Below are 72,089 nucleotides of genomic sequence, written 5' to 3'. Positions count from 1 at the left end.
CTCCCCTTCTGGAAGGGTTGTTCTTCTCAGATTACATGAAATGAAAAGAAGAGAAAAGAACGAACTGAAGAGAATTGTATATATAAAAAAATATATATACTGCCACAAAATATCTGGCTTGGAACCTACCTCTGAATTATAGAGGTTTGTCATAGAAGAACAAAACATAAACGTATTTATATCAGCATCAAGTATTATAGCATCGTATTTCTCATGCCTAAATATTTCTATTCCGTCCATCATTCTATGGACCCATGCTCTTCCTCGAGCTTATACACAATCACCTTTGAAACTCCCTCGATATCGAAAATCGAATATGGGATCTCATTCTAGACCTCATCGTTACTAGAATCCATTTCTATACCGCAACCTTCTTCGTATGGGTAATACTACTCTTTATCGATAAGAAGGAATAAATATATCATAGGTAGATAATTGACTTAATTAGTCTATCAATGATAACTTATACACCACCACGACCCGATTAGTGGTACTTACTCTCAACATCCATTCCAATACAACTCTCACGGTTGTAAGTAATCAGCTCATTACTCTCAGAATCATTCCTACATTACTATGGCCCACCGTTGACCTACTGTAGTCATTCGTTTTCCATGAAGTTTTAATAGCTAACCATACGGAGTCCATTCATATCATATCGAATTCTTCTAAGGAGGTAACATGATCACCGTTCTTGATTCATGAAGAACACTCCTGATCCTGACGTACATTCATGACGTGAAGCAGATAAAAATTGCAGAAGAGTTTCAATCAAAGCAACGATAGCAGGTTAATACCATTCTTAATCATATGCCTTAAATAGAAGACTTAACTCAAAGGTTCGTCTAGTCCTTTTGGAAACATGGTCCTGGCTTATCCCAAGATAGGACCTCCTAAGATAGATAGCCCGTTCATGGCGATTACACGAATTAAACTTTTACCAACTACTATTACAGTTGGGTATTGCACAGTCATCAGAAGGAATGTCAATCTTCCAAACCATAATACAACCTTCACAGTTTTAACCATCATCACTGTATTCCTCTGGCACAAGCGCCTATAATTATCCTCTTACCTTTAAAGTGTCGGCCACCTCTTTGGCCTTTCCTGATATTAAAATTTCCTTATAGTCAATGTCATTTTAACCACCTCCAAATAAATTTTCTACCTTATTTCAATCACTGCTTTTGTGAAGATGTATTCCTTAAAATATGATGAGTAAAAAAAAAAAAATATCACCATTTTTCCATAAGTTATTGCCTCAGTCTTTAGAGGTTAATCACTATCACGACCGACTCTCAATCATACTTAGAACATCTTTTATCTTAAGTCCTAATTGCCCTGAATAATTTCGACCTTTACTGGTTCGATCCATACTTTCTCGTGGTTTAACACGTGCCCCACTTGGCATCATTATAATTATGTCATATTTCCTTTATCAACATTTTTATTCTTGAGAATTTCGAATATTTCCTTTCTCCTTGTAAAACCTCTAAGGTTATCCTTCAATCCTTCCTCCTGTATTCCCTATATACAGGGCATATCAAAATACCATTTACTGATACTAGAACCATTGTCTATATACTTCTGAAAAATTTCTCCACTGATCCTTAAAGGTTATTATTACCTCAATCCTTTCCAATTCATACTGTCAAAATTCATACTATCCCTATTAAGGGTGAAATACCAACCTTTATGCATTCCCCTAGGATTCGTTTTAAGTTACCGATGTTCTATCCTTAATTCCACCTTTAAAAAGGTACAAGCATCCTTTCATGGATAAATAAAGTCATATATCCCTGATAAGGGTATCTTATTCAATCATTTCCACCTCGATAGTCTATACCGAATTTCACAATAGCATCCTTATTCAAGTTAAGGTCAATCCACATGGCCTCCAAAAGATAAAAATGGTTATCCGCTTTTCTTTCCTGATTTGGTAATGATCACATGGATGATCTGGAAGATATTGGTCGTGTTCAACGTGAACTTCTTCTTAATAAATCCTTATTTACTTTTGTTGTTTATCTCAACAGTCATCTCAATGTTGGGATATCTTTCATACCTGGCGTCTCCCTTCCTGGGTATCAAGCCACCGGTCTTACACTTCACATTCTTGAAGGTCACTTCCTTCATCCAATTTTCTTAATTTCTTACTTTCTTGTCTCCTCAGTCTATCCGCGTCTCATTATTTATCCTTCGAACTATCTCAAAGTTTCTTCGAATCCTCCCAACTTACAGGGGATAATATATATGTATCTCTTATGCCCTCAACCATCAATTTTAACTCATGGTGAATCACCCTCATCCTGACGATTACTTACTTTTCTATTTCTATTACTACGAGTCTTTAGGGTTTCCTCATACCCAACTTCCTTATCATTATTTCATGAACTAACACAACATAAGCATTGATTTCAAACATCCCGTCATTCTGGATTCGTGTCCTCAGAACGAATCTTGATAACTTTTACAACTTAGATTCATAATTTATCATACTCGTATGCCTTTGTTCTGGCTCTAAAGCTTTTACACTATCTCCTTATCTTTGGGAATTACTTTCCCGAAAACAATTGACTGAACTTAAATCAGTTTATTATAATCTCTTGCTCCGTGCCTTCCTTGGCCTTTTACCGGCGGGTGGTCTCTCTCTTAGGAGGGTAAGTGATAAAAACAGTCTTTTGTGATTCGTCAATCATTTAGAATCTCAAATGATTCCTATATTTCCTTTAGCCAGGCTCTTGCCTCGACTGGGTCAGCTTGTTCCTTGGAACTCTGAGAGCTTAGCGATTTAAAGGTCCTGAAAGAATTTCTCACCGCAGTGTCTCCTCAGGGTGGTGGTTGGGGATAATAGTCTAAGTTCTTTTTAGACAGGTCCATGAATTGCCGTATAGGAGTACCGTCTCGGGTCTCCTTTCCTTACTCGACTTTCTGTTTCCTTAGTATGAAATGTTTCATCCTACTCCCCATAATTGGGGTCATCTTTTAATTTAAAATCCTCATTTTCCACTCCATTATGTCATGGGTTCCTTCTATCTTGATGGCGACCTCCCTGACTATCACGTTCAGGGTTTGCTCTAAATCTTATTCCTCAAACTATGGCTCTCATCTAAGTTCTCATCCTTACGCTCTTGAACTTTCGGAACCCAAATTCTATAGGAATACCTCATTATTCCCTTATCATCTTTCTCGATATTAATCTTTTATCTAATTGTTGGCTCCCTGCCTTCATTCATAACTTTTTCTGGCACAATATGATCTTTTCCAATAATTCGGGCTGTATTGCAATCTCAAACAGCTTTTCGGTACCGGCTCCAGTTACCTTCACTTCTATTTCCATTTTCTCAAAATCTCTTATAAACTCTCCAAAAGACATTATCATCTTGAGTCTCTCCTTTTTACTAAGGGCATCAGCATCCATATTGGCTTTCCCCGAATGATAAAGAATCTCCCAATCATTATTCTTGATTAGCTCTAACTGCCTCCTCTGGCATATGTTGAGCTCTTTCTACGTGAAAATGTACTAGAGCACTTATGGCTTAGGTAATTCTTGCACTTCTCTCCATACAAGTAGTGCCTCCAATCCTTAGGGTAAAACTATTGCCACGAGCCTAAGCTCATGAGCGGGGATATCGAATTTCATATTACCTTAATTGTCTTGACATGTACGCGATTACCTTACCGTGCTGCATAAGCACGCACCCTAAGCCCTTGTGCGAAGCGTCACTATACTTCACAAAATCTCTTTTTCCATCCGGCAACGCCAGCATAAGGGCCATCACCAACCTCTGCTTCAGTTCTTGAAAGCTGTTCTCGCATTTCTCTGTCCATTCGAACTTCTCAGTCTTACGAGTAAGCCGCGTTAAAGGGGCTACTATCTTTACAACTTGAACGAACCTCCGGTAGTGACCGGCCAATCCTACCTCTGGTAGTCGACCAAACCATGGTCATCAATTCATCAGTGGTCCTTTATCCAATCCTGTCAGGATCCTCCATGGGATCCTCCTCAACAACTATCCCTTCTAGGACAACATCCTCAACCGCTAAATCCTCAATATCAACATCATCCGGTCCTGCATTAGGACACTCTATCGGATCCACAATCCGATCTCCAATTAGTAATAAAATATCATCGCGATGTTGCTCCTCAACCTCAGGGTTCGGAGTCCCGCTACCATATACGATAACGAACTACGCTCCTATCACGATATTTATAAGGGTTCCCATAAGGGTTTTAACTGTCAGTACTACGTTAGGTAGTCCGACTATGAACTTGGCAAGAGTTCTTATTATCTTAGTGAACTTATTATCTTAACGTCCCATCATCTCTGAGGTTTATAACGCTTAGCTCTGATACCATTTCTGTAACACCCCCAGATCCGGGGTCGGGGATCCGGGTAGTCACGAGTTCCATTTCCCTTAATAACACCCAATCTTAATAATTACTCAACTACTCTGTATTGTGACCCCACAATAAACGCACACACCACACGTTATAGTCTCAGAGATGAACATCCAAAAATAACCACAAGTCTTTGAATCCACAATTTAAAAGTTATTACAACCCAAAATGATTACTTGATAAATTTACAGTTAATTGCCATTATCTGCCATAAGTTATAATTATACATAATTGATTCTCAAAAGTAGATGGTCTGATCTACAATAGATCTACCTCTGCAGCTATAGCAGCTACAACATCAACGGGAAGACGCGGGACGCTTCCCACGCGCTTGCGCTGGGTCTGCTGGAGTCTGGCCATCTTTCCTAACTGTTGTTGTGTGATGAAGAAATAAAGCAAGGGTGAGCAGCAAGCCCACCAAAATAATATGTATAATGATTAATAGTATATGAGCCTACTCATAATACTCATGAAAGTCTTGGTCAAAAGAAATGAACCAAGTTTGATATCTTAATGCGATGAAGTCGCAAAATATTCAGTATATATACATATATACTTTTCAAAATATTGGAAGTCCTCTTCCATGCATAATATACACAAAGTCCCAGTGTATAACTCTATAAAAAAATATCGTTGCAAGGTGATCTCATATATCTAACCTTGTCTCAACGTTTTTCTGAAAATCTTTGTCATTCATAAGACAATTATTAATTAGATATAAGTTTAAAAGATGAGGTTACCAAATACCCCAATATACTTATATCTTTCCCAATACCACTTGAACTACCACCGTTCAAGTTACAATCAGTTTCAAAAGTTCATCACATAGATGAGACTACAAGACAAGATTTGAATAGATTCAATCTTTGAAATATTATTGAATGAAATAAAGTTACGAGATACTTTATTTAGTCCCGATATATATATATCCACATATATATATCTCTTAAACATTTCATGGAACCTCTGTTATGTAAAGTATGAACAGAGTTTGAAACATCCAATGAATTTTGGAAAGGAAAAGAATTTTGGCATAAACCAGATATCTTGCTGATCAGGCAAAGATACCAATAAGTAACCTTTTCTACTGTAGATGGATGAATTCCTCACCGGTCATCACCCTGGCCGCATTAGGACCTCGCGCTAGACCGTTACCCGACCCCTCACGCGTTGATGGACTGCCACCCAGCCACTTACACTTTCATAGACCGTACCCCGGCCTGTCGCTTATGCCGACTCAATTAGATGGGCTTACTTCCCGAACATTGGGCAAGTAATCAATTCATTTACCAAAACTGCAACCTCGTTGCGAATATAAAACACATCACAGAGCCGGATTCCCCGGGTTTTGAGCGAGTATTTAAATCCCCTTAAAAAGGAAGATCTTAAATATAAAAATGAGTTTTGGGATCCGCTCTAACTTTTAAAAATCATTTTGAAGACTCGAAAACACTTTAAAGAGTGTTTGGAGTAAAGCTGATTTAATGAAGTAAATCAGTCCCCATATATTAGAAAATATCTGAATATTATTATTTAAATAATATTCCCATAAAGAATAATCTTTATAAAAATAATTGAAGTAGAAGTATTAAAACTTATACTTGAAACGAGTATTAAATAACCAAAGATATACTTATATGAAAGTACTATCTTTATTTGAATAATCGAAAATAAGTTTGATTATTTACACCTTATTCTTTAATAAAATAAAGAACAAATCTCAGCAAATAATCGGAGTCATAGATCCTCAAATGAATATTCAAAAATATTCATTAAATAATATAAACCGAGTCATAAGCCCTCGAATGAATATTCAAATATTATTCAAATAATAAAATAAAAGGAGTCATAAGTCCTCGAATGAATATTTGAAATAATATTCAATAATAAAATAAAGGAGTCATAAGTCCTCAGATGAATATTCAAAATAATATTCAATTATAAAATAAAGTTAAAGTTATCGAATAAATCTTATTCGATTAATAGTTTTGAAAACTATAACCATATATATATAAAAATATATATATTATACTCGGGAACATCGACTCCCGGTTTAGAAATATGTTCACCTTTGGGTCCCCTATACTAAGGGTATACGCAACTACTGCTTATCTCTAGCATAGGTATTATGCAACTATAAGCATCGAAATCAACAGATAGATAACCGGATTACGAAACAGACATGCATATATACCATATCAGCATGCTCCAATATATCGCAAAATTTGCTAATAACAATCATGCACTTATCACAAGATAATGCATATACATATATTTACATCACAACAACAGTTATAACGGGTAGAAAACTTGCCTGAGCGACTAGGGGTTACGAATGGCTCGGGACGAGTCTGGTAACCTATAAGCAACAAGTAAGTTGGAATTAAACCAAAGTCACTTGTAAATCTATACCCTAACCAACTCAGACTCTAACGCTCGTTTTGCGCTCACTGATTCGCTTAAGTCACTCGGGTACCCTCGGCTCCACCATTTTTAATAATTTAACCTTTACGAGTTTTAAAGCGATTCCTTCGCGAGTGTCTTACCAACTGCCTAACACACTTACCATAAATGTTTCATACATTAATTAACCTTTTTGGTCCTTAACCTATGTTTCAAAGTAAGGCAAGGGGAAAAGTTTCGTTCGCAAAACGCCGTTACTTGAACCGGTCGTTTCTCCTAAACCGTGCATCGGAATCGAACGAACTACATATCAAAACGAAGCTCGTAACATGAGCTATCTAAACATGGCAGTGGTCATAATCTAGCAGGGGGTTCTCGGGTCCTAATGTTATGCACAAAAACAGTCCAAAGAAAATCGGACGTTACGACGGCTATGTTTACGCGATTACCAATGTTTAAACTACTCCAATTAACCACCAACCAACTCATAACCATCAATACAACAAAAATTCACCTAAACCATACCACATCAGTCCATAATCTCCAAGGTTTTCAACTCAAACAACCACAATCAAGACCTATGAACTATAATCAAGCTTCAATTACCAAAACACTTCCAAATCAAACCAAACTACTAATAATCACAATCCATGCTTCTCATTTCACAACACCAACCATTAAACTTACTAACAAATAAAGTAAAGGCTAGGGTTTGAAGTTTATACCTTCCTTGGGAGGTGTTAAGTTGCTAGGAAGCCTTAGGGAGCCTCCTATAATCTTGATCTTTCCAAAGAAATCAAGAACACAAAGTTAGGCTTTGAAGTTTCTAAAAGTCCGATTTAAAGAACTGTAAAAATGAGGATCTTACCATGATTATTTGGACGAGACTTGTGAACAAGTGTTGTAGGCCATCTCAATACCTTTCCAATGAGCTATAGAACACAATATTTGAGTGAGAAATGAAGGAGATACAGCAGTTTTAGTGTTCTGGTTCTGTTTTGGCCGAGAGCATGAAGAACAATGCCTTGGTTTCTTTTTGATTTTGATGAAAAATGATTTGCTTGGCTTGGTTGGTTTGATTTTTGTGTTTGTTTTAGTAAATTACCTAGTTGCCCTTAATTTTGTGTGGTTAAAAAGTCACCACATCTCCTTCCTTTTTTGTCATGCTTGTGTCATCCTCATGATGTCATCCTCCCCTCCTTGTCCTCTTTCTATTGGCTGGATGACATCATCCCCACTAATCCCCTTGATTAACTTCCTAATCGTTTGCCTAATGACCGCTGATCTGTTATACGGTTCGCTTAACTTTCGTTTTCGTTTATCGTTTGAGGGATCATACCCGGGATCTTATTACTTAGGTTCCCTTAACCTTTCTCAATATATTATATTCCTTTTATGATCCTCTCCTATAATCCTTTAATTTAAATCCTTTTTATCCTGTTACCTTTTTCTCAAATCTTTCCGTATCTAGTGTATTTCCGGGAAAAATCAAAGTGTTCGGATTTGGATTCTGACGATCTTTACATACACTTATATCCCATATAAAGTACTAATAAAATCTCAGAATATCCATATCAGAACCCCTACATAGTGTGGCATGAAAAGTTTTCTCATTCAGCAAAAACACTATTCATAAGGGTTTCAAAAATTTCCCAAAAATTGGGGTTATTACACTTATTCTTAGCCATTGATTCTCTGAACATTATCCATCGAGTATACTTACAGTTTGTAAGCATAACACGATGGATAATTGAAGGAATTTTTACAGTTTATTTTTAAACGACTATTTTGGGCAATTCTTAGTGGTTACTTTATTTTACTTTATTATTTTTGACAGTTATTTTTGAGATAGTATAAAAGCTTAATTCATTTCCATTACTTTTCTTTTATCATTCTCAAATCATCTGCTCTAAATTCTCTCTTTCTCAAAAGCAATTATCATCTCTATCTCTGCAATTTCCACTCTTTAACAATGGCACCAGTAGTCAAGATTATGTCACAAACTGGATTCATCTATGAGAAGAACAACTTCATGGCTCTAGTAAACAAGGGGATTCAACAGTCTGGTGATAACCACAAAATGATGGATTTTGTGAAGAACTGCAAACTCAACTATGCCATGCTAGAATCACCCACCATCTTCTGTGAGGTTGTTGAGGAAATATGGTCAACTGCTGTGTATAACTCAACTGATAAGACCATCACACTCACTATTAAAGGTAAAGAATTCTGTATTAACAGTGATGTTGTTAAATCATATTTCAAAATTCCTGATAATACTGTAACTTCATCACACACAGACAGTGAAATTATTAATATGCTTAACTCCATGAACTATGCACTCTCTACTTCGAAGTTAAGTGAAATTAGGAGATTGGGTCTTAGAAAGGAATGTAGTTATCTATGTGATGTAGTTACTAAGGTATTCCCTGGTAAAATTAGTAATTTTGATTCTGTCAATATCTCTATGCTTAACATGCTTTACATGCTAGTTACTGATAAGTACTTTAACTTTAGTGATCTTGTTTTGTTCGAGTTGGGCTTTAAGTTAGAAGAGTTAAATAAGAGGCGTAAAAATGTTTACTATGCTAGATTTTTCATGATGTTAGCTAACCACCTGTATGAGGGAATTGTGCTTGAGAACCCAACCAACAAACTAGATTGTTAGGTTCAAGAGAGAAGAATTATTGCAGATTTGAACAGGGCAAACCATCACAAAGAGGTGCCACTCTTCTATTTCCCTATAATGGAAGCACCTCAGGTAAGTGAGGTAAGTTCAGCTGTCCCTGCTCTTCCAACCACTTCAATTTCTTTGCAATCAAGTGTAGCTATGGCAACTGTGTCACTGACCCAACAGTTGCCTACCCAAGCTACCAAATCAACAAAAATTTCTAAATCCAAGTCAAAGAAAGCCCCATCTGGTATCTCTCAAAAGATGCCAGTTTCTAAATCCACCAAACCAAAAGAGGGGAGTGTGAAGGTGGGTAAGGTAGGTGAGGGACATGGTGAACATAAAAGAAACCCTAAGGATAAGGTTGGAGAGGTGAGTGTTTCTCAGCCTAGCCACACTACAGTTTCCAAACAAAATGCAGTGCTTAATAAGGATAAAAGCTCATTTCTAGTTGTATCCTCCCAAAAGGATGTAACTATTGAACAAAGCTCTCAACCAAGAGCACATGCCAAAAGGGTAAGGGACACAGGCTCACCCCTAACCTATGCTAGAAAGAAGAAATCAAAAACCATTGGGGATGCACAGGGTACACACACTGTGCAAACTGGTGCTAAAGACACAGTCACTGCACCTTCATAAAGTCAGTTTGATGTGGCTCCAATAAATGTGGAGTCACAGCCAAAATCTTTAGTAATAGAAGTACCCCAAACACCAAATTCTCCCACAAACTCTCTAGATGTGGATATGATCAACACATCAATTCCTGATTCCCCTTCTTTAACTCTGTTAGGGAATCCAAAATCTAGTGCAAGTGAGCATCATCTTTTGGATGATTTGTTGGCTCACTTTCCAATTCTTTCAGGAACTGTTGAGACATCTGTGCTAAAATACTCATCAATCTGCACATAGTCCACAATATTTTCCACTCCAAACTCATTTATTCCTACTCTCTCGATGGATATTGTTCATCCGTCGAGTAGTGATTGCATCCCGACGGATAAGCTTAACAGCAATTATCCGTCGGCTAGCCAAACTACTCCCCCGACGGATGTCCCCTATCCGTCAAGTGTCTCTGCACAGTTTTAAATTTCCTCAATTATCTCAAGTGCAGAAGACTTAGTGGTAGTACAATCACTTCTAGGACTGAGGGAATGGAGTGAAAATATGAGTGAGAGTCTGGGTTGCTCTCAGGAAAAAGGAGAGGAAAAGAGTGAAAATATGCAATCCATTTCTTCAGGATTGGCAAAAGAGAGTGAGAGGAGTCCCACCTTAGATGGTGAAGGTGAGGGTGTGAGGGTGGGGAGCCAAGGTGAGACCTTGATGCAAGAAAAGAGAGATTATGAGAGAAAAGCAGGTACTGAAGATATAAGGGTGGATGTTATTGTAAGTGAGTTAATGAATGTCCAGGATGCAGACAGGGAGGGACTATCTCAGCAACGTCAAGCTGTTATAGATTCCACCTCCCTTGATGTTGAGACATTTACTCACCCTGTTTCAGCATATCAACTTCTAGCTGAACATGACAATGACAATGCAGAAAAGATGCTTAACTTGGTGCACACCATACAGTCAATGCTAAGAGCTAAGGATGCCATCACAGCTTTGCCCTCTATAGCTGGTGATGTTGATTATGAGACTGGTAGTTCAGAAGAATTCTTTGGAGGTGAAGGTGGAGATAGTGAAGAAGAGCCATTGGACATAGGGGGGAAGTAGGCTCCAGTTCAAGATCAGGCATACCATCATGGGCATTTTCAAAGCACTGCGATGAACACTACTTCAAGACAACCCTGATTCAACTCATAAATTAGACAAATTCTTCTCTTCAAACCACCACAAATGCCAACACCAAAAAGCTCCTTCAAGAACATCTTACCTCTCTGCAACTATAACAAATTCATGGTTTTCAACATGCTCGAGATGTCAACACTATCAAGGGTGATATTGATAAGATGAAAAAGGCCATTTCTGACAAGATTAACTCTAAACTTCTAGAAGCTACAATACTTAACATCAAGAGACAACTCAGGAAAAAATTTGATCTTGCCACAAAGATAGATTCCTTAGATACAAGAATGTCAACAATGAAAGCATCTCTTACAGCAATTCATCTACACCAAGCTCAACAGACAGACTTGCTTTAGAAACTGGTGGCTGCACAGACCTCCTCTACTCAACTTGCTGATAACAAAAAGGGGGAGAAAGAGAACTCTAGGAGTTAGGGGAGCAAAAAGTGCTCAACATTGAAGTTAGCAAAGTAATTGTGCCTTCAATTACTTTCACCAAGCCACCAGCCAAAGACAGCATTGATCTGATAAATGAAGCAGCATCCAATATAAGAGCAGCTGAAAAGGAGCAGTTGATTCCAATCAACTGGGAGAAAATTGACGAGGACATTCAAAAGAAGTTTGGGCTAGCAAAGAAGCCAGAAAAGTCAGCCATTCATCACTCTCAAGTCAGGCAAATCTCTGTGAATTGAAGAACTGAGGAGTATTTGAATTGGAACTTTGTGATTGTGGAATAGATGAAGAGGTTTGTCGTACTATGACTTTTCAGCCAACATTATTGGAAAAGATAAATAAATGTCAGGAAAAAATGCAGTAGGAAAGAAATCAACTAACCGGAGAAGAGATTGAGACTCAGAGAGATGAGCAAGGTATACTAAGGTTTTCCTCAAGAATTTGGATTCCTCATGTGACTGAATTGAAGAATGAGATATTGCAAGAAGCCCACAATTCAATATTTTTAATCCATCCAGGAAGCACCAAAATGTACCAAGACTTAAAGCAGAACTTTTGGTGGCCAAACATGAAGCGAGAAGTGGCAGAATGGGTTGCGAAGTGTTATACTTATCAGAAAGTGAAGGCAGAACATCAAAAACCGAGCGGATTAATTCAGCCCCTAAAGATTCCAGAATGGAAATGGGAAAACATTGAAATGGACTTTATAATGGGATTACCCCGAACGAAATCCGGACATGACGCTATATGGGTTATAGTTGATCGGCTTACGAAGTCGGCGCATTTTCTTCCAATCAATGAGAGGTCTTCTTTGGATAGATTGGTCCATCTGTATGTGCGTAAAGTCGTATTAAGACACGACGTGCCCGTATTGATAGTTTCAAACAGAGATCCCCGATTTAACTCGAGATTTTGGAAGCAATTTCAAGAAAGTCTTGGCACGAAGGTAAACATGAGTACGGCATATAATCCGCAGACTGATGGTCAAAGCGAAAGGACAATTCAAACAATCGAAGACATGTTGCGCAGTTATGCAATTGATTTTGCGGGAAGTTGGGACGACCACCTGCCATTAGTAGAATTCTCCTATAACAACAATTATCACTCCAGTATTGGCATGCCACCATACGAAGCTTTATACGGACGAAAATGCAGATCACCAACTAGTTGGGATGAAGTGGGAGAAGGAAATATTCTAGGCCCAGAATTGGTACAACAATTGTATGAGACAGTCAAATTAATTCAGAAGAGATTACTTGCTGCTCAAGATCGGCAAAGAAAGTATACGGATCTAGTGCGCAAGGATGTCAGATTCCAAGTGGGTGAAGCCGTTTTGCTGAAAGTATCACCGAAGAAGGGATTGTCTAGATTTGGCAAGAAAGGGAAGTTAGCACCTAGATATATTGGTCCTTTTGAAATTTTGAGTCAAGTGGGGAAGGTGGCTTATGAGTTAGCCTTACCGCCTCAGTATCAGCATGTGCATAATGTGTTCCATGTGTCATTGCTTAAGAAGTACAATCCTGATGTCAACCATGTGCTAGAATATGAACCTATAGAAATTCAGGCAGACCTGTCATTTGTGGAGCAACCTATCAAAATACTCGCCTGACAAGCAAAAAGTCTTAGAAATAAGTCGGTGAAGTTAGTAAAAGTATTTTGGAGGAACCACAAGGTCGAAGAGTCAACTTCGGAGTTAGAGTCTGTTATGCGTTCCCGGTATCCTCATCTGTTCTCTTAGATTCTGAGGATAGAATCCTTTAAGGGGAAGAGGATGTTACGACCGGGATTTTGTGTAATATTATTTGTAAACTCTGTATAATAATTGAGTCGATTATAAATATACTTATTGATCATACATATGTGTGAATGGAATTTACTGCGTTATAAATTGCTTTACTCATAATATGAATTTTTCAAAGCGATAGTTTTATTAATTGCTCCTATTTTTGATTTATAAAGAATATTCTTTACCATGGAAAATTGTCTTTTAAAAATTATTTCATTCGCTAATTTCAAAAGTGATATCATAATATTTCTAAAAATCCAAGTTATTTTATGGTATAAATTTTATAATTTTTGAACATTTATTTTATTTTATAAAAATAGATCTTTGAAAATTAGTTGTTAAGTAATTAGCAAATTACATGAATATCCTTGCATGCAAATACCCTCCCATTCAACTAAAGGGCTAAAAAGACAATTCCAACCCCACTCACTCTCATTCTACTAGCCAATTTACCACTTTATCCTTGCATGCAAATTTACATAACTTTAGCTAGAAGGTTACTTTTATCATTTGCTAAATCCACTCACTGATAGTCAAAACAAAGGCATAAAAATAAACACAAGTATCATAGCACTTCATTTTTCACTCCACCATTCCACCCACTCATTCCTCCTCCCCTCCCTCTCGGCTCAACCCTCCCTCTTGGCCATCCCATAGCCGAGGCCCCACATCCCCTTCTTTTCTTCATTCTTTCACTCACACAATCATCTTATATTCAATTAATCTTATTCCCTACATGTTGCTCTTATATATTTCAAAAAGTTTAGAGTGAGAAGTTTATGTTTTGATCTTGCATGTCATAGTTTTAGTTGGAACTCAAAGTATAATCTTGATTCTCATGGATTTAAGGTTGTATTATTGAGGGAACTACAAGGAATGGTGAAATTCCAAGTCAAGAGAGTGAAGCTCTTGTTTTTAATGGCCATTTCCCTTCCATTTCATTCGACCATGACCATAAGGGAGCCAAATGAATGGTTCTTAGTGATGTCTTGTTGCCTTGTTCAATTCTTGTATGTTTTTGTGATAATGGCATGAATTTTGTAGTGAAAACTTGATAAAACCCTTTGCATGCTAAGTGATCATTTAATTATAGCTTATGCTAGGCTTGCATGTTGATTTTATGATAAAATTATTGTGGAAATCATATGATTTTGACTTGTAAGATTCGAAGGACATGTATGCATGTAAACAACTCATGATTTTTGGAAGTTTCGATCATTTGGATTGATAATTGTTAGTAGGCTTTGATTTCAGTAGGGTTAAGATATTAATCTTGATTTGTGCTCCTTGATATGTGATGTTAATTCGTATATATTTATAAAGAATATATAACTTGTTGTTTTCAAAAACTTGATGACTTATAATTAGTGTAGTATATTAACTTTTGTTTTGCTATGTTGCACCTTAGGTAAGGATGATCTCTACTAAGTAAATATTAAGTGTAGGAGACTTAGTTCAGTATATCACCTTAGTTAAGGTTTGGTTTGGTTTTTTGGTTGTTATTGGTTGGGTTTGTCAAGTAAGAATCTTGTTGAAAGGAGAGTATTAGTTTCTGCAGAAAATCAGTTTGGTACCTTGAGGTTTATATTGAGATTTGACCTTGTCATTATTGTGCACTTTGAGGCCCAAGTCACCAGAAACTAGCACTAGGAGTATACAATAGGTTTTAGGTGTTTGTTGGAGGTTTGCAAGACGTTTGGTTAGGTGCACGAGTGGAAACATAAAATCTGTCCAACAGGGGACAGTTTTGTTGCAACTTAGAATTGGGAAGTTTTAACCATGTCATAGGTAGGGCCCTTATTAGGCCCTGTTGGGCCTTAGTTATAGGGAGTGTCAGAGGAGTTTTTCCATCCATATTTTATAGAATTTGAGTTAGAATCATGTATCATAAGTTAGTTCAAATCAGGACCCTTTTCTGCCCAGAAAAATAGGGGAAGCGTAGACTTTAAGCTTAGGCCTAAGGAGGCCCAAGCTAGGCCCTTGAGCCACATCAGGTTTGGGAGTTGGCTTATGATCAGGAGAGTCTAGTGTAAAAGTTTTGGAGGTAAACTTGAAGTGTAAGAGTGTCAAATGCACCCAAGAAACCTTAGATGTCATTCTGAAATTTACCATAATGAGCACATTCACTTACCACATAGTTTTAGAGCACTTTGGAGTGAAGTTTTGGTTGACCACCATAGTTTCAAGATAGCATAAAGTCAGTAGAGGGAAAGGCCTAAGTTAGGGTCAATAGGAATTGGATGGTTTAGTAAAGGCACATCGAGTTAGGAGGCCAAAATTTGGAGATTTTGTCTAGTTTAGCGACCAAGTGACTTAAGTAAGTGGATCGAGATCATTTAAGCCTAGTGTTGCAATATGGTGTGTGTGATATTATTTGGTACTTAAATATGGTATGTGAGCATATGTGGCTATGTGTACTATTATGATTATAAGGTGATTGTAAATTGTGTGTATATAGGTCTAAGTGCCATTGTGTTTAAATTTTGGGTTTACAAATAGGTTGAGTTGGTAAGAATATATTATAATGAGGTTATTATTATTTGTGTAGGATCTCGAGACGAGGGTAAACTTGCCATTAAGGTCGGGTAAAGCTTCCAGTTGCTCCTACCTGCCAGTCAAGTCCAGCCTTTCTCAAGGCAAGTGATTCAACCTGCCTTTTTCAGTTTACACTGCAAATGTGTGATAACTAGTTCATATATATGGTGCGAGTATTTTAATTCACCTTGATATACATGAACCGAGTGGTTTCGAATCTATATCCGTAGTATATGAAAATGACATGAACCCTCAAGTATTTATTTCAAGTACTTTAACTCTACTTGAAGATTTCTATTCAAGTAAATCAAAAGTCCTATCATGCTAGTATACCCAAGTAATTGTGATGTTGAACCATGTGCAAGTTATACTCAGTAACCTTATCTTAATACCTAAAAGTCAGTCATTCCTTAAAGATTATCTATGATTGTTTGATAACCCTATCTTTACCCTAAAGCATGACACTCTGTTATACTTGAGTTAATGCTCACCTTCTCTATATTTTAATACCTATACCTCATTTGGAACCATTAATGCTTACTTTCTCTATATTTTTTAAATACCTATGTCTTACCTGGAAACATTTCCTAGAACCTCATTTGACCTTGTTCCTTCATACTATCCGATAACCTTGCTAAATCTCACTGTCAAAATCCTTGCATATAGAAACCTTGCAATTCCCTTAATGAAGTATAGTCTAGTTGATAATGGCCTCGAAATTTAGTGGACCTTTTCCCTGTGCTTCATATTTGATCTAGAACCCTTGATAAAGATGCTCACTGTTTAAGAAATTAACCGTCACCTGACATCAGTTTTTAATAAAATAAAAAGTTAAAATTTTGATTTCCAGTCCCTAAGGGGGGATAAATATTTTCTTTAAATAGTGGATCTGGACTGAGACGCAAGTCCTTTCTGCTCTTAATTTGTAGGCTTAAAAGTTTCCTAGGGATCCCATTAATGTTCTAGAACCTAGCGAGGTTTGGGATTACTTCGCGGTTGATCACCGGCTGTAATCCGTAGCATCATAAAATGTTTTGATAAAGAAATGGTTTGAATGGTTTTGTTACAAATAAATGATGCCATCACTCAAAAGTTTATGTCTTGCTATTATTAGTTATACTTTCACATTGTTATTCTTATATCTCGATTTATGTTTTGTATTGTATTGTATAGCACTTGTTGAGCATTTGGCTCACTACTTGATTTCACCCTGATATTTCAGCTAGCATATATGGTTAGATTCAAGCAGACAGCGTGTAAGACTTGTGATGCCGATGCATATGTCCGAGCTCAGGTAGATTAGTGATCATTTTGTGTGAGGACTCGATATTAGAAATCAGGTTGAAATAGTTAATAGTTTTGGGCTGTTACAAACCCTAAACTGTAAGATCTTGGATTCAATTGTATTTACTTTCTTTTGTTATCTATTGTAATAATTTGTATAATATATTGTTAAGTTGGGGCATGACAATCTCTGGTGGATACATTCAAATCCACCAGAAAGTTTCTAAAGACTTGTGTTTTTAATTACTTGTGTTTTGATTTATTTCAAGTTATTATTCCGCATTTGCAAATCAATTCACACAGATATATATATTTTAAGTTAGAACACTTTTAAACCAAGAAAAAGTTTCAAGAATTCCATTCAACCCCCCTCCTTTGTAATTCTTGTTGCATTGTTAGGGACTAACATTGTGACTTTAAGTTTAGCTTTAAAGTCAGAGTTTGTCATCAACTCATCAGCTTTAGTAATATGTTCTGATAGAACTTTGGAGCTTGGAACAAAATCAGATTCATTCCACTTCTTGGTCCATTCAACTCCTCTATGAGTTTCTTCTCATGGAACGAGAACATCTTGTTCAACAAACTTTTTAATTAATGCCTCCTTTCCAAGAACTTGAGCTGGTGTGTTAACTGGAGCTGACTCTCCAGAACTTCTAAGAAACTCTTCATCTTCTGACAACACAAGTGTGTGTGTGGCTGTTGGAGATTCTGGTACAACTTCATCTGTTTCCACATCCAGAATGAGAGTATTTTGAACTTCAGCATGTAGTGGAGAAACAGGTGGAGTTGTCACTTGTAATATCCGGGACATAGCGTGTAATTATATTTATCAATAACTGATTTTCGTGTAATTATTATGTGATTTTTTGGTAAATTATCTGATGATCGTTGTAGATATGTGGATGCTTATATGTGGTAAAGTATAAGCATGTTAATTTTATTATGTCCAGAATAAAATATAGATAATTAAGGTATTTTTCTGGTAATTTTTGGAGTATTATATGATTTTATATTAATTTATGAATTTATTAATAATTTTCTGAATAATTACAACCCGGGAATCGTCCGAATTCAACCGTTTTTATGTTTTTACAACCCGAAACTCTTCTGAAAACTCCTTCCTAACCTAATCTGGTAATTCCGGACATTTTCCATGCTTTGACTTTTTCAATCGGGATTACGGTTTGACCCGTGCGCGGCCCGGGGCAAGATTTTTGATACGATAATCATTTCAATGAATCAACAAAACCCGCATTCTCGAAAGACGGGATATTATTAAGTTATTTTCATATAAAGTATTTTATAAGAACCTCGGTTTGGATAATTATCCAATAGGGGTATCAAATCGGATCATTTTTACAGTTACTTTACGGCTAAGTAACTAATATATCGATCCAAAACGATCCAACACGATCCAATATTCCATAAATATATATAGCCCTTTTATTATTTCATTTTTATTCGTAGAATCATAATCAGTCAGTAAAATCCCGTAAAATACAGAGAAAACATAGAATTAAAACTGCGTTCTTGAAAATCAAACGTACGAACGAAGGCGTTATCGAACTCCGATTCAAGCGTGCGATATATCAAAACGAAGCTCTCGAAAATTACTTTCTGAATCAATCAACCATTTTAGTGCAGAAATCAAGGTGATTTTATAATTTAATTATTTTAATTTGAATTATTTGATAACTAAAATAAGAATTTATGTTCTTGATGTTATTTGTGTGATTTGATGCTAGAATCGTGTAGATAATCTTTTCCTGGTCAATTTGATATATTATATGTCAAAAATAGAGTTCAATAACATATAGAAAATTGAGTTTGATTCTCGAAATTAAAAATTAGGGTTTATAGCTTTGAATGTTCTTAATTGAAATTTGGGAATTTCTTTGTTAAGGGTTATTGGTTAAAATTAATGGTACCATATTGTAGATCGTTCAAAAAGCAATCGAATGGTATATACTATGTTAACAGAGGATTCCCGGAAGTGGTTCGCCGGAAAAAGTCGCATGGCAGCGGCGAAAACTTCAGTCAGTTTTTCCGACTATTCTGGTGATTTGTTGATAATATAATTTGTAGAAACGAGTTCCTGAAAGCTCAAGGATCATTTACTGTTATTTTCATGTGGTTCTGGCCAGATTTTCAGGTCACCGGAGAAGCTCCATAGCGGCGGCAGGCATGGAGTCCGACCGACGATGGTGGGGATGAATGGGGGAGACGGAGAAATTACGATTTCACCCCCATTTTTGCACATATTTACACTTTTGTCCCTGAAGTTTTAAAAATTATAAAAAAAAAATTCAGTTTACAAACTTTCAAAAATTGTATTTTGTTTTTAATTTAATTTCAGAAAATCAGTTTTAATTATTTTAAATTCAGAAAATTATTTTTGATTATTTATTTATTCAAAAATAAATCAAAATTATTTTATTAATTAATTTTAATTAGTTTTTAATTATCGTAATTAATTGATTAATTTATAATTAATTGATTAATTAATTTAATTAATTATTATTAAATTTAATTGATTTAATAATTATATTTAATTATTTAAAATTGATTTAAAAATTCTGAAAAATATTTTCGAGCTTTAAAATATTATTTAAAATTATTTTCAAGGCTTGATAATTATTATAAAATTATTTTAAAGTCAGATTTTGGTGTTCGAACCCTATTATTTAGTTATAAAATGATTAGGAATCCCGTTTTAATTCCAAAAAATATTTAAAAATTCGTATTAAATACCTGGAAAATCATTTTGACTCCAAATCTTCTTTGAAAAATTATTTTGATCGAATATCTTGCGTGCTATTTAGTACGTGCTATCCGATTGATGTGTTATATGCCTAGGTAGTTACTATTTGACGATTTTTGCTGTAATTTTCAATCCGTAAATCAGATTTGGGTAAAATGAAGGGTAGATAAAAGCTTATGACGTCTATGTGATGATTAGAATGATATAAGTCACTGAAACAAGCTTAGAATATCGGGAATAGATAGAGGGTTAGGATGAGGATTATAAAATGGAAAGATAGAACGTCGAGAGGTTGAGTGCGACCAAATAGTAGGTTTTAGTGCGATCAGTGATGAGATTCGAGATCCTTATCTAGCGACGCGATTTCCAGATGGCGGCGATGGAAGATTCTTTTATCCCTGGATCGTTTGATCATTCGAAGACTTCATTCGGAAGACTATCATCTGATTCACGCCCTGCTCTTCCTCCGGTATTAGCCATGTCACATCCTGTTGCGGCGGTCGCACCTTTTCACGTTATTATCTCATCCCCTGATGCGAGACTATCTATTCGAGAATCTCCCACATGCTGATTCTAGTTCTACCGGATACTCAACTGTGGGTGCATCTTTTCTGTCTACTCTACACCCTGTTCTATAACATCCGTTTAAAACTTGTCTTATGGAGTAGCAACACCCAGAAGGATGGATTCGAAAGCTATAACATATGGTGAGTACACGAGGTATTAAGAAATGTGAGAAAGAACATAGAGTGAGGATGCGTGTGTTCTGGAAGATAGCCGCTACCAGGTTATATGGAGCTACTAGTAAGTATGCTACCTATGATTATCTTGTGAAATGAACTAGATTGATTCTAAAGGAGTTTGAAAAGATCAGAAATCGAGAATTTTCTTGGAAATAGAAACAAGATGCGTATAATAGTAATGTGATGTGATATTAGTCGGCCTTGTTTTATAAAATGGATTTAATGATTACTAAATAGACTTGTTATACCTAGTAATCGTAAGAGATGATGATGGGAGTGTTACTGGTATGAAGGACTAGAAGTGAAGTTACGAATAAAATAATATTCAACGGTATTGGAATTTTTGTCGACCAATAAAGGTAAATTGGACCCAATAAGGGGTAGAAGATATATGGAAATGAATGGGCTCTTATATGATTGTCTTCCTAATTGGATTCCTTGTGATAGTTGAGAAGGACAACAACCAACTCATATAGTAATGACGACCAGGTGTATGATTTTCAAAATTTTAAACCAGTTTTTGAAAGAGATTTTCTTAATAAGTTTTTTCTAAAATTCCTTTGAACAAAACAAGTTTTAAAAACTTGGTTGTCCAATTCCTACTTGAGTTTCTCGATTATTATAAGATTTGGATTACCTAGAAGAATACTGGTTCTAGAAGTTAGTATGGTTTATTTAGAAGGCCAAGTGGACCCGCTATTACAGAAAAGATTGGATTGTTTCTAACAGAAGAGTACAAATCTTGCTTGATAAGTTTAACTGACAAAACCGATGTACGGAGAAACTAATTATCCAATTTTTGAGACTATTAGAGTTCAAAGGGTACGTCGATCTAAAAGAAGCTGACTAGGATCAAAGAAGATTGAGAAATTTCCAGATGTTCCTAAAGGAAGAACGTTATTAGCAAAGGAGACGATATGTTGAACGATCCGCAGTATAAGTGAAATTTGAAGTTATGATTGTAAATCTCGTAAGACTACAAATAGAGTCGAATTATAAATATGGAAATGCAACACTAAAGATACAAGACCCAGTACAGGGGAATTTATTCTAATGATCGATTAAGAAGACATGTCAGAGAACTTTTTAAAGTTAATATATGACTCGGAATGGGATCTATTGATCGGACAAGCGTTGAAGCTGTAAACAGATGAAATGTGGATGATGACCAAAGATATCATTTTTTTCTATAATCTTATATATATTCTTATGAATCTCGAGTAAAGTATGAACTTCTTTCATGATCAGCTCTATAAGGTGATAAGAAAATTGTCGACTCCCTTTCAAATCATTCCTCCTTCAGAATATTGCTTTATGATTGAGATAAGCAGTGTTATGGCGTGACGCTTTGTCGAAATGACAAAAAGTCTGGTGGGACGCCACCTAATCATGTGTTGTATGCCATATAGTATGAAAGACTGGCCATCTTGAGTACAAATATGGTTGTCTCACTCATATCTAAATCATTATTCATTCTTTCTTCTTCAATCATGATTTGTTGATTCATGGACCCTTCTGATTGTTTCCTTGTACTCTTATTCCTTACAAAAGGTTTCCAATCAGAATCATATACACAAATTCCTTCTTGTGTAAGGTTTATCCTTTGAATATTTTAAAAAGGACATAAAATGAACCCGTGTAGCTGATGGAGTTATATGATGAGTATGGATAATTGCAAGCCAATAAATGGTGGACATATACGTGCAAAGAAGAATCATTATGCCAATAATGTGATGGTCATAACGACATCAAATCAGAAGCGGAAATTTGTATACATGATACGTTGCAAGTATAAGATTTGGCGTGAATTAGAGTAGTTAGTGAACCGTATGAAGTAAATTAACTAGAGGAATAAGAAAGTAAAGATGCGTATATCGGATAAGGAAAATAATTGATTGGACAACGGAAGAGAATGGAGAAATTCTTAATAATAACCAGTTAATCGAATAATACATTGTGAAGATGAAGTATACCTCAATCATGTGGAAGATATTTGTCATGAAGATTAAAGATCGAGTAAATGCTAGTTACGAATAAACTTTGAATGCGTTCATTAAGGAATGGTTAGGATTTCCCACTCAAGTAAGTATGTTATGGAAAATTTGATACTTTAAAACCAAAGGAATTCTTTCACAAGATTATAAGAGTGTTGGTTGAGACTAGGTGTTGGTCATCAGAAGTTGAACAAGTTAACTAATAAGAACAAGTGTATATTATCAAGGATAGACGAATTGTTAACGAGAGAGATTGAATTGAAACATGAACTAAAAGAATTTTAGAATAATTTGTAATTGTACTCAGTAGTGATATTCTGTTATAATCAGAAAATATGAGAAAAAAAGTATGGTACAATAAGAATTGTTCGCTATAATCTTAAGTTGAACTAGAGACATGGGTTGTACTGATTAATATTACATGAGGTGGTGAAATGGTGAGTTTAATAAGTGGAAGTGGACTGGTTTATATGAGGATTAATTGTTGGTGTCGGCTTGTGCCCGACTGGTAGTCAATAATATAAAGGAGATGCTGCCCAAATTTTTCAGAAAGTACCCTACTCTTAAAATGGAAAGTATACTCCCGTATGTTATTGATATTCATGTTGATACTTCAAACAATTGTGATCTCGGTTCTTGAAAGAGATTGTTACAGCCAATCCGACTATATATAATTGGTCTTTGATTTCATGTAGCTAGTCATCACTTGGTGCAATTGATCAATTAAGTGAGTTAATTGGTTAATTTTACCAATTAATGGTCAGTTAGATGGAAATCGATTCCAATTAGATTAAGTCAAATTTCGATGTGACTTTCGAATCCGAAATCAAAGCAAGGAGAAATTTGGAGGAAGTAAGGACACCAGTAGAATTCAGGAATTGCTGCAAATGTGTAGGGCTTTACTTGGATGAATATGCCCTTTATAATGGACAAGAGAAATAAAAAGTTATTTATATGGACAAGTAAGGAGAACGTTTTAAGAACTAAAGATTTAAGATAGAGCAAGGAGAAGAAAGAAAAGGAAAAAGGGAGGTGGAATGATGAAGAGATTAGTACCTACACCAATATGAATTTTATTAATCAGTCAAAGAGATTTTATTATCTGCAGTAAAGTTTTATTAAAGTACGTCTTGCTTCTAAATTGTTTTGATAATCATAAAATAAATGATTTATTAAGTAATTCTGGTTTGGATAAAATATGAGATACGGTTTTAGTTCAGTTTCTGATTGATGTTGATACTTAGGTTGTTGTTAAATATCGAAAGTGGTATTAATATAGATGATTGATGTTTACTTCAGAATGGAATGTTGTGAGTATCAAAGTTCATATTGATATCTAATTTGATATGCCATCAAAATGAATATTAATGTTAAGAGTTCGGTTTTGAATAAGCTATGAGAATGAAGAACATGAATAGGAAAGGAAGTGGAATCAAAAGGATGATAAAGAAACTTTATAAGATGCCAGGATATAGGTAAGATATGGGTATTATGTGGGACAGGAGTAAGGTGAAAATTTTAGGAAACATTTGTAAATTGAGATAGGGAATGCATCCCAGAAGTACGATCAAGTACCGAAGGCAAAAAAAAAGGAAATATCTAGTGACCAGACGTGAAGAGAAAATGGGGGAAAACATGTAAATAAATGTTATACCTGCCCAAGAATTAAGGCGGGACATCAAGGATTAAATGGATACATTTCGCCAAGAGGCGTTGTAGTAAAGTCACCTGAGAACTAAAGGTCAGGAAAACGTTAATTGCATCATTATCGATAGTTTATCCAAACCCAGTCTTGCTCTTTTATTTGCAAGCAGTTCATCCAATAAGTGGGTTAGTTGCTGCTTGAAGAAATGGTGGTACGTCATCAGATCCAGAAATTGATTGTAAGTGATCAATATTGTTTGATTGGAGATTTGACAGGAGTATTTAGAATACGATGAATTATGTCGAACCAGAATAGTTTATACCACTCCTAGATGATCGGGCATTAAGTAAGGCGAAATTAAAATATAGGAATTTGGCTACGATAACTCAAGGGATTCAAGCTACTCTGAGAATAAGATACGAGATATAGGTGTCAAAGAAGACTTTCTGATAGTATGGCATAAAGAAAGGATAAATGTCAAATGTGCCTAGACGTCAAGGAAGGCATTGTAGTCAGTTTCGTATGAGAACTTCTTAGAACCAGAATAAATGATAATATGGGTGAGAATATGCTGGTGATGCCTCCAGGTTAGTGTATTTTCTTCAAAATAGTAAGAAATTTTCGCTTAGCAAATATACTCGATTGTGATTCGAGGAAATTAAGGTATGGCGAGAAGTTTGTGCGTCAATCATATCCAGTCAAGATTTTCTCGTTAATTCTTAATTCTAGAATAATTTTGAGAACGTTAGAAATCGAATACGCCATGGTCTCAGTATACCATTAGCAGCTGGACAAGAAGAGTAAGGGAAAGAGCCTCAAATGCGATTGGAAGCGATTACAAACTATTTTAATTAAACAGAGAAACATGTGGGAATGAGATTCAATAACTAGTAACTTTTGGAAATGTTCATGAGCACGAATTACTAGAATTACAAAGAAAATATAATTAGTATGCATTATGATGGTCCTTTTGAGACAGTAAAATAGTCAGGATAAGTGTAAGTAAGTTGGCTTCACCGCTACATGTTTAGCAGATTCATAAAGTATTTATATGTGTATACTCAGGAAGAGTAATTTAGCCCCATTATTTATAAAATGGAAAGTTGAGTTGAGTTATATGAGCAACAGATATAATATGATATCAGCAAGAGGCTGTTAAGTATTGAGTAATGCTGCGAGTTAAAGTTTATGAAAAGTTGTAAGGTTGAGGGATCGACCTAAGAAAATAGAAGTGAGATACTTGAATGTATCATTATCTGATCCTTAGTGTGATTCTGAGGACAGAATCCTTTTAAGGGGGAATGATGTAATATCCGGGACATAGCGTGTAATTACTTTTATCAATAAATGATTTTCGTGTAATTATTATGTGATTTTTTGGTGAATTATCTGATGATCGGTGTAGATATATGGATGCTTATATGTGGTAAAGTATAAGCATGTTAATTTTATTATGTCCAGAATAAAATATAGATAATTAAGATATTTTTCTGGTAATTTTTGGAGTATTATATGATTTTATATTAATTTATGAATTTATTAATTATTTTCGTCCGACTTCAGCCGCTTTTACATTTTTACAACCCGAAACTCTTCCGAAAACTCCTTCCTAACCTAATCTAGTAATTCCGGACATTTTCCATGTTTTAACTTTTCAATCCGGATTACGGTTTGACCTGTGCGCGGTCCGACGCAAGATTTTCGATATGATAATCATTTCGGTGAATCAACAAAACCCGCATTCTCGAAAGACGGGATATTATTACGTTATTTTCATATAAAGTGTTTTATAAGAAGCTCGGTTTGGATAATTATCCAATACGGGTATCAAATCAGATCGTTTTTGCAGTTACTTAGCGGCTAAGTAACTAATTTATCGATCCAAAACGATCCAACACGATCCAATATTCCATAAATATATATAGCGCTTTTATTATTTCATTTTTATTTGTATAATCATAATCATTCAGTAAAATCCCGAAAAATACAGAGAAAACATCGAACTAAAACCGCGTTCTTGAAAATCAAACGTACAAACGAAGTCGTTATCGAACTCCGATTCAAGCGTGCGATATATCAAAATGAAGCTCTCAAAAATTACTTTCTGAATCAATCAACCATTTTAATGCATAAATCAAGGTGATTTTCTTGTTTAATTATTTTAATTTAAATTATTTGATAACTAAAATATAAATTTTTGTTCTTGATGTCATTTGTGTGATTTGATGCTAGAATCGTGTAGATAATCTTTTCCTGGTCAATCTGATATATTATATGTCAAAAATAGAGTTCAATAACATATAGAAAATTGAGTTTGATTCTCGAAATTAAAAATTAGGGTTTATATCTTTGAATGTTCTTAATTGAAATTTGGGAATTTCTTTGTTAAGGGTTATTGGTTAAAATTAATGGTACCATGTTGTAGATCGTTCAAAAAGCAATCGAATGATATATACTATGTTAACAGAGGATTCCTGGAAGTGGTTCGCCGGAAAAAGTCGCATGAGGTCTGCGAAAACTTCAGTCCGGTTTTCCGGTTATTTTGGTGATTTGTTGATAATATAATTTGTAGAAACGAGTTCCTGAAAGCTGAAGGATCATTTACTGGTATTTTCATGTGGTTCTGGGGAGATTTTCAGGTCACCGGAGAAGCTCCATGGTGGCAGTCATGGAGTGCGACCGGCGATGGTGGGGATGAAGGGGGAGATAGTGAAATTACGATTTCACCCCCCATTTTTGCACATATTTAAACTTCTGTCCCTGAAGTATTAAAAACTATAAAAAAAGAGATTTTAGTATACAAACTTTCAAAAATTGTATTTTGTTTTTATTTAAATTTCAGAAAATCAGTTTTAATTATTTTAAATTCAGAAAATTATTTTTGATTATTTATTTATTCAAAAATAAATCAAATTATTGTATTAATTAATTTTAATTAGTTTTTAATTTTTTTAATTAAACGATTAATTTATAATTAATTGATTAATTAATTTAATTAAATATTATTAATTTTAATTGATTTAATAATTAGATTTAATTATTTAAAATTGATTTAAAAATTCTGAAAAATAGTTTCGAGCTTTAAAATATTATTTAAAATTATTTTCAAGGCTCGATAATTATTATATAATTATTTTAAAGTCAGATTTGGGTGTTCGAACCCTATTATTTAGTTATAAAATGATTTGGAGTCCCGTTTTAATTCCGAAAAATGTTCAAAAATGTTTAAAAATTATTTTGATCGAATATCTTGTGTGCTATGTGCTACGTGCTATCTGATTGATGTGTTATATGCCTAGGTAGTTACTGTTTGACGGTTTTTGCTGTAACTTTCAATCTGTAAATCAGATTTGGGTAAAACGAAGGGTAGATAAAAGCTTATGACGTCTATGTGACGATTAGAATGATATGAGATTGAGTATTGATAGATACTTGTGATGCCTAGCACAGTAAGCAAGGCATTAAAAAGAAAGACAGTGATTAGTAAATAGAACTGAAGTGTAGAAAAAGAAAGCAAGTCATCGATGAATAGAAGCAAGGCATAGAAAAAGAAGGAAAGTGATGGAAAAGTAAAACTGTTAGATGGGTACGAGTAAAGTTGGAAATCATCGGTGATAAGGCAAGTACTTCTGAACCTTCTCCAAGATATATTGCAAATATTTTCGAACTATCCCATAAAATGTCTCTATTATTCAAAATAACTCATGTTTTATACTATAAATGCTTTAAACTATTTAACCTTAAACCCTGATTCTTATTGATCTTGAGCCATAAGCCTTATTCTTCATAAACCCTTAATTGTTGAATTCCCAGATACAAGCCAGACATATACGATACTACTCCACAAATACATATCTACCACATACTGATTTCTGATATTGAATTGCTCGACATACCAACCCTTATTCCTTGTTTAACAGAAGACCAATCCTTGGAACCCTTGAACCCCTGGTCTTCTACTTTCTTATTCTTTCCTTGATTGAAAGTCAATCTTTTTGAATTCCTTGTTATACCTTCATGGTATAGTGAATCACCCTATGCTTTAAGATAAATGTTATTTATAATTCAACTTATTGATTTACATTGGTTATCATTTTGAATTATTTTAGAATTGGATGGTTTTATAAATATGGACCAGATTCGTGGTCAGACCAGATTCGTGGTCATAATAGGCCAATGCGTGCCTTGGATCCAGTATATAGAGCAAAGCTAGGAGCCTTGCTCGGGGTTAGTGCGTGACTGATCAGCAGCCTAACCTTGGTTTTTAAAATGAAAAGTGAATATCTAATTTTAATCATTGCTTATTCAGAAACTTGATTCTTCTGAATCATTTTAATTGGTTAGTGTGTAACCTCAGTTATTGCTATTATGACTTGCTGAGCTAGTTAGCTCACTCTTGCAAATCTTTTTATATTTTCAACAGTTGAAAAGGAAATTGATGGTAACGAGGATTCCCAGTCCAGTGTACAAGCTAGGATTCCAGGTTAAGTTGGATCGAGCTAGCAGGAGCTTTATATGGTAGATGAGTTATGCAAGATTATAAGAACAATAGTATTATCAGTTGTAAGTTGAACTAGTTGGGTTTTGGTACGATGTAATAAAAGATAAGGTTGTGGATTTTTTTCATACTTTAACCTGTTGCGATCCGTGGTTGTGTAAAGAAGGGTCAATGCCTATAATATTTTATATAAAGGTGTATATATTGGGTGTGTGTGTTGTGAACCCCAAACTTCTGACCCGTGTTTGGAGGGCGTTACATCACTTGTCCTTGTGGAGCTTCCAGAAATAGGACAGAAGGAATGATCATCCTATAAAGGTCAATTTCAAGACTTAATCCTGAATCTTCAACTGGAATATTTTCTTGGATAGGAGAGACAGGAGGTGTGATCACTGTGTCTGGAACAGTGTTTTTAAATTTGAGGTGGAGGTGGCAAGGCTCCAATCACTATTGGTCCTATTGAGATCATAGATTCCTGATCCCCTTCCTCAGATAGAGGTTTTGCCCTATGCCTTTTTGCTCTCATTTTCTTTGATCTCCTAGATGGTGGAGAAACATGATCTGCATCAGAATTTGCAGATCTTTTCCTTTTCTGAATTTTAGACCCTTCAGCTTCTACCTCCTTCTGAAAAATTACATTTTCAGTTTCTACAGTCACAGGTTCTGATGCATGAACCTGGAATTGTTCCTCTTTTTCATCAGACTTATCCCTTAGAATCATCCTTCTTCTCCTTGGTGGAGATTTAAGAACAAATTTTGCTTTTGAAGGTTTGGGTCTTGATGTTGTAGCAGATGGTTGTGGGTAAGAGGATTGTGCAGGATGGAAATAAGTTCTGATGGTAGGCTGTGGTTGAGGTTGAGAGGATGGAGTTGTTTGTGTATTGGTTGTAGGTGCTGATGGAGGTTGAGAGGGTGCTACATCAGGATATATGGTACTGTATGTGAGAGGATCAGCATTTATTAAGAATTGTTTAACTGATTGAGGAATTTGGAGGGGTCTTAGTATAGTCTTCTTATTATTAGTAGATAATAAGTCAGTGAAAGCCTTTTGTGAAGTTTAAAAGGTTCAATTGGTTCACTAAAGTTTTATGGTGAATCAGGACAACAGAAATTAAAAATAAGTTGACAAAATCTAGCCTATATTGCCATCTTCTTCCATCCTATCACCAATAAACCCTAAAAAAATGCTTGCATAATCAAAATGTGTTTGATTCAAAAGGGCATACCCGATTTGATGACTCATTATGGGTATAGCATCAAAGTTTGAGCACTTATTGGCAAAAGCTTCTGTAATACAGTCAAAGAAAAAGCTCCACTCCCTCCTGATGTGAGGTCTCTTCAATTGTCCCAGCTTTGCCAAAGACTTTTCATAGCCCAGATTTGCCATCATTTGTTGAAGAGCTGGCTCCTCAACTGTTGAATTGAAAATGCAATCTTCTGGAAAATGTAGTACTTGTCGAACAGTTGACAAGGTCACCACATGCTCATTCTCCCCTGTTTTAAAGATAATACTTGGGGACCCAACTTTTCCACCATCATCATAAACACCAGTCCTCCAAAACTCCAATATTTTCTTGCCTGAGAGAACCTGGGGTTGGGTTAGTGCATACCCTATTTCACTTTGAGCAAGAAAGTCTTGGACGAAATGAAGTTCTGAAGGAGCCTCGTCCTTAAAAAGAATAGCCATGTAGTTATTAGGAACAAACTTGGCTCCATCATAGATTAGATCTTTGGGTGCCATTTCTGTAAAGAAATAAGTGAGAAAATGTTTGTTCACAAGGTGTTTGTTAAAATGCCTGAAAGAAAGTCCGTCAAAGAATATTAGAGAGTGAGAGAAAGAATAAGAGAGTTTAGAAAATAAAAAATAGTAGGTAAAAGATTGTAAAATCTTTTAACTCTCTTATTTATACACTCCATGTGACAACGGTCAATTTTGTGAAGCAGAACAGTCTTTTTACACCTGGCAGCATGGAAATAGTCAAAAAGTAATGAGTGGGCACGGTAAACGTGCAGTAATTACTGCTCATATGCTGTTATCAAAACACACACGCAACCCATAAATAAAATGATTATCACTTTTTTTTATCTCACTTAATTATTTTCTGACAAAATATAACCGTTACAGTAAATACTAAAAATAAGCCAAGTAATTAACTAATGCCACGTAAGAATCAGAGTTTCCATCAGGATTTGTATCAGAACTTGACTATTATCAGAATTTAACGGTCATCAGAACATAGCTTCTGTACTCAAAAAGTGAATGAATGTATCTGTGATTTTTCACACAAATACTGACTGGTTTCTTCAGAGTTTAATCATCAGAATTTTCATCAGAACTTGTCCTCAGAATTTATGCAAATAATACTTAACTGTTTATCAAAAACAACTTAATCACCACAGTTATTTTCATCATTCATATGGAGTGCGATTGTGTGCATTTGCAAATGATCAGAAAATGATTAAAGTCTGATAAACTTCAGTATATCTTAGAAATAAGGCATAACTCCGTAACATGTTTAAAATCTGTCTTTAATTGTGAAGTCTACTACAGAATAAATTTATGCAAGAGTCCACCTCAACTGTTTGTGCTCATTTTATGCATCTTTTGACATTCTTTTTACAGTGGCTTCTCAGTGTAAATGAGTCACAACTGCTATCAGAATTTATGCTATTATCAGAGTATTTCTCCAATAATCAGAGAATGTGAAAAGTCATCAAGAAAAAATTATTTGCTTTTCTAATGCATATTACTTAATACCAACAATGCACTTGGGTCTTCCCTTTCACATATTTACTCTAGATCTCAAAGGAGTACATGACTTCAATTTTCTTTTCTTTTGTTTTCTTCAGATAAGTGAGACATATCAAGCATGTAGTTCATCTTTAAGATTTACTGACATCAGAATTTGACAGATAAGAAGCAAAAATCTAGTTTGTGACTTAGTAATAAGATACACAAAGTAAATTTGACTAAGATCAAAATCAGAGTTTGCTTGTGTTATGGATTTCCACATAAATAACTAATTCAAACATGGAATACGCAATTTGTTAAAGACTAGTAAGTCAATATCTAACAATTAATCCTCATTGGATTGAATAGTTACAGAACATTCAAAACACTATTAGAGTAAATAAAATCATATCAGATAACAATCAGTATTTAATATCCTACAATTTAAGAACAGATTATATAGAGATAAGACAATCTGTAAACACTGATCATAAAGTCTGATGCATGAGAATAAAAACTAAGCAGATTTTAAGAAAGAACCTGAAACCATTCCAAGTTTATTTACCAGTCTTGTAAACGTAGCTTCACAATATGGTTTTATGAAGATATCTTCTAGTTGTTATCTGTTGGAACAAAATGCAATTCCACTGTACCTTCCATCACATGTTCCCTTATAAAACGGTACCTAATGCTGATGTGCTTTGTCATTGAGTGTTGAACTGGATTACCTGTTATAGCAATGGCACTTTGATTATCATAGTAAATGGGTATTTTAGAAAATTCTAACCCATAGTCCAGTAACTGATTCTTCATCCAAAGAATCTGTGCACAACAGCTTCCTGTAGCAATATATTCTGCTTTTTCTATCTATTTTGCATCCTGCAAAATCTGCATCCGAGTAACCCATTAGCTAAAAATCTAATTCCCTAGGATACCACAATCCTAGATCAGTTTTACCCTTGAGGTACTTGAAAATTCTATTCACAGCTATTAGATGAGGTTCTCTTAGATCAGCCTGAAATCTTGCACAAAGACAGGTAGAATACATGATATCAGGTCTACTTGTAGTTAAATAGAGTAAAGAGCCAATCATACTTCTGTAGTTAGTAATATCTATTGATGCTCCAGTATCTTTATATAACTTGGTTGCAGTGGCCATGGGAGTGGATGCATTTGAACAATCTTGCATTCCAAATTTCTTCAGTAAATTCCTGGTGTACTTGGATTGATTTATGAAAGTACCTTCTTCATTTTGCTTGACTTGAAGTCCCAGAAGATAGCTAAGTTCTCCCATCATACTCATTTGATATCTTGACTGCACTAGCTTTGCAAACCTTTCACGAGTTTGGCATTTGTAGAACCAAAGATGATATCATCAACATATATCTGTACTGAAAGTAATTCCTTTCCATGGTTGAGGTAGAACAGTGTTTTATCAATTGTGCCTTTGTTAAATCCACTTTCCAGAAGGAATTAAGCTAAAGTCTCATACCATGCTCTTGGAGCTTGCTTAAGGCCATATAGTGCTTTGTCAAGTCTGTAAACATGATTAGGAAATTTTGGATCTACAAATCCTGGAGGTTGTTCGACATATACCTCTTCTTCCAATTCTCCATTAAAAAGCACTTTTCACATCCATTTGAAAGACTTTAAACTTCTTGTGAGCAGCATAAGCCAAAAAGATTCTTATGGCTTCCAATCTAGAAACTGGAGCAAATGTTTCATTATAGTCAATACCCTCATGTTGAGAGTAACCTTTAGCAGCCAACCTTGCTTCGTTTCTTGTAATTATGTCATCACTGTCAGTTTTGTTTCTAAACACCCATTTTGTGCCAACAATGGATCTATTTTTTGGTCTTGGCACTAAGGTCCAGACTTTATTTCTTTCAAATTAATTTAACTCTTTCTGTATTTCTTGCACCCAATCAGCACCTTGAAGAGCTTCTTCCACTTTCTTTGGTTCAGTCTGAGATAGAAAGGAATGATAGAGACATTCATTTGATGTTGTTGTTCTAGTTCTGATACCTGCTTCAGGATCTCCAATTATTAAGTCAGGTGTATGTGCTTTAGTCCACTTCCTTGTAGATGGAAGTTGATATATAGAACTGGATTCTCCCACATAATTCATGCTGTCTCCATCAGAATTTTATGATGCTCCACCTGAAGTTATGCTCTCTGAAATTTTAGAATTTGAGTTGGATCCTTCAAGAATTGAAGAATCAGAGTTTCCAGAATTATCAGAATTTGGCTCATCAGAACTTGATGAATCAGAACTTGAAGAGCCAGTGACAGGTTCTGATGCTTCTTGAGAGTCTTGAGATGTGGTATGTTCATTAGCTTGCTCCCCCTGAACATGTGCATTTTCCCTTGGAGTAGTTACCACAGTTTCAATGACATCAGAGTTTAACCCGTCAGAACTTACAGGATCAGGATTTAGGTCATCATAATTTATAGAATCAGCAGTCTTAGATAGAAAGGAATGATAGAGACATTCATTTGATGTTGTTGTTCTAGTTTTGACACCTGCTTCAGGATCTCCAATTATTAAGTCAGGTGTATGTGCTTTAGTCCACTTCCTTGCAGATGGAAGTTGATCTCTAGAACTGGATCCTCCTCCATGATCCATGATGTTTCCATCAGCATTTTCTGATGCTCCACATGAAGTTATGCACTCTGAAATTTTAGAATTTTAGTTGGATCCTTCAGGAATTGAAGAATCAGAGTTTCCAGAATTATCAGAATTTGGCTCATCAGAACTTGATGAATTTGAACTTGAAGAGCCAGTGATAGGTTCTGATGCTTCTTGAGAGTCTTGAGATGTGGTATGTTCATTAGCTTGCCCCCCTGAACAGGTGCATTTTCCCTTGGAGTAGTTACCACAGTTTCAATGACATCAGAGTTTAACCCGTCAGAACTTACTAGATCAGGATTTAGGTCATCAGAATTTACAGAATCAGAATTTAAATCTTCATTTTCAAATCTCAGCTGATCATGATCATTAAAATCTTCAAGTCCAGTAATCTTTTTATCATCAAAAGATACATTGATAGATTCCATGACAACCCTTTTTCTTAAATTGTAGACTCCGAAGGCTTTTGTGGAAAGTGGATATCCAACAAAAATTCCTTCATCAGCTTTTAGATCAAATTTTGACAGCTGTTCAGGATTAGTCTTAAGAACAAAATACTTGCATCCAAATACATGAAAGTATTTCAGATTTGGCTTCTTTTTCTTCACCATCTCATATGGTGTTTTTTCATGCTTGTTTATGAGTGTAGCATTATGTGTAAAACAAGCAGTCTGCACAGCTTCAGCCCAAAAGTAGGTTGGTAGATTTGCTTCATCAAGCATAGTTCGTGCAGCTTCAATGAGAGTCCTATTCTTTCTTTCTACAACTCCATTCTGTTGTGGAGTTCCAGGTGCAGAAAATTCCTGCTTTATTCCATGCTCTTTGCAGAACTCTTTTATGATTGAATTCTTGAACTTAGTGCCATTATCACTTCTTATTATTTTGACAGAGTCTTTGACCAACTTATCCAGCTGTTTGACATGATCAGTTAGAGTAGATGCAGTTTCATTCTTCTTGTGCAAGAAATACACCCAAGTGTATCTTGTGAACTCATCCACTATAACCATAGCATATTTCTTCTTTGCAATGGACATGACATTGACTGGACCAAATAGATCAACATGCAGTAAGTGATAAGGCTCAAGAATTGAGGATTCAGTTTTGCTCTTGAATGAAGATTTTCGTTGTTTTGCCTTTTGACATGAATCACAAAGGCCATTAGGAGCAAATACAGATTTTGGCAGTCGTCTCACAAGATATTTCTTTACTAGCTCATTTATGTTGTTGAAATTTAAATGAGAGAGTCTCTTGTGCCAATTCCAGCTTTCTTCAATTGATGCTCTGCTTAACAGACAGATTGCAGAACCATCAGAACTTGTTGAAAGTCTGGCTTCATATATGTTATCATGTCTGTAACCTTTCAGAACCACCTTGCCTGTAGAATTACTTACAACTTCACAATGTTCTTCAAAGAAATCTACATGATAACCTCTGTCACAGATTTGACTCATACTTAGCAGATTGTGTTTAAGTCCTAAGACAAGAGCTACTGATTCAATTATGACATTCCCTAGATTGATATTGTCATATCCCAAAGTCTTTCCCATGTTTCCATCTCCATAAGAAACTCCTGGTCCAGCTTTCTCCACAAAATCTGATAGTAGGGCTTTATTTCCAGTCATATGTCCTGAACATCCACTATCCAGAACTAGGATATTTTTCCTGTTGCCCTGCAATCACAAAGACCACTATTGGTTAGTTTTAAGGACCCAGACTTGCTTGGATCCTTTGGCCTTTTTAAGTTTGTTAGCATTTGCAGCGGATTTAATTTCAGAGTTTATGCTAACTTGCTTCTTATCAGACTTTATATCAGACTTCACATCAGAATTTACACTAGAAGAAATTACACTAACTTTCTTCAAAGAAGGTTTTATTTGATAATAATCATAGTACAAACTATGATATTCCTTACAAGTATAAATAGAATTCCATAAACTACCACAATGAAAACAAGGATTTTGTGGTTTAAACCAAACAGACTGACTCTTAACTCCTGATCTAGGAGGTAAAGAGTTTATATCTTTATTTTTCCTGCAAAAAAAACCAAGATGGTTAGAGTTTCCATAATTATAACATTTCTTTCTAGGAGCATTAGGAACAGGCATACAATTATTGTTTTTATTAACACCTTCCTTTCCATTCCTATTTTTCCTAGCTTCCTTTACTTTGTTCACATTTCTAATCTTTTCAGCTTATACTTAAGCTGCTTCTTTGTCATTAAACCTATGTTTACTGAAGCTCGTTTGTCCTGTGTCAATTTGTCAGAAGTTGACTTTTCTTTGACTTCTGTTTTAAAATCATTCATCTTTTCAGATTTTGACACATCAGTTTTTGCTACAAATTTAACAGGATTAATTTTAGGCATTTCAGCTTTCTTGGTAAAGTTTGGTTTAGATGACACAGTTCCTTTTCTTCTCTATCATCAAGGTAACCTAGACCTTCTTTCCAATTTCCATTTTCTAAGATTTTCTGAGTTGTTCTTCCAGAGTTAGTCCAAGTTTTGATTATTTCCTTTTCCATTTCCAGTTCAGATTTAAGAGATTTATCCAATTTTAGCCCTTCATCTCTAACATACAAAGCCTCATCTCTTTCTTTATGAGTTTGATGGAACATAACTAACTCTTTTTCTAAATAGTCATTTCTGTTTCTAAGAGCAAGACTTTCAGATGTTAATCTTTCATTTGTTAAAGTCTGATCTCTAAAACTAATGAACATGGTTTTTAGATATAATCTTAGCTCAGAAATATCATCAGTATGAAAAGCTGTTAGATATATTTGAGATGTTATGTCTAATCTGATTTGTGTTTAGTTTTCACAACTTAACAACAGGACTTATCAGAACTTACTGGAAATCAGAACTTACTGAAGTCAGAACTTAATATCAGAACTTAAGGTGTCAGAAGATATATATATATATCAGGACTTAAGTCCGGGAGACTTCAGATAAGGAATGTGACTGATTTATAGGAGAAGATCTGGAATAAAACAAAAGAAGATATGCATGAAGATTTAGAGGACTAGAAGACTTGTAGAAGATATCTGATTGATATATTTTAGAAGACAGAATTATATTCCATATCAATTAGAAGATATCTTGTAAATGTGTACTATATAAACACAGCTTAGGGTTTACCCTATATGTGTTATCATTATCGAGAAGATTATACATTGTAACCTAAAAGCTCTTAGTGATATTGTTCATCACTAAGAGAGAACAATAGTTCTATTGTAACAGAGTTTATTTGAATATACTTGATCTTTGTTACATACTTGTGTAGAAATCGATTTGATTGTATAAACACTATATTCAACCCCCTTCTATAGTGTTGTGTGACCTAAAAGTGGTATCAGAGCATTTCTGTTAACACACATACAATAAAGATCCAAACAATCATATTTGAAGAAACACAAACCCCAACTAAGCCCACCAAAACTCAAGAAACTCAAAACACTCAAACCCACAGTCGATATGAGACTATTAGGGTTCCCATACTGAGACCTTCTGAGTATCCCATATGGAAAGTAAAGATGGCTATGTTTATGGAAGCTACAGATCCAGAATACCTTGACAGAATTAATGAAGGACCATATAAGCCTACCAAGCTCTCTGTTGCAGTTGCTGATCAACCAACAAAAACCATACCAAAGGAGAGAGGTGAATACACACCTTAAGATATCTCATCTATTGCCAAGGATGCAAGGGTAAGGCATTTGCTGCATAGTGCAATTGATAATGTCATGTCAAACAGGGTAATTGGATGCAAGACTACAAAGGAGATATGGGATGCTTTGGAGATAAGATGCCAGGGAACTGATACAATCAAAAAGAACAGGAGGACTATACTCACTCAAGAGTATGAGCACTTTGACTCAAAAGCTGATGAGTCATTAACTGATTTATATGACAGGTTTATCAAACTCTTGAATGATCTGTCACTGGTGGACAAGGAATATGATCTTGAAGATTTAAATCTAAAATTCCTTTTAGCTCATCCTGAAAATTGGGATTTGAAGTCACATACCATAAGAGACAACTATGACCTTACTAAAACTACTCTTAATGAAATTTATGGTATGCTCAAGACATATGAACTTGAGATGGATCAAAGGAGCAAGAGGCATGGAAGAAAGTCAAGGACAGTTGCTCTTAAAGCTGAGGAGGAGTCTCCTAAAGTTGTTATCTCAACGAAGGGCAAAGGAAAGGCTCTCATCATAAAGTTTGATTCAGAGTCATCACATTCTGATGATGATGATTCAGAAACTGAAAGTTTATCTGAAGTTGATGTTGATGTAGAGATGATGCAACTGTGTGCTCTTATGGTGAAGGGTATCACAAAGATAGCCTACAAGAAATTCAGAAAGGGCAAGAAGTTTTCCAGGAAAGGTGGAAGTTCAGATAAGAAAAGGTTCAGAAAGTCTGAAGGCAAAGGACGAAAGTCTGACAGAAGAGACAACTCAAATGTCAAATGCTACAATTGTGGTGAAAGAGGCCACATATCTCCTGACTACAAGAAAGGAAAAAGTGATAAAGGCAAAGCACTTGTGTAATGCCCCCAAATTCGGGGTCGGGAATCTGGGTCGTCACGCAATCCTTCGATCGTGTGTAACCTGCATTAACTCAATAATACAATAATTCCATATCACAGACCCCCAATCTCACACACTCACAAGTTATACCTTAGAAACAACGTACAACAAGTATCATCTGTTATTAAAACTCAAATGTACTTTATAGGATCTCAAACAATTATTCATAACCACTACATGAAGTTACAATAATTACGACTGATATCTTATACCTATCTGATATTCTGACCCACCTGAGACAAAGATGCCAAGGATTCTGCCCATGACTGCAAGCGACTAAGTCCCACACCGTCATACTGGTTATCTGTTGTGTTGTGACATTTAAAAGAAAGCAAGAGTGAGCAATAATGCTCAGCCGTAATAATATACAGTATAAAAAGACAGTATGAGAAATTCAAGTATAATTCTATATACGATATATATGTTCATTTAAAATAGTTTTCCTCGGTGATCCACAACTCTTTCGAAAATAATTCTTTTATTATCCTGCAAATACCTTAATGGTAAACCCGACACCTAGGCTTGGGTTACAGTATTGCATCACAATTCCAATTGGAAGAGTTTAGGATATTCACTGGAGCTACCGCATACGATGATCAGTCGTAATACGGAAAATAGTAACCTTTTCTACTAGTAGAAGGACGATTCCCTTTTTATTATCAGTTATCACCCTGGCCGCATTCGGGCCTTTTCTGTGTCCATCCCTCTCAGGTACACACTTCGTGTCTATCCCTCTCAAGACACGGTTTTGCGTCCATCCCTCTCAGTTACGCATACTCCACATGTTCATCAGTATATAAGATACATTCTCATGTGGTAGTAAATTGGTACTCTCCCTAGTCCACGAAGTACTGGAGTCTACCCCTCCTTGTCCTTGTAAGAATCCCATCATATATCTGGAACTTATATTGTTCCCTAAGCATATTGCTTGTTGATAGGTACACTTTGATTTGTATGAATATATATGTACTTCCGAAAATTTTCGGAGGAAGTACTAAGAATGTGAGTTGACCGTTGTCAACAGATAAATAAATAAGGGGGAGAGTTTCCTTTAAAACTATATTCAAAATATTTAAAATAAGTCGAGATAATACTCTTTGATGATCTGAAATTATTCGAATGATTTTCCGAAAATCAGAAAGTATTTTAAATCAGGTTTTATGATTTTTAAATCATATTAAATCATTTGATAAATAATTAATAATTAAATAATAATTATTAGATATTTAAACCTCGAATATTTATATTTTAAAAGAATATTTGAAATAGTATTCCTCAACTAATTTATGTTCAGATAATTAAAGTAATCTTTAATAATATACTTAATCGAGTTTGAAATAATTAATTATTGGAGAATACTTCCCCTATTTAAATGAATATCCAAAATAATATTCATTGTTCGAGTAGTTAAATATAGTTGAGGGAATACGATCTTTGGAAATCAATTTAAATCAAATTCGGGGTATTTAATACTTCGCAAGTGGACATCGAGTCCCTTGGAATAAAATAAGTGCGGACTTTTGATCGTCCAAAATATCTTCGGGATGATTCCCGGGTTTCTACTATAGCGTTAACATTCTTAAATAAAACACCTATGAAATACTTCCGGGTTTTCATAAAATTATACTGACCGACCCTCGGTCTAAAATATACAACGCTACTCTCTAGCGTTATTGATTGAAATTCGGCAATAATCATATACCAAAATCAGTAACATATAGTACGATATTATATATCATAATTCGTAATATATCGCAATACCACATCATGTATATATAGCATTTATTGGAAAACAAACACAACACAACAATTTTAAAATGTAGGGTTTGAAAACTTGCCTGGAGTCCAAGATACGTTTCCCGACTTCCTCTCGTTCCCGGTTTTCTAATCAACAAACATCATAATCTTAATCAGTATTCCTACTCTCATCATGAACTTATATTTCTAATAAGTTCAATACTTTATAATTTTCATTATTCGACTGACTCGAAATAAGTATCACTCCTTGGTCAAAACGGATGGTCAAAGTGGTCTTCTAGATTTGACTTTACCGAATATTACTATTACGCGACTCGCACTCTATTATTTTTAATAAATCGTAAAATTAATATTTTAATACGAAACCACCTCGAGGAGCTTCTTGAGTGCTTTTAATATTTATGCTAAAAGTTTTATTTTGATAAAATGAATTTAATTAGGTGAAAAGCATTTCAAAATTTCGGTCAAGTACGAAGTTTTACTATTCAAATCCCTTTCACTAAAACGTTGATATCTCTCAAACTGTTAACTCAATTGATGCACCATTTTTGCGTGCGTAATTTAGAAAAAATTTAGAACACACCATTTGAAAATGGTTTTCTGGTAACGGGGGTGAAAATTCCAAAGTGGCAGTTTCCTAACAGGGGGTTGTTTTTGACGTTCGTACTCCGCGCGACCTCGGCTCCGATATTTTTATAAAATTGAAAAATCAACATTTTTACTAAAACGGTCATAACTTTTGATCCGTAAATTGAAATGAAGCGATTCAAGCGTCTAAATGATCCTCATAACATTTTCTGTCATAATCGACTCTCACTTTTCAAGAAACTACAGTTTATACATTTGGGAACTTCTGTAGAAACTTAAGTTGAGTTTTCTTCGTTTTAACGAGGTTACGGTTACGATCCGAGTTTCGTTTACGTCTTAAATCATTATACCACCATCAACAACCATCAAATCATCATCTCAAACCTAACTACTCTCAAGAACATCATGTTCTTTAGGCAACAAACATCAACCTTAAAACTAATTAACTAAACATCAAAATAATATGAAATTAATCATCCAAACCATACTTATATCCAAGATCCTTACTTTTCTTGAAAATTAAAACTTAAACAAAGTTTGGATGAATTTTTATACCTTACATGAAGCTTTTTAATACTTAATAAAGTCCTAAGATTTCTTGATGAAACCTTGGTCTAGCTTTAGGAGCCTTAAACTTTCATGAAAAATCAAGAAAACAAGTTAGTGATTTTCGGAGTTACTATTCACCCTCAACTTTAAACATTTTTATAAAATTTATAACTTCATGGATGGGCATTAAATTTGGTGCGTGACTTACCCATGATATAAGAGAGGTTTGGTAAAAATTTGGTGATTTTTGAATGAGTAGAACATGAGATATGAATTTTTCTCTCCATGGTGTTCTTGAAAATCAGCATGGTGTTTTGTGAGAGAAAGAGAAAGAGAGAGTTCGTTGCTTCTTGAATGTTTCTCTTCGAAGATTTTATTATGTGACTTGTATAGCTTCTAGTATATATCCCAGGAATAGATAATGTTGGCAAATCTTTGGACAATTCTAGCCAGCATTCATAGGTTACAAGCTAACTGGTTGGCCTTTTAGGGTTTAGCTCACTATTCTTAGTCTTGGATGATCATTCCTATATATCTAGCTTACTATTTGATTAAGTAACCATGGTTACTTTTCTACCATGGTTGGTTAACGTGATACATTTATTTATTCATTTACGCGTTTGTTCGGTCGCTTAATCGTTTTCGTAATGATTTCTCGTAAACGGTTCGCGGCGTAAATCCTTTCGTATTTCCTCTTTAAATTTTGAAGTACCATTCTTGGATATAAATCCGTAAGGTTTTAAATTCATAATTATATTGTGATTCCCTTAATCCTCGATGGTTCGTGAATACGGTCATTTTTCGAAGTTCGTTTTCTTCGAAAACTAATAACGTTTACATACACTCATTTGGAACGTATAATCATGTTATCAACTCCGAAACTCAATTTCTCATGCACAACATAGTGTGGGCTAAAAAGTTTTCCCCGTTTGCCAGAGTTACTATTCATTAAACGTTTTTACAAAGTCTCAAAAATTCGAGTTATTACAGTCTTCCCCTCTAACAAGGATTCCGTCCCGGAATCAATTAGAAAATAGGTGGGGATATCTATTCCTCATTGTGTCTTCTAGTTCCCAAGTCGACTCTTCAACATTTTGATTTTTCCACAAGATTCTAACCCGCTTCACAGTCTTGTTCCTCAGTACTTGTTCTTTTTGGTCCATTACTCTTACCGGTTGCTCAAAGTAGGTCGGGTCTGGTTGTAAATATGCTTGTTCGTACTCTATCACATATCACCCATCAACATGGTATTTCCTTAGCATTGACACGTGGAACATGTTGTGCACTTATTGCAGATTAGGAGGCAATGTGAGCTCGTAAGCTAGAGGTTCTATTCTCCTCAAAATTTTAAAGGGTCCTATGAATCTGGGACTCAACTTCCCTTTCTTTCCAAACCTCATTACTCCCTTCCATGGAGATACCTTCAACAACCCTGAATCCCCTACTTCATATTCTCTATCCTTTCGAATCTCATCACTCCCTCCCCAGAAGGCACTTTCAACAATACTTGGTGTGTTACTTCATACTTCCTGTCTTTATAGTTTTGGTCCGCATATCTCTATTGGTTATCTTGGGCTGCCACTAGTCGGGTTCTGATAAGTTCTAGGAATTTCTTTGGTCTGTTGACTCAACGATAGTCCAAGTATCCTCCGCTTACCAACTCCTCCCCAACCTAAGGGAGAACGGTTCTTTCTTTTGTACAAGCTTTGTAGCCGCTCCAATGCCCGCATGATAACTCGTTATTGTCGGTAATTCGATTAACATCAATTGGTCACTTCATTTTCCTTAAAAATCTATAATATGGACTATTAACGCATCTTCTAGTGTTTAGAATTCTCTTTTAACTTATTTGTTTCCCCTTCATCACTCTTACTAGTGCTAGAGTTTCGTTCCTTAACGTTTGCTCATTTCAGCACATCATCCTTGTCGATTAGTTTATGTAAGAAGTTCTCGTTGCATTTCTACATGCTCGTCTCCTGTTATACTTTTAGCACCAGATTTAACATTTCTTCCGTAGTAACGTAAGGCACGTCGGGTCCTGTTGCCATCTTGAAGGAAGCACCATTTCATACGCAATTGATTGACACGTTTAGACTCGTGGAACGCTCAGCTTCCGTTATCAGTCGGACTTCTTTAATCATTCCCCGTATAATATCTATAGTACTTACGATACCTTCTGGGTCGTATTTGTTATTCTCGCTACCGCCTTAGACGTATTCGCGTTTATTGGTACCTGCTACCAGTGGCCTTTATAGGGCGTGTACGATCTTTTTTGCCTTCTATCAGCTCTGACAATGACATCCTTCATTCTTTCACGTTGTCCTTCGTAAGGGATATCGGCGACTATTTTTCGTATGCTAGCTTGGTAAGTACATCTACACAAATTATCCGTCAACAATTGGTGATTCCCCAAACCGTTCCAAATAAAAGGTAAGCCGCTAGACGTATCTTCAGTGGTCAGGATAGTCCTCTCATTCTACTTGTCGATTTGAGAACTCTAAGTCATGCCTCTGTTCGTCCTTTTTCACAAAATATCTTGGGAAATAGTCCGTTGTGAAATTAAATGTTGGGTCCTTGCGCGGCGCAGTCGTCACGGGGTCTCTCTGTCCCAATTATCTCTTCAGCGTTCATAACAATTTTATTAATCGCAATCTGTCTTTTACTATTTAAAGTGTCGGCCACCATATTGGCCTTTCTTTGATGATAATAGATTTCTCAATCACAACTCTTGATCAATTTGACTATAGCCCCTACCTCGTGTTCAATGTAAGAAGAAAAAAATTTTGAAATTTTCTCATAAGTTAAACTCTTTATCCCTACCAGTGTGAACCTTATCGTGATTATTTTAGATTATTATTAGAACACCTTATGTAGTGGTCCTTAAGCCGCATAGTCATATCATTATACTTTACACAAAATCCTTTTTTTATCGTCAGGTATTGCGAACATGGGGTTGTTACCAATCTTACATTCGTTTTTTTTCTTTTCAAAATCCTATTCCTCGAATTCATACATGCTTGGTGTTTCCCGAATTCATTAATACATATCCCGATAATGTTTCATAGAAGCGTACCTCACTAATCACGTTATATCTCTATTATCGTTCTTCTATAACCATGTTAAAGATCCTTATGATAATAACTAAACATGGTATTCCCTTTTTAAAATAACTTACTCATCACGATGCTCCGATTGCACCATCATAGCACTGAGCTTTCAGTCTCATATTATGTCACACCCCAACTTAAACAGCAAATTAAATATAACTATTACAACATTTAATAATAAATAAACATACCCAAATCCAAGATCTTACAGTTTAGGGTTTGGAACAGCCCAACACTACCATCTATTACAACTGATTTTAAATACCGAGTCCTCACACAAACTACTATCACTTATTCTACCTGAGCTCGAACATAGGCATCAGCATCACAGGTCTTACGGGCAGTCTGCTTGAATCTAACCATAGCTGCTAGCTGTAATATCAGGGTAAAGCAAGGAGTGAGCCAAATGTTCAACAAGTGCTAAACAATACGATACAAAACATAAATCGAGATATATATTAAAGAATGTCAATGGGAGGACATGACCAATGATAATGAGAGATAAAACTTTGGGTGATGGCATCATTTTGTTGGTATAAAAAAAATCATATCTTAATCAAAATTATTTTATGACACTACGGATTACAGCCGGTGATCAGCCGCGAAGTAACCCCGAACCTCGTTGGGTTCTAAAACATTAATGGGAATCCCTAGGCAACTTTTAAGCCTAATATAAGTGTGGAAATGACTCGCGTCTCAGTCCAGATCCACTATTCAAAGAAAACATTTATCCCCTTTTGGGACTGAAAACCCGCATTTTATTTATTTCAAAAACTGATGCCGATTTATAGCAAAATCTCTTTTACAGTAAACATTTTTTTTATCAAGGGATTATAGATCAACTCAAAACACGGGAAATATGGTACTGAATCTCAGGACCATGATTCACAAAACTATACTCTATTAAAGTAACTGAATGGTTTTCATATATCAAAGAATGGACAAGGTGATTTAGTGAGGCTATTGGATATTATAAAGGTTAATGCCAAATTGGGCTTAAAGCAATGCTTTCTCATCAAGGTTCAAGTGTCGGATCATCAAGAAGATAAGCTTCATGAATACTAAGGGTGTTAAGGTATGGAGAAATGATCTTTAACTCATGATATATCAGAATTGTCAAGCTTCAGGATAAGAAAGAGGGGTATCAATCAATGAGGAATCACTTTGATAAGTATCTGGCTTTTAGGGTTCAAGGTAATGTTCTATAGGGATTAAAGTATCAGGATGAGATATCAATACTTAGGAATCATCAACATGTTAATCAAGAGAATCAACCAAGAGTTATAACTACCCTTTCTTTTATCCTGGCATTCGAATTACTTTAATATACTATCATGATAAGACCACTTTGCAATACGTACTCGAGGGTTCATGGCATTTTTATATATTTCAAAGATAAACATAAGATACGCTTGATTTAATATATCAAATGACACAGGATAGTTGCAGCAATGTATGAACTATTAGCAGTAAATATGAAGGATAAGTTGAATCACTTGCCTTGAGAAAGGCTGGTCTGGTCTGACTGGTAGGAGCAACTGGAGCTTCAATCGACCTTTATGGCAAGTTTTCCCTCATCTCTAGATCCTACATAAATAATAATAATCCTTATTATAATATATTCTCGCCAACTTAACCTATTTACAACCTGAATTTAGACATGGATGGCACTTAGGCCTATATGCACTTAATTTATATTCACCTTTAATTTATAGTTGCACACACATAGCCACATAATCACATATCATATATTAATACCAAATAACACCATATACACCATAATGCAACACTAGGCTTGGATGATCTCGATCCCCCAACTTAAGTCACTTGGTCGCTAAACTAGACAAAGTCTTCTAATTTTGGCTTCTAACTCGATGTGCCTTTACTAAACTATCCAAGACCTATTGACCCTCACTTGTGCCTTTTATTCTACTGACCTTATACTATCTTACAACTATGGTGGTTAACCAAGACCTCACTCCTAAGTGTTCTAAAACTATGTGATGAGTGAAAGTGTTCACTGGTACAAATTTCAGAATGACATCTATGGTTTCTTGAGTGCATTTGACACCCTTAAATTATAGATTTTCCTTCAAAACTCTTACACAAGGCTCTCCTGACCTAAGGGCATCTCCCAAACTTAATGTGGCTCAAAGGCCTGGCTTGGGCCTTCTTGGGCCTAAGCTCAAAGTCCATGGTTCCCCTGTTTTCCTGGGCAGAAAACACCCTAACTTGAATTAACTTGTGACACATGGTTCTAACTCATATCCTATTAAATATGCTTGGAAAAAATTCTCTGACACTCCCTCTAACTAAGGCCCAACAGGGCCTAATGAGGGCCTACCCATGACATGGTCAAATCTCCCTATTTCTAAGTTGCAACAAAACTGTCCCCTGCTAGACAGATTTTGTTATTCTACTTGTGCACCTAACCAAATGACATGCAAACCTCCAACCAACACCTAAAACCTTTTATATACTTCCAATACTAACTTATGGTATCTTGGGCCTCAAAGTGCACATCAATGACATGGTCAAAACTAGAGCCGGCCAAATGTGCGGGTTTGAACCGCACATTCGGGACCGGTTCGTACGAAAACCGTAAAAAATTCGGACCGAACCGGGCCGGTTCAAACCCGCTCGGCTCGCTAAATTACATGAACCGAATACGAATTGTAATTTCAGAACTCAAAACTCACTCTAAACCTCAGGGTACTAAACTGATTTTCTGCAGAAATTATAACTCCCCTTTCTCCAAGGTTTTGACTTGATAAACTCAACCACCAACAACCCAATACCCAAACCAAGACTTAAACATGGTGATCCACTAAACTAACTCCCTTATACTTAAAATAATCTTGGTGGAGACCATCCTTACCTAAGGTGCAATCATGGCAGAACAAAAGAAACCACATTTCACAACTCACAAATTATCAAGTTTTTGAAACAACAAGTTATGCATTTTATAAAAGATATACACGACTTATTAGCATGCATCAAGAAGAATTAATCAATATTAACACATTATTCCTACTGAAATTAAAGCTTACTAATAAAATCTTTCCAAATGATCAAAATCTTATAACATTCTAAGTGAAATCCACAGGCATGCATGTCTTCGAGTTTTGCAAGCCAAACAACATGTTTTCTAAATATGTTTTACGAAGAAATTTACATGCAAGCCTAGCATGAGATATATCTAGATGATCACTTAGCATTCAAGGAGTTTCATCAAATTTTTACTACAAAATTCAAGCCATTATCACATAAACATGCAAAAATTGAACAAAGCAACAAGAATGGTCTCAAGAACCATTCATTCGGCTCCCCTATGGTCATGGTCGAATGAAATGGAAGGGAATGGCCATTTACCATCAAGAGTTTCCTTCTCAATACTTGGCACTTCACCATTCCTTGTAGTCCTCTAAAAAACAACCTTAAACTCACAAGAATCATGGTTGTACTTTGAGTTTCAACTAAAACCTTAACATGCAACCTTAAAACTTAAACTTTCTACTCAAAATTCTTTAAAATATATGTGATCATGGTATGGGAAGTAACATTTACTTGTGTAGGAGGTGGGAACTTGATTGAGAAAGAAAGAAAATGGGGAGGGGGGTGGTTTCGCCTGAAAAGCCGAGAGTGAGGGTGTAGGAGCCGAGAGTGAGAGAGAGGAGGGAAAGAAGAAAGAGTGTGGTGTGGGTGATGTATGAAATGATCATGTCTTTTACTTGCTTTATGGTTTTTGTTTTGACAAATGTGAGTGGGAGTAGGAATTGACATGACTACCCTTCCACTTATACTTGGATCATTTTGCATGCAAGGGTAAAGGAGGAATTTGGCTAGAAAAATAGGAGTTAGTGGGGTGGTAATTGTCTCTTTTGCTCTTTTGGATTGAATAGAAAGGATTTCCATGCAAGGACAACTATGTCATTTGCTAATTATAACAATTAACATTTATAAAGATTTATTTTTGTAAAATAAAACACAAGTTCAAAAATTATAAAATTTATACCATAAAATAATTTGGATTTTTAGAAATTTTATAAAACTACTTTTGAAATTTGTGAACAAAATACCTTTAAAGAGAAATTTATTCAAGTTTTAAAATATTCCTTATAAATCAAAAATGAAAGAAATAAATAAACTTTTGCTATGAAAATTCATATACCACATAACGAAAATTTAAGACGCAGAGTTCTCATTCACACAAGCATACAATAGTTGCATATATTGGCATTCGGCTTTTAAAGTTGTACTAAATTGACAATTAATATTACACAGAAATGTCGGTTGTAACATCCTCTCCCCCTTAAGGGATTCTGTCCCCAGAATCTAAGAGAACAGATGAGGATACCGGGAACGCATATCAGACTCTAACTCCCAAGTCGATTCTTCGACCTTAGGGTTCCTCCAAAGTACTTTTACTAACTTTATTGACTTATTTCTAAGACTCTTCTCTTGCCAGTCGAGTATTTTGACCGGTTGCTCCACAAATGACAGGTCTGCCTGAATTTCTACTGGTTCATATTATATTACATGGCTAGCGTCAGGATTGTACTTCTTAAGCAATGACACATGGAACACATTATGCACGTGCTGATACTGAGGTGGTAAGGCCAACTCGTAGGCCACCTTCCCTACTTGACTTAAAATTTCAAAAGGACCTATGTATCTAGGTGCTAACATCCCTTTCTTGCCAAATCTAGACAACCCTTTTCTAGGTGACACCTTCAACAAAACAGTTTGCCAATTTGGAATTGAACGTCCTTACGTGCCGGATCCGCATACTTCCTCTGTCTATCTTGAGCAACAAGTAGCTTTTTCTGAATTAACTTGACTGAGTCATGCAATTGTTGTACCAATTCCGAGCCGAGAATCCTTCCTTCTCCTACTTCATCCCAACTTGTTGGTGATCTATATTTTCGCCCGTACAAAGCTTCGTATGGTGGCATGCCGATACTGGAATGATAGCTATTGTTGTAAGAGAATTCAATCAACGGCAAGTGGTCGTCCCAACTTCCTGCAAAATCAATTGCACAACTGCGCAACATGTCTTCGATTGTTTGAATTGTCCTTTCGCTTTGTCCATCAGTCTGCGGGTGGTACGTCGTGCTCATATTCAATTTCGTGCCAAGACATTCTTGAAATTGCTTCCAAAATCTCGAGTTAAATCGGGGATCTCTGTCTGAAACTATTGATATAGGTACTCCATGCCTTAGTACGATTTCGCGCACATACAGATGAACCAATTTGTCTAATGACGACTTCTCGTTAATTGGAAGGAAATGCGCTGACTTTGTAAGATGGTCAACTATAACCCATATAGCGTCATGCCCGGATTTCGTTCGCGGTAGTCCTACTATAAAGTCCATAGCGATATTTTCCCATTTCCATTCTGGAATCTTTAGGGGCTGAATTAATCCGCTTGGTCGTTGATGTTCTGCCTTCACTTTCTGACAAGTATAACACTTCACAACCCATTCCGCTACGTCTCGCTTCATATTTGGCCACCAAAAGTTTTTCTTTAAGTCCCGATACATCTTGGTACTTCCCGGGTGGATTGAAAATTTCGAATTGTGGGCTTCGTGTAGGATCTCATTCTTTATTTCAGGTACATGAGAAATCCATATTCTGGAAGAAAACCTTAGTATCCCTTGCTCATCCCTTTGAGTATCAATCTCCTCTCCAGATAACTGATTTTTCTCTTTCTCCATTACTTTTTCTTGACATTTCTTTATCTTTTCCACTAGTGTTGGCTGAAAAGTCATTGTACGACAAACTTCTTCAACTTTTTCACAATCACAAAGTTCCAGTTCAAATCTCTTGATTTCTTCAGATAATTCCTTTGATGTTGTCATCATATTCAGTCTCTCCTTCCTACTTAGAGCATCGGCCACAACATTCACCTTTCCAGGATGGTAATTTATCGAACAGTCATAGTCCTTGATCAATTCCAGCCATCTCCTCTGCCTCATATTGAGCTCCTTCTGAGTGAAAATGTACTTTAAACTCTTGTGATCCGTGTAGATTTCACACTTTTCTCCGTAGAGGTAATGTCTCCAAATCTTAAGTGCGAACACTATGGCGGCTAGTTCCAAGTCATGCGTCGGGTACTTCAACTCATGCGGTTTCAACTGTCTTGACGCATACGCGATCACCTTACTGTGTTGCATTAACACACAACCCAATCCCTTATGTGAAGCGTCGCTGAATATCACAAAGTTTCCTTGGTCATCTGGAAGTACTAACACCGGAGCTGTTACCAATCTCTGCTTCAACTCTTGAAAGCTATCCTCACATTATGCACTCCATTCAAACTTTTGATTCTTTGTGGTTAACTTGGTCAATGGCATGGCGACTTTCAAAAAATCCTTGACGAACCTTCTATAGTATCCTGCCAACCCTAGAAAACTTCGCACTTCCGTAGGAGTCTTTGGCCTCTCCCAACTCATAACTGCCTCAATCTTTGCCGGATCCACTTTAACTACTTCATGTCCAATGACATGCCCCAAAAATTGAACTTCCTTTAACCAAAACTCACATTTGGTAAACTTGGCATACAACTTCTCTTGACGAAGTATTTCCAATGCTATCCAGAGGTGCTGTTTATGTTCTTCTTCCGACTTAGAATAAATAAGGATGTCATCAATGAATACCACGACAAACTTGTCCAAATACTTCTTACATACTCGATTCATCAGATCTATAAATGCGGTCGAGGCGTTGGTCAATCCAAACGGCATTACTAGGAATTCATAATGCCCATATCTGGTCCTAAATGCTGTCTTGGGAATATCTTCTTCTTTGATCTTTAATTGATGGTATCCCGATCTCAAGTCAATCTTTGAAAAGCACTTTGCTCCTTTCAGCTGATCAAAAAGGTCATCTATTCTTGGTAGCGGGTAGCGGGTAGCGGTTCTTGATCGTTACCTTATTCAACTCTCGATAATCTATGCATATTCGCATACTCCCATCTTTCTTCTTGACAAACAGAACAGGTGCTCCCCATGGCGACGTACTTGGCCGTATCACTCCTTTATCTAACAATTCTTGTAGCTGGCTCGCCAACTCTTTCATTTCTGCTGGTGCCATCCTATATGGGGCCTTTAAAACTGGTTCCGTGCCTAGAGCAAGGTTGATCTCGAACTCGATTTGTCGATCTGGTGGTAAGCCTGGTAGTTCGTCTGGAAACACATCGGGAAACTTGTTAACTACAGGGATATCTTCTATGTTGGGGTTGCCCTTTTCTGAATCCACTACATATGCTAGGAACGACTCACAATCTTTTCTAAGTAGCTTCTTAGCCTGAACGATTGTGAGAAATAGTTGTTCTTGCCTCTGCCCCTTAAATACTACCCTCTCTCCACTTTCTGCCTTTAAATACACTTTCTTGGTCTTACAATTAATATGAGCGTTATTTTCTCCTAACCAATCCATGCCTAAAATTATATCAAACTCTCCCAACTTGAAGAGTATCAAGTCGACTGAAAATGTATACCCCGAAATATCAATTTCACACTTCGGACAGAATTGATTCACAGGAATCTTCTCTTGGTTCGCAATTACCACATTTACTACCTCACTCATAATCATTTTATCACATTGAAGCTTATCTACAAAAGTTTCTGATATGAAAGATCTTGTTGCTCCCTAATCAATCAATACTTTAGCTTTGACATTATTGAGTAAAAGTGTATCTGCTATCACCTCAGAATTCTGAACAACATCCTTCATCTTCAGATCAAATGTCCTTGTTGTTGCTTGCGGGGTTGGTGTAGGTGGTGGAGGTAATGCCAATACCTCAACTGGCACGCTCACACTGGTGTTTGCCACATTCATCAGAGCTTTGACTGGTCCGGTTGCCTTGCACTCCCTAGCTATGTGTCCAGTTTTCCCACACTTGTAGCACGTAACTCCTGGCTTTGACATCTTGCACTCATTCGCCAAATGTCCCTTCTGATTGCACCTATAGCATGTCATGCTCAACTTATTACACACTCCGGGGTGCCTTCTTCCACAGTGCTTGCATTCGGGTCTCTGGAATCTGTTTTCTCCAACTTGTCATTGGCTTTCCTGGTTGTTCCCCTTTGATTCTTGCCTTTTATCCAAATTTCCCTTCTTTTGAAAATTTCCGCCCTTCTGGAATCCGATCCTCTTTATATTCCGATCTTGTGAACTTCCCGCTTCAGACTTTTCTCCATATAATGGAACCTTCCTCTTCTTGTTATCCCTCTCCTTCCTTGACTGCATCCCATTATTCTTAATCAGAGCAGCTTTCTGAACTACTCCCGCATAAGTTTCAAGCTCAAACATAGCCACTCTATCTCTGATCCAAGGCTCCAATCCTTGCTGAAATTTCTTCGCTTTTTCTCCTCGGTGCTGGTATACTTTGTCACAAACCTTGACAACTCAGTGAAGTTCTTCTCATACTCCAGTACAATCATGTTCCCTTGCTTCAGCTCCAAAAATTTATGCTCCATCTGATTCTGCATGTACTTAGGGTAATACTTGTCCAGAAATAACTTCTAAAATCTCTCCCAAGAAACCTGTTGAGTTGCTTCCATAGCTTTTACTGATTCCCACCAATAGATGACTTCGCCCTTCAAGAAGTAAGTAGCATACGGCGTCTTCTCATCGTCTCCTAACTGTACCAACTCAAAAGCCCTTTCCATCTCCTTGATCCATTTGTTAGATATTACTGGATCAGTGGTATCATGAAATGCAGGTGGATTCACATTCTGAAAAGCCTTGAAGGTGACAATTTGTCTAGGTGGTACTGGTGGTTCAGGTGGTTGGTGTGGTTCACGGTTATCTTGGTTTTCAATTCGCTGTTGAAGAGTTAGTTGTTGTTGGGCTATAGCATTGGTTTGCTGTTGCAAAGTTTCCAGGAGTCGAAGAATATTTGGGTCTGTGGTGGATGTGGTTGTTGGGTTCTTCTTTTTCGGAGGCATGATCCTGAAATAAGAGTTATGTCAAAATAGATATGAATAATAAAACAATTCGAGGGTATCACATGGCATTCTTATTTACATGTGAGGTCAGGTTTCAAATTAAGCAGATATGATGATGCATATAAAAGCGTATAATAACAGTTGAGAGCAATTGGAACAATAGAGGATGATTATTGAATTTTAAAGGTCACAATACATGGGATTAGAACAAAGTCTGATTCTAGGATCAACAGGCTTATTTAAAGGAAATAACGGAAACAACTGGGAAATTTTACGGAGTCTGATAGTACAACAACATGAAAGGTAAATGGAAAGAACTAAGGCTCCACTCTATCTGAACGGGGCTTGGTAGTCTTTTCCTCTCGAAGCGTCTTCACAATGCTTTGGAGCTCATCCGCCACCATCTGAATGACATAGTGGCTGGTGCGGTCCCGGTGCGCTGGCATCTCCTCAAGCTTAGTGTTGACGTACTGAACCAAGGTCTCAAGTCTCGCAGTCATCTGCTCCTTGGGCTTCCCTTCGTAGTTTCGGCTGTCTGGGTACACGTTCTTCAGTCGGTCTATCAGTCGGTTGTACTTTCCCTGAAGCATATCAAACTCGCGCCTCAACTCAGCATACACGGTGAAAGCAATAGTGTCGTCCGAACCAGAGGATGACGAGGAATGCGCCCTTTGCTGACAAACCAATAAGAGGAGTATTAATAATAAACTTACTTAACCTACTCTCTCGCATATTATCCATAACCTACACATATATCCTTTAACCTATTTGGGCTGTCCAGGGACTCTAAACCGTAGCTCTAATACCAAAACCTTTCACACCCCAACTTAAACAGCAAATTAAATATAACTATTACAATATTTAATAATAAATAAACATACCCAAATCCAAGATCTTACAGTTTAGGGTTTGGAACAGCCCAACACTACCATCTATTACAACTGATTTTAAATACCGAGTCCTCACACAAACTACTATTACTTATTCTACCTGAGCTCGAACATAGGCATCAGCATCACAGGTCTTACGGGCAGTCTGCTTGAATCTAACCATAGCTGCTAGCTGTAATATCAGGGTAAAGCAAGGAGTGAGCCAAATGCTCAACAAGTGCTAAACAATATGATACAAAATATAAATCGAGATATATATTAAAGAATGTCAATGGGAGGACATGACCAATGATAATGAGAAATAAAACTTTGGGTGATGGCATCATTTTGTTGGTATCAAAAAAATCATATCTTAATCAAAATTATTTTATGACGCTACGGATTACAGCCGGTGATCAGCCGCGAAGTAACCCCGAACCTCGCTGGGTTCTAAAACATTAATGGGAATCCCTAGGCAACTTTTAAGCCTAATATAAGTATGGAAAGGACTCGCGTCTCAGTCCAGATCCACTATTCAAAGAAAACATTTATCCCCCTTTGGGACTGAAAACCCACATTTTATTTATTTCAAAAACTGATGCCGATTTATAAAAAAATCTCTTTTACAGTAAACATTTTTTTTATCAAGGGATTATAGATCAACTCGAAACACGGGAAATATGGTACTGAATCTCAGGGCCATGATTCACAAAACTATACTCTATTAAATTAACTGAATGGTTTTCATATATCAAAGATTGGATAAGGGAATTTAGTGAGGCTATTGGATATTATAAAGGGTAATGCCAAATTGGGCTTAAAGCAATGGTTTCTCATCAAGGTTCAAGTGCTGGATCATCAAGAAGATAAGCTTCATGAATACTAAGGGTGTTAAGGTATGTAGAAATGATCTTTAACTCAGGATATATCAGAATTGTCAAGCTTCAGGATAAAAAAGAGGGGTATCAATCAATGAGGAATCACTTTGATAAGTATCTGTCTTTTAGGGTTCAAGGTAATGTTCTATAGGGGTTCAAGTGTCAGGATGAGATATCAATACTTAGGAATCATCAGCATATTAATCAAGAGAATCAACCAAGAGTTATAACTACCCTTTCTTTTATCCTAGCATTCGAATTACTTTAATATACTATCATGATAAGACCACTTTGCAATACGTACTCGAGGGTTCATGGCATTTTTATATAATTCAAAGATAAACATAAGATACCCTTGATTTAATATATCAAATGACACAGGATAGTTGCAGCAATGTATGAACTATTAGCAGTAAATATGAAGGACAAGTTGAATCACTTGCCTTGAGAAAGGCTGGTCTGACTGGTAGGAGCAACTGGAGCTTTACTCGACCTTTATGGCAAGTTTTCCCTCGTCTCGAGATCCTACATAAATAATAATAATCCTTATTATAATATATTCTCACTAACTTAACCTATTTACAACCCGAATTTAGACACGGATGGCACTTTGGCCTATATGCACTTAATTTATATTCACCTTTAATTTATAGTTGCACACACATAGCCACATAATCACATATAATATATTAATACCATATAACACCATATACATCATAATGGAACACTAGGCTTGGATGATCTCGATCCCCCAACTTAAGTCACTTGGTCGCTAAACTAGACAAAGTCTTCTAATTTTGGCTTCCTAACTCGATGTGCCTTTACTAAACTATCCAAGACCTATTGACCCTCACTTGTGCCTTTTATTCTACTGACCATATACTATCTTACAACTATGGTGGTTAACCAAGACCTCACTCCTAAGTGTTCTAAAACTATGTGATGAGTGAAAGTGTTCACTGGTGCAAATTTCAGAATGACATCTATGGTTTCTTGAGTGCATTTGACACCCTTAAACTATAGATTTTCCTTCAAAACACTTACACAAGACTCTCCTGACCTAAGGGCATCTCCCAAACTTGATGTGACTCAAGGGCCTGGCTTGGGCCTTCTTGGGCCTAAGCTCAAAGTCCATGGTTCCCCTGTTTTCCTGGGCAGAAAACACCCTAACTTGAATTAACTTGTGACACATGGTTCTAACTCATATCCTATGAACTATGGTTGGAAAAACTTCTCTGACACTCCCTCTAACTAAGGCCCAACAGGGCCTAATGAGGGCCTACCCATGACATGGTCAAATCTCCCTATTTCTAAGTTGCAACAAAACTGTCCCCTGCTGGACAGATTTTGTTATTCTACTTGTGCACCTAACCAAATGACATGCAAACCTCCAACCAACACCTAAAACCTTTTATATACTCCCAATACTAACTTTTGGTGGCTTGGGCCTCAAATTGAACATCAATGACATGGTCAAAACTCACTCTAAACCTCAGGGTACTAAACTGATTTTCTGCAGAAATTATAACTCCCCTTTCTCCAAGGATTTGACTTGATAAACTCAACCACCAATAACCCAATACCCAAACCAAGACTTAAACATGGTGATCTACTAAACTAACTCCATTATACTCAAAATAATCTTGGTGGAGATCATCTTTACCTAAGGTGCAATCATGGCAAAACAAAAGAAACCACATTTCACAACTCACATATCATCAAGTTTTTGAAACAACAAGTTATGCATTTTATAAAAGATATACACGACTTATTACCATGCATTAAGAAGCATTAATCAATATTAACACATTATTCCTACTGAAATTAAAGCTTAATAATAAAATCTTTCCAAATGATCAAAATCTTATAACATTCTAAGTGAAATCCACATGCATGCATGTCTTCGAGTTTTGCAAGCCAAACAACATGTTTTCTAAATATGTTTTACCAAGAAATTTACATGCAAGCCTAGCATGAGCTATATCTAGATGATCACTTAGCATGCAAGGAGTTTCATCAAATTTTTACTACAAAATTCAAGCCATTATCACATAAACATGCAAAAATTGAACAAAGCAACAAGAATGGTCTCAAGAACCATTCATTCGGCTCCCCTATGGTCATGACTGAATGAAATGGAAGGGAATGGCCATTTAACATCAAGAGTTTCCTTCTCAAGACTTGGAACTTCACCATTCCTTGTAGTCCTCTCAAAAACAACCTTAAACTCACAAGAATCAAGGTTGTACTTTGAGTTTAAACTAAAACCTTAACATGCAACCTTAAAACTTAAACTTTCTACTCAAAACTCTTTGAAATATATGTGATCATGGTATGGGAAGTAACATTTACTTGTGTAGGAGGTGGGAACTTGATTGAGAAAGAAAGAAAATTGGGAGGGGGGTGGTTTCAGCTGAAAAGCCGAGAGTGAGGGGGTACGAGCCGAGAGTGAGAGAGAGGAGGGAGAGAAGAAAGAGTGTGGTGTGGGTGATGTGTGAAATGATCATGTCTTTTACTTGTTTTATGGTTTTTGTTTTGACAAATATGAGTGGGAATAGGAATTGACATGACTACCCTTCCACTTATACTTGGATTATTTTGCATGCAAGGGTAAAGGAGGAATTTGGCTAGAAAAATAAGAGTTAGTGGGGTGGTAATTGTCTCTTTAGCCCTTTTGGATTGAATAGAAAGGATTTGCATGCAAGGACAACTATGTCATTTGCTAATTATAACAATTAACATTTATAAAGATTTATTTTTGTAAAATAAAACACAAGTTCAAAAATTATAAAATTTATACCATAAAATAATTTGGATTTTTAGAAATTTTATAAAACTACTTTTGAAATTTGTGAACAAAATAATCTTTAAAGAGAAATTTATTCAAGGTTTAAAATATTCCTTATAAATTAAAAATGAAAGAAATAAATAAACTTTTGCTTTGAAAATTCATATACCACATAACGAAAATTTAAGACGCAGAGTTCTCATTCACACAAGCATAAAATAGTTGCATATATTGGCATTCGGCTTTTAAAGTTGTACTAAATTTACAATTAATATTACACGGAAATGCCGGTTGTAACATATTACAACAATCGGTTCTCAACTATACCTCTCTTTGTTCGGAAGGTAATTAGCCTTGGAAAAATGATTTTCACGATATCGATGAAATTTAGACAATCTTAACAAGATTTCAAAATCTAACATCTGAACAAATAATGAGCTATGAATAAAAGAATCACAACACTTAAAAGATTTATAACTTGGAAGGAAGAATACAACAAGGATTATCCTTCCATGTCCTTAGAATTTTATATTGGGATATTATAGAGAATATCCATCGAAAGCAATGATTGCTGAATAATAACATCATACGAATGATACTTGTAAGACTTTCCCACTGAAAGAATACTTTTCTTTTCGAATAATGAAGGAAATTTGAAATAACATTCTCAACCAAAGGTTAACCATTGAGGTTTCAAAATGATGTTATTTTGTAGGAAGGAATTTTATTCAATGATTAACAAATAAGGAAGTATATTGTTCTTCAATCACTTTTTGATTTTAATTGGATATTCTTTATATAAACAAAAGAATAAAATATTTCATGAACAAAATATTTCATAAAACTGAATATGAATTCTCCTTTGAGTGGGCGACCTAATTAGGTCTCAATTAAATCTTTCTTTAAAAATTTCATCAACAATTAAATTTTGCATATATAATGCACTATGGAATAATAAAAATTTGATTGGAAGTGGAACTAACAAAATTATAACTAGTCCATCTCAAGCAATATTATCAACCGGCTAAGAAAATGGCCAGCACAATTGGTTTGGCCCATAGCAACTAGCTAGGACAATTAGCTAGGCTTTCGTCGTGTTAATTAAAATTTTGACTAATTAGGACAATTAACTAGTCATTCATGAGAACATATGCAGCTAGGCATATTTCAGTTTCTTTAATAAAAAATCTCAACATCGTAACCACTGAAGAAATTTGTGGCTACCTGGATGACGATTTTGAAATAAAGAGTTTTTAAATTTGGGTCGAGAAGGACAATTATAACTCTGAACCGAGTGGTCTTGGCATCGGAACAATCGATAGCCTCTTATCAAATATTTCTTGCCAAATAAAGGGTACACTCGTAGGTGCCCTCGTTCACATACTTTATCAAATTCTTAAATAGAATTGAATTCAGAATACCAATATAAAATTGATACCCTTACTATGATTTCAAAGTTCAATATATAATTTCATCCTGATTAGAAGAAAATGATTCCCGAGGAATCTATGGATATTAGATCATCCATGTTTTTAGCAATTTGTTAAATATTTATAATCTCGACTGAGAAGAGTAAGTATGAAAGAAGAATCATATGAAGATATTCATTATGAATATTCGTCAATGAATTGAGGAGAAAAAAAATCCTAGGATAATTAAAATAAATTATAAATAGCTTTGAGCCATACAAGAAGATCATAATCTATGAATGAAAGTTCATTGATCAACTAAAAGAATTGAACAAGTCCTGATGCGGAGAAAGACTACTCAAGATGGTCACATCAGAAGTTCAAAGTAGGGAACGAAAAGGATTGCCTGATATGACTCATCAAGGCAATACGAATGATCAACAGTTTGGAGGGAGTAGCGTGACAGTGAGTAGGTGCCAAAATATTTCACTGATTATCCTAACTCTCGTTATTATCCGCCTAAGGATGATACCACCTCTTCGTCTTTGTAATTCCATATTTCATCTAGTGTCACATCATTTTAAAATCGCTTAGTAATCTTGACTTCGCACGTATATCTGTCATTCCGGTGTTTTACCTCAAAGACCTTAATCAGAAATATTCCAAAAGCATCTTTTAAGCCGATAGGGGCCTGCTACACGAATCCGTTACTAACTACAAGTTGCCAGTTCTCCCTGGGAACAAATCAAAGAGATCTCCTAAGGATCTCAATACAATCCATAAGTTCGGTGGCATGTGTCTGTAATTGAAAATACGTTACCGAATATATTAGAGGTCTACGAGTATATATACGTAGTCTTTGACATCATATTTACCGAAGAATTCCGCTATAGACCAATTGGTCTATCCTTTTAAAAGGTTCTAAGATCGAACTATCGCTCGTTGTAATCTTACGCCATTCAATTGTAGACATGCCATCAATTCTCGATGCTCTCGATCTCTGAGCTAAACCATCATAACCTTACATGTTAAGCACACTAATAATATCATGTAGTGTAGTCATCTTACGATAATGTTCTTATATTACATTTAAATCTTCCTTAATAGAAAATATCCTTAAGGGTATATTAGACACTATCTCTGGTGAATTCGTGATTAATACGATATTCACATCCTCCTTGGTAAAATGATACCTTCAACTAGTTTAAGTCAATAACCTCAACTGTATATTAATAATTAAACTTCATGGTTCTCATATGTGATGCCCCCTTATAGGCAACCTATAAAGAACTACGAGTAACCAGGCTCGTGTTGTCCAAATGAACATTTGGTGTTGATAATACCATCTTTATCCCCAATGCCCTCAAGACTCAGCTCCGAATCTACATCCACATCATTACCAAATCATATATGATTCTAATTTTTCTTCTCATCATTCTGATAATCTCCAATAGCCCTATTAGTCATGCTTTAATACCTCAAATATACATTTATCCTAACCTACACATTGGGGCTACATCCGGTAGTCCAATGATGAACTCTATATGAGCTCTTACACAATCTCGCATCTAGACACATTCCTAACACTCTCGTCTCTAAGTATTATAACATATTGCTCTGATACCATTTCTGTAACGCCCCCAAATTCGGGGTCAGGAATCTGGGTCGTCACGCAATCCTTTAATCGTGTGTAACCTGCATTAACTCAATAATTAAATAATTCCATATCACAGACCCCCAATCTTACACACTCACAAGTTATAGCCTTAGAAACGACGTACGACAAGTATCATCTGTTATTAAAATGCAAATGTACTTTACAGGATCTCAAACAATTATTCATAACCAGTACATGAAGTTACAATAATTACGACTAATATCTTATACCTATCTGATACTCTGACCCACCTGAGACAAAGATGTCAGGGATTCTCCCCATGTCTGCAAGCGACCAAGTCCCACGCCGTCATACTGGTTATCTGTTGTGTTGTGACATTTAAAAGAAAGCAAGAGTGAGCAATAATGCTCAGCCGTAATAATATACAATATGAAAAGACTGTATGAGAAATTCAAGTATAATTCCATATATGATATATATGTTCATTAAAAATAGTTTTCCTCGGTGATTTACACCTTCTTTCGAAAACAATTCTTTTATTATCCTGCAAATACCTTAATGGTAAACCCGGCACCTAGGCTTGGGTTACGGTATTGCATCACAATTCCAATTGGAAGAGTTTAGGACATTCACTGGAGCCACCGCATACGACGATCAGTCGTAATATGGAAAATAGTAACCTTTTCTACTAGTAGAAGGACGATTCCCTTTTTATTATCGGTTATCACCCTGGCCGCATTCGGGCCTTTTCTGTGTCCATCCCTCTCAGGTACACACTTCGTGTCTATCCCTCTCAAGACACGGTTTTGCGTCCATCCCTCTCAGGTATGCATACTCCACATGTTCATCAGTATATAAGATACCTTGTCATGTGGTAGTAAATTGGTGAAAGAATTTACGGATGAGCGGAAGCGTGAAATAACAATTATTCCGTAAAAACCATATACCGCACATATAAAAAAACGTATAAAAGGGAAAAACTGAGGAATCGAAATCATACCTCGTGAATCGAAGCTTTATAAAATTGGAGTGCTAGCAGTTGCTCTTTAGTGTGTGAAGCACTCTACCGGTATCCACCAAGAACGATCCTCTTCGATGAACCTTTTATAAAACCGAGCTTTTATAAAATGGAGTTTTTGGGAGAGAGAGAGAGAGAGGAAGAAGATGGAGGCTAGGGTTTTCACAAAACCAAAATTATGTGAATAGAATGAGTCATCTCATTCTATTTATAGGGCTCTCCTCGGGTTTTATAATATAGCTTTATATATATTAACCCCCACATTTTATCTTCATAAAATGCTTTAATAATAATTAAAACTATTTTAATCATTATTTTTTTTTCTTAACTATTTAGAAAATAATTCTCTGTCTCATTATTTCATCAAAGAAAATATTTTTTTATGGTGTGACCCTGTAGGTTCAATATTATGCCGGTAGTAGAAATAAATAATAATAAACTTTTATTAATTATTTACATGAATACTAAAATTCACTAAATATAATTAACTGATTAATTATATTTATTCTACATCGTGAGTGATGCTTCTCAACATATCGCGACTATCCGGATAATATGAATTCACTGCTTAAAATATCAAGAACCTGTCAGTGACTAGTTACCGTACAATGAATTCCTTCTACCCTTATTATATCCCGAATAAATACAAGGCATGGATCTCGTGTCAGGCCTATCAAATTTAATCATATGATTTCTTATTCATAATGCAAAGTTCATATTAATGCAAATTAGAAACTCCTTTCTAATTTTATACACTCTGGCCAGAGATTCCAGAACTCACATACTAAGAATAACATAGGATATTCTCTTCCTATACTGGAAGGGGTAGATCCTCTATTGACGTTAACTATTTCTATACACAAATCCCTATGCCCAGAATAGACCTAATGGATGTCCTTGAGACTAAGGACTAAACCAAAGCACAGTTCATTATATATAAGATACCTTTAACGATCTCAAGTCTAAGGACACTTGTATAACTATCACTCAGTGAATAACTATTGACACGTGAGTAATCTCCATTAGTTGTTCAACTTATCAAGTCATATTCAGTGAATTTATTTCCTAATAAGCACCTACATACCAGCTATAGTGTCACCACACAAATGCCTATGAGAACAGACATCCTCCTGAAGGGAGCAAGCATAGTATGTACCAATCTTAGCGGATCCACTAACATCCGATTAGTTATCCTATGATCAGGAACTGTTTTAAGTCCAGAGTTATCGTCTTCTAGATCTCACTATTATAATCTCATTATAATTCTAGAAGCTTTACTCTAAACTATGGAACATCTTATTTAATACACTTTAAATAGATAAAGCCCATAAAAATATAACAAGTCTTTTATTAATTCAAATGAAATCAAATACATGATTGGATTTAGGACAAACACTTTCAATTGGTAGTCTCCCCAGTCCACGAAGTACTGGAGTCTACCCCTCCTTGTCCTTGTAAGAATCCCATCATATATCTGGAACTTATATTGTTCCCCAAGCATATTGCTTGTTGATAGGTACAATTTGATTTGTATGAATATATATGTACTTCCGAAATTTTTTGGAGGAAGTACTATGGATGTGAGTTGACCGTTGTCAATAGATAAATAAATAAAGGGGAGAGTTTTCTTTGAAACTATATTCAAAATATTTAAAATAAGTCGAGATAATACTCTCCGACTATCTGAAGTTATTCGAATGATTTTCCGAAAATCAGAAAGTATTTTAAATCAGGTTTTATGATTTTTAAATCATATTAAATAATTTGATAAATAATTAATAATTAAATAATAATTATTAAATATTTAAACCTCGAATAATTATATTTTAAAAGAATATTTGAAATAGTATTCCTCGACTAATTTATGTTCAGATAATTAAAGTAATCTTTAATAATGTACTTAATCGAGTTGAAATAATTAATTATTGGAGAATACTTCCCATATTTAAATGAATATCCAAAATAATATTCATTGTTCGAGTAGTTAAATATAGTTGAGGGAATACGATATTTGGAAATCATTTTAAATCAAATTTGAGGTATTTAATACTTCGCAAGTGGACATCGAGTCCCTTGGAATAAAATAAGTGCGTACTTTTGATTGTCCAAAATATCTTCGGGATGATTCTTGGGTTTATACTTCATAAAAAATGACCAACTCTCGGCCTTACAACTTATACTTCACGCTCTACTATAGCGTTAACATTCTTAAATAAAACACCTCTGGAATACTTCCGGGTTTTCATAAAATTATACTGACCGACCCTCGGTCTAAAATATACAATGCTACTCTCTAGCGTTATTGATTGAAATTCGGCAATAATTATATACCAAAATCAGTAACATATAGTACGATATTATATATCATAATTCGTAATATATCACAATACCACATCATGTATATGTAGAATTTATTTGAAAACAAACACAACACAATAATTTTAAAATGTGGGGTTTGAAAACTTGCCTGGAGTCCAAGATACGTTTCCCGACTTCCTCTCGTTCCGGGTTTTCTAATCAACAAACATCATAATCTTAATCAGTATTCCTACTCTCATCACGAACTTATATTTCTAATAAGTTCAATACTTCATAATTTTCATTATTCGACCGACTCGAAATAAGTATCACTCCTTGGTCGAAACGGACGGTCAAAGTGGTCTTCTAGATTTGACTTTACCGAATATTACTATTACGCGACTTGCACTCTATTATTTTTAATAAATTATAAAATTAATATTTTAATACGAAACCACCTCGAGTAGTTTCTTGAGTGCTTGTAATATTTATCCTAAAAGTTTTATTTTGATAAAATGAATTTAATTAGGTGAAAAGCATTTCAAAAGTTCGGTCAACTACAAAGTTTTACTATTCAAACCCCTTTCACTAAAATGTTGATATCTCCCAAACTGTTAACTCAATTGACACACCGTTTTCGCGTGCATGATCTAGAAAAAATTTAGAACACACCATTTGAAAATGGTTTCCTGGTAACAGGGGTGAAAATTCCGAAGTGGCAGTTTCCTAACAAGGGGTTGTTTTTGACGTTCGTACTCCACGCGACCTCGGTTCCGATATTTTTATAAAATTGAAAAATCAACATTTTTACTAAAACGGTCATAACTTTTGATCCGTAAATTGAAATCAAGCGATTCAAGCGCCTAAAAGATCCTCATAACATTGTCTATCATAATAAAGTCTCAGTTTTCAAGAAACTACAGTTTATACATTCGGGAACTTCTACAGAAACTTAAGTTGAGTTTTGTTCGTTTTAACGAGGTTACGATTACGATCCGAGTTTCATTTATGTCTTAAATCATTATACCACCATCAACAACCATCAAATCATCATCTCAACACTAACTCTTCTCAAGAAAATCATGTTCTTGAGGCAACAATCATCAACCTTAAAACTAATTAACTAAACATCAAGTTAATATGAAATTAATTATCAAAACCATGCGTATATCCAAGATCCTTACTTTTCTTGAAACTTAAAACTTAAAAAACGTTTGAATCAATATTTATACCTTCCTTGAAGCTTGTTAATACTTAATAAAGTCCTAAGATCCTTGATGAAGCCTTGGTCTAGCTTTAGGAGCCTTAAACTTTCATGAAAAATTAAGAAAACAAGTAAGTGATTTTCGGAGTTACTATTCACGCTCAACTTCAAACATTTTTATAAAATTGAGAACTTTATGGATGGGAATGAAATTTGGTGCGTCACTTACCCATGATAAGAGAGAGGTTTGGTAAAAATTTGGTGATTTTTAAATGAGTAGAACATGAGATATAAATTTTTCTCTCCATGATGTTCTTGAAAATCAGCATGGTGTTTTGTGTGAGAGAGAGAGAGTTTGTTGCTTCTTGAATGCTTCTCTTGGAAGATTGTATTATGTGACTTGTATATCTTCTAGTATATATCCTAGGAATAGATAATGTTGATAAATTTTTGGACAATTCTAGCTAGCATTCCTAGGTTACAAGCTAACTAGTTGGCCTTTTAGGCTTTAGCTCACTATTTTTAGCCTTGGATGATCATTCCTACATCTCTAGCTTACTATTTGATAAAGTAACCATGGTTAATTTTATACAATGGTTGGTTAGCCTGATACGTTTATTTATTCGTTTACGCGTTTGTTCGGTCGCTTATCATTTTCGTAATAAATTCTCGTAAACGGTTCGCGGTGTAAATCCTTTCGTATTTATTCTTTATGTTTTGATGTATCGTTCTTGGATATAAATTCGTAAGGTTTTAAATTCATAATTATATTGTGATTCCCATAATCCTCGATGGTTCGTAAATATGGTCATTTTTCGAAGTTCGTTTTCTTCGAAAACTAATAGCGTTTACATACACTCATTTGGTACGTATAATCATGTTATCAACTCCGAAACTCAATTTCTCATGCACAACATAGTGTGGGCTAAAAAGTTTTCCCCGTCTTTCAGGGTTACTATTTATTAAACTTTTTTATAAAGTCTCAAAAATTCGAGGTATTACAACTTGTCACAAAGAAGAAAAGCTGGACAGACACTTCAGATTCTGAAGATGAGGTGAACTATGCTTTGATGGCAAATGATGATAGCAGTACTGACACTGCTGAATTGAAGGTACCTCAAACAACCTTTGCTTTTCATACTAATGATATTACTGAGTTGAGATTATACCTTAAAACCATGTTCATTAGTTTTAGAGATCAGACTTTAACATGTGAAAGATTAACATCTAAAAGTCTTGCTCTTAAAAATAGAAATGACTATTTAGAAAAGGAGTTAGTTTTTCTTCATCAAACTAATAAAGAAAGAGATGAGGCTTTGTATGTTAGAGATGAAGTGCTAAAATTGAATGAATCTCTAAAAACTGATTTAGAAAAGGAAAGAGAGATCATCAGGACTTGGACTAACTCTAGCAGAACAACTCAGAAATTACTAAGTAGTGGAAACTGGAAAGAGGGCTTAGGTTATGGAGATGATAAAAGTGAGAAATGAATTGTACAAATTGAGCCAATTGCTGTTAAACAGACTGCTAAACCAAAGGTAAATCCTGTTAAATTTGTAGCAAAAACTGTAATGTCTGATTCTAAAAAGATGAAAGATTCTAAGACAGAAGTGAAAGAAAAGTCACCTTCTGACAAATTAAAACATGATAAATTAGCTGAAGTAAACATAGGATTAATGACTAAGAAGCAGCTTAAGCATAAGCTGAAAGAGATTAGAAATGTGAACAAGGTAAAGGAAGCTAGGAAATAGGAATGGAAAGGAAGGTGTGAATAAAAGCAATAATTATATGCCAGTTCCTAATGCTCCTAGAAATAAATGTTATAACTGTGGAAAATCTAACCATCTTGCTTCTTTTTGCAGGAAAAATAAAGATATAAACTCTTTACCTCCTAGATCAAGAGTTAAGAGTCAGTCCTTTAGATTTAAACCACAAAATCCTTATTTTCATTGTGGTAGTTTATGGCATTCCATTTATACTTGTAAGGATTATCATAGTTTGTACTATGATTTTTATCAAATAAAACCTTCTTTAAAGAAAGTTAGTGTAATTCCTTCTAGTGTAAATTCTGATGTAAAATCTGATATAAAGTCTAATAAACAGCATGTTAGCATAAACTCTGAAATTAAATCCGCTGCAAATGCTAATAAACTTAAAAAGGCCAAAGGATTCAAGCAAGTCTGGATCCTTAAAACTAACCAATGGTGGTCTTTGTGATTGCAGGGCAACAGGAAAAACATCCTAGTTCTGGACAGTGGATTTTCAGGACATATGACTGGAAATAAAGCCCTGCTATCAGACTTTTTGGAGAAAGCTAGCCCAGGAGTTTCTTATGGACATGGCAACATGGGAAAAACTTTGGGATATGGCAATATCAATATTGGGAATGTTATCATTGAAACAGTAGCTCTTGTCTCAGGACTTAAACACAATCTGCAAAGTGTGAGTCAAATCTGTTACAGAGGTTATCATGTGGATTTCTTTGAAGAATATTGTGAAGTTGTAAGTAATTCTACAGGAAAAGTGGTTCTGAAAGGGTACAAACATGGTAACATATTTGAAGCTAGACTTTCAACAAACTCTGATGGTTCTGCAATCTGTCTGTTAAGTAGAGCATCAATTGAAGGAAGATGGAATTGGCCCAAGAGACTCTCTTATTTAAATTTCAACAACATAAATGAGCTAGTAAAGAAAGATCTTGTGAGAGGACTTCCAAAATTAGTATTTGCTCCTGATGGCCTTTGTGATTCATGTCAAAAGGCAAAACAAAGAAAATCTTCATTCAAGAGCAAAACTGAATCCTCAATTCTTGAGCCTTATCACTTATTGCATGTTGATCTATTTGGTCCAGTCAATGTCATGTCCATTGCAAGGAAGAAATATGCTATGGTTATAGTGGATGAGTTCACAAGATACACTTGGGTGTATTTCTTGCACAAGAAGAATGAAACCACATATACTCTGACTGATCATGTCAGACAGCTGGATAAGTTGGTCAAAGATTCTGTTAAAATCATAAGAAGTGATAATGACACAGAGTTTAAGAATTCAATCATGGAAGAGTTCTGCAAAGAGCATGGAATAAAGCAGGAATTTTCTGTACCTGGAACTCCACAGCAAAATGGAGTTGTAGGAAAAAAGAACAGGACTCTCATTGAAGCTGCATGAACTATGCTTGATGAAGCAAAGCTACCAACCAACTTTTGGGCTGAAGCTGTGCAGACTGCTTGTTTTACACAGAATGCTACACTCATAAACAAGCATGGAAAAATACCATGTTAGGTCACACACACTGTAGAAGGGGGTTGAATACAGTGTATAATACAATCAAATCGAATTAAGAACACAAGTATGTAACAAAGAATAATCTTATTAATAAAACAGTATTGTAATGGAACTGTTCTCTCTCAGTGATGAACAATATCACTAAGAGCTGCTAGGGTTACAATGAATAATATTCTCGATAATGATAACACTTCTAGTGTAAACCCTATGTCTGTGTTTATATAGTACACAGTTACATGATAATCTCTAATTGATATCGAATATGATTCTGTATCCTAAAATTTATCAATTAGTTATCTTTTCCTCCAAGTCTTCTATTCTTCATAGAATTCTTCTCCATGCATATCTCTTCTTGTTTTAGTCTTGATCTTCTTTCCTTTCAATCAGCCGCCTTCCTTATCTGAATATCTTCTTAAGTCCTGATATTATCTTCTGATGAATATCTTCTGATAACTTAAGTTCTGATAACTTAAGTTCTGACTTTAGTATAAGTACTGATTTCCAGTTAAGTCTTGATTTGTCCTGTTAGTCAAGATCTGAAAACTAAACACAAATCATTATTAGACATGACATCACAAATATATCTAACAATCTCCCCCACCTTATAAATTAGCATAATATACAAGTTCAATAGATATTTGATGATGTCAAAAACATTAAGTACAAATGCATATGAGAATTTGACTAGATAACTACTGTAATATTCAGGATATATCGTGTAATTATTTTTGCTAATAAATAATTAATATATGTGTTCAGTATCTATTCTGTGAATTAATTATTAAGTGTTAAATGTGTTTGGATGTTTAAAAATATTATTAATTGAGTATTTTAATTTTTACATGTCCAAAATAAAATATAGATAATTGTCATATCTTCCTAATTATTTTTATGTTTATTTATGGATTTATAAGGATCATATGAAATTTATAAAATCTTTTTCCGAGTATTTAAAATCTATTTTATAAAAATGGGAACCAACCGACGTCATCCGTTGTTATGTTTTTGGAACCCGAAACTATCCGAGAACTCCTTCCTATTTGTAATATTCCGAGCATATTCCATGTTTCGACATTTTCGATCCGGCGTACGGTTTGTCCTGCGCGGGTCCCGGCGTAATATTTTCGATACAATATTCGTTTCAGTAATTCAATAAAACTCGTATTTTCGATAAATAGGAGCTTTTTATTAAACTATCCCAATTATCATCTCGTAGTACGTGTAACCAGACGCTGAGACCTGAAGGGTTTTTAGCACATAAACGCAGCGAAAACGTAAATTTATTCTTAAAAAAAACCGAAACCCTCCGTAGGATCCATGCGAAAAATAATATTTAATTCGTAGTTCAGTGTGTTTACCTTAAGAAGCTCTACGTTAATGGAAAGATGGAGGTCTTTAATAGCGATCCAAGAACGATGAACGGAGATCCTTAGCAGCTGTTCCTCAAGTGTGAAGCACTCCACCGGTATCCACCAAAGAAACGATGTAATGAAGGAGGAGGAGATGGAGAGAATTAGGGTTTTGTAAATTCTTTTTGTTTTAGGCAAAAATAGGGTTTATAATAGTATATTTATAGGCAAAATTTTCAGCTGAAAATTTTCCCATAAAATATTATTATTATTAACCCTTTTATTATTCTCACTAATAATTAAAACACCTTTTAATTATTAATCCTTTTTCTAAACTCTTTAGAAATAATTCTCTCACTTGATTTAATTTCCAAATATTAAATTCTTAATTAATAATATTAAGAACATTTTCTTAATTAATTTATAATCAATTAAATCTCATTTAATCAATTATTAAATTTTCCAATTAATTATTTATTTCATAAATAAATAATTATCAGCCATTATTAATTAATTCCTCCATCATTAAATCATTCTCTTTTATGGTGTGACCTTGTAGGTTCAATATTAAGCCGGTAGTAGAAATAAATAATAATAAAACTATTTCATCATTATTTATATAAATTCTCTAATTCATTAAATATGATTAATTAATCATATTTATTCTAATCGTGAGTGATACTTCTCAGCATATCGCGACTATCCGGATAATACGAATTCACTGCTTAGAATACCAAGAACCTATTCAGTGAGTAGTTACCGTACAATTAATTTCTTCTACCCTGCAATGTCACGATTAAATACAAGGAATGGAACTTGTGTCAAGCCTATCTTATTTAATCACTTGCTTTCCCATTCAATATGCTTAGTTCTATTTAATATAAATTAGAAACTCCTTTCTAATTTCATTCACTCTGGCCAGAGATTCCTGAACTAGCATAAGTGGATCAGCATTGAACATTCTCTTCCTTCACTGGAAGGGGTAGATCCTTTATTGATCATACACTATCTTCGTGTACAAATTCCTATACCGAGTAAAGCCCTTATAATTGTCCCTTGAGCCTAAGAACTAAACCAAAGCATAGTTCAGTGTACACAAGCTAACTATGATGACCTCAAGTCTAAGGATACTTGTACAACTATCACTATGTGAACAACTGTTGACACGTGAGTGAACTCCATCAGTTGTTCAGCTGTGTGAGTCATGTTCAGTGAACTTATTCTATAATCAACACCTACATACTAGCTATAGTGTCACCACACAAATGTCTATGAGAACAGACATCCTTCATAATGAAGCAAGCATAGTATGTACCGATCTTTGCGGATTATTAATTACCAGTTAGTAATCCTACGACCAAGAACTATTTAAGTATAGAGTTATCAACTTTTAGGTCTCATTATTATGATCTAATCACAATCCATAAAAAGCTTTACTCTAAACTGTGGTATATCTTCTTTAAACATTTAAACAGATAGAGCCCGCAATAAAAACAAAACAAGTCTTTTAT

This window comes from Apium graveolens, chromosome 8, assembly GCF_009905375.1.
Source record: "Apium graveolens cultivar Ventura chromosome 8, ASM990537v1, whole genome shotgun sequence".
NCBI lineage: Eukaryota > Viridiplantae > Streptophyta > Magnoliopsida > Apiales > Apiaceae > Apium > Apium graveolens.
This window is presented reverse-complemented; position numbering follows the sequence as displayed.